Source organism: Vitis vinifera, chromosome 4, assembly GCF_030704535.1.
Source record: "Vitis vinifera cultivar Pinot Noir 40024 chromosome 4, ASM3070453v1".
In the NCBI taxonomy this organism is placed as follows: domain Eukaryota; kingdom Viridiplantae; phylum Streptophyta; class Magnoliopsida; order Vitales; family Vitaceae; genus Vitis; species Vitis vinifera.
Window position 1 is genome coordinate 22,939,689 of NC_081808.1, and position 70,122 is coordinate 23,009,810.

The 70,122-nt window shown below is 33.9% G+C and overlaps 9 protein-coding genes and 1 pseudogene across 14 annotated transcripts; 2 read left to right on the forward strand and 8 right to left on the reverse strand.

Moving 5' to 3' along the window:
• Positions 1-2,412: 2,412 nt before the first annotated feature.
• LOC100248809 (WUSCHEL-related homeobox 13) lies at positions 2,413-6,066 on the forward strand. Its single transcript, XM_002272827.4, has 3 exons — positions 2,413-2,906; positions 4,329-4,841; positions 5,726-6,066. The coding sequence occupies exons 1-3, from the start codon at positions 2,675-2,677 to the stop codon at positions 5,809-5,811; spliced, it is 831 nt and encodes a 276-aa protein (XP_002272863.1). The 5' UTR covers positions 2,413-2,674; the 3' UTR covers positions 5,812-6,066.
• A 5,202-nt stretch (positions 6,067-11,268) lies between these two features.
• LOC100253902 (DNA mismatch repair protein MLH3) lies at positions 11,269-23,158 on the reverse strand. 6 transcript variants are annotated; one of them, XM_059736515.1, is made up of 27 exons: positions 23,084-23,158; positions 22,698-22,760; positions 22,001-22,137; positions 20,324-20,375; positions 20,186-20,233; positions 19,482-19,636; positions 19,311-19,368; positions 19,180-19,237; positions 18,962-19,054; positions 18,705-18,870; positions 18,613-18,628; positions 18,274-18,494; positions 17,255-17,324; positions 17,092-17,172; positions 15,539-17,014; positions 15,361-15,454; positions 15,151-15,266; positions 14,695-14,768; positions 14,375-14,572; positions 13,748-13,792; positions 13,608-13,661; positions 13,396-13,490; positions 13,036-13,084; positions 12,651-12,710; positions 12,411-12,483; positions 12,166-12,251; positions 11,269-11,690 (listed from the first exon to the last, which is right to left on the reverse strand). In XM_059736515.1, exons 3-27 carry the CDS (start codon positions 22,124-22,126, stop codon positions 11,517-11,519), a joined length of 3,738 nt encoding a protein of 1,245 aa, XP_059592498.1. In that variant the 5' UTR covers positions 22,127-22,137; positions 22,698-22,760; positions 23,084-23,158; the 3' UTR covers positions 11,269-11,516. The 6 variants fall into 6 exon arrangements, with proteins under 6 accessions (XP_059592498.1, XP_010649438.1, XP_010649439.1 ...); XM_010651136.3 differs by having other exon boundaries at positions 13,384-13,490; XM_010651137.3 differs by having other exon boundaries at positions 13,384-13,490; positions 22,001-22,176.
• Positions 23,159-24,224: 1,066 nt separating this feature from the next.
• LOC104879201 (egg cell-secreted protein 1.4) lies at positions 24,225-24,578 on the forward strand. The gene has a single exon (XM_010651174.1). The coding sequence runs from the start codon at positions 24,225-24,227 to the stop codon at positions 24,576-24,578; it is 354 nt and encodes a 117-aa protein (XP_010649476.1).
• Positions 24,579-25,063: 485 nt separating this feature from the next.
• On the reverse strand, positions 25,064-26,399 carry LOC104879200 (fasciclin-like arabinogalactan protein 19). The gene has a single exon (XM_010651173.3). The coding sequence runs from the start codon at positions 26,246-26,248 to the stop codon at positions 25,427-25,429; it is 822 nt and encodes a 273-aa protein (XP_010649475.1). The 5' UTR covers positions 26,249-26,399; the 3' UTR covers positions 25,064-25,426.
• Positions 26,400-26,643: 244 nt separating this feature from the next.
• On the reverse strand, positions 26,644-28,423 carry LOC100242151 (citrate-binding protein). The gene is made up of 2 exons (XM_059736605.1): positions 27,941-28,423; positions 26,644-27,033 (listed from the first exon to the last, which is right to left on the reverse strand). The coding sequence occupies exons 1-2, from the start codon at positions 28,211-28,213 to the stop codon at positions 26,644-26,646; spliced, it is 663 nt and encodes a 220-aa protein (XP_059592588.1). The 5' UTR covers positions 28,214-28,423.
• Positions 28,424-29,911: 1,488 nt separating this feature from the next.
• LOC100854431 (citrate-binding protein-like) lies at positions 29,912-31,045 on the reverse strand (annotated as a pseudogene).
• A 1,444-nt stretch (positions 31,046-32,489) lies between these two features.
• LOC100245522 (probable mannitol dehydrogenase) lies at positions 32,490-35,453 on the reverse strand. Its single transcript, XM_002279796.5, has 5 exons — positions 35,141-35,453; positions 34,870-34,983; positions 33,559-34,072; positions 33,004-33,157; positions 32,490-32,890 (listed from the first exon to the last, which is right to left on the reverse strand). Exons 1-5 carry the CDS (start codon positions 35,236-35,238, stop codon positions 32,691-32,693), a joined length of 1,080 nt encoding a protein of 359 aa, XP_002279832.1. The 5' UTR covers positions 35,239-35,453; the 3' UTR covers positions 32,490-32,690.
• A 3,290-nt stretch (positions 35,454-38,743) lies between these two features.
• LOC100250644 (probable cinnamyl alcohol dehydrogenase 9) lies at positions 38,744-41,363 on the reverse strand. The gene is made up of 5 exons (XM_002279682.3): positions 41,203-41,363; positions 40,066-40,179; positions 39,419-39,932; positions 39,171-39,324; positions 38,744-39,068 (listed from the first exon to the last, which is right to left on the reverse strand). Exons 1-5 carry the CDS (start codon positions 41,298-41,300, stop codon positions 38,869-38,871), a joined length of 1,080 nt encoding a protein of 359 aa, XP_002279718.1. The 5' UTR covers positions 41,301-41,363; the 3' UTR covers positions 38,744-38,868.
• Positions 41,364-47,226: 5,863 nt separating this feature from the next.
• On the reverse strand, positions 47,227-49,456 carry LOC100257537 (monooxygenase 2). Its single transcript, XM_002272572.4, has 5 exons — positions 49,057-49,456; positions 48,822-48,884; positions 48,487-48,652; positions 48,144-48,369; positions 47,227-47,968 (listed from the first exon to the last, which is right to left on the reverse strand). The coding sequence occupies exons 1-5, from the start codon at positions 49,284-49,286 to the stop codon at positions 47,418-47,420; spliced, it is 1,236 nt and encodes a 411-aa protein (XP_002272608.1). The 5' UTR covers positions 49,287-49,456; the 3' UTR covers positions 47,227-47,417.
• Positions 49,457-53,917: 4,461 nt separating this feature from the next.
• Positions 53,918-56,053, reverse strand: LOC132252539 (monooxygenase 2-like). Its single transcript, XM_019219178.2, has 5 exons — positions 55,784-56,053; positions 55,354-55,416; positions 55,013-55,178; positions 54,668-54,893; positions 53,918-54,476 (listed from the first exon to the last, which is right to left on the reverse strand). Exons 1-5 carry the CDS (start codon positions 56,047-56,049, stop codon positions 53,926-53,928), a joined length of 1,272 nt encoding a protein of 423 aa, XP_019074723.2. The 5' UTR covers positions 56,050-56,053; the 3' UTR covers positions 53,918-53,925.
• Positions 56,054-70,122: the final 14,069 nt, after the last annotated feature.

A 70,122-nucleotide genomic window follows, 5' to 3' on the forward strand; every position in this document is an offset into this window, starting at 1 on the left:
TGTTGCTAGTAATCCTAAATATTTTCCATGGTTTAAAGTAAGATTTTATAAAAAATATTTATAAATGTGAATTTCATGTACACAAATAGTTTTCATGACCATTGTTTTAATTCCTAAATAATAATAAATGTTTGTTGTTGTAGGACTGCATTGGTGCAATTGATGGCACTCGTATTAGTGCATGGGTCCTAATCGATAGACAAAACAATTTTAGGGGTAGAAAAACAATTATAACACAAAATGTTATGTGTGCATGTGATTTTGACATGATGTTCACATTTGTTTATGTTGGTTAGGAAGGAACAACAAATGATGCACATGTCTTTTTAGATGTATTGACTAGACCATAAGTCAATTTTCCTTGGCCAAATGAAGAAAAATATTATTTAGTTGATTCTAGTTATCCTTGTACATTTGAATTTTTGCCACCATATCAAGGTGAGCAATATCATTTACAAGAATATCGGGATAGATGTCATCAACCTATCAGGTATAAAGAACTTTTTAACTATAGACTTTCATCAATTTGGAATATTATTTAAAGATGTTTTGGTGTTTTGAAGACACGATTTCCAATATTAATGATGATGCCTTGTTATAAGCCAAGTAGGCAACCATCAATTGTTGTTGTATGTTGTACCCTTCATAATTGGATTCATCTATCAACTCGAAATGATCAACTATTTAGAGAATATAAGATAGAAGACCTTTCAGTCCAAGGTGAAGAGGAAAACACAGATGACACAAGTCATTTAATTGATTTATCATATAAGAGTGTAGCAACTATGGTAACTTGTAGAGATCAAATTGCTCAAGTGATATGGGCAAATTATATCAATGTCAATCCATGACTTTTATTGTTTTTAATTCTAAATATTTGTCAATACTTTAGTGTTCTGTTAAAATTTATATATAGTTGTTAACTTAACTAGTTCTCAGTAGTGTTATGTGATGTATGTTGTAATTTCTAATGATTAAATATTGCTTATAAATTTGATTTATAATTGTAAAAGTAGGATGAACAAAAGATTTGTGTATGGGTGTGGACAGATGCGTATTTTCATGTCGAAAACATAAAAGAACAATGGTCATTGGTTTTTATCGTTGTCTATTTTATCATGTAAGTATATTTAATTATCACATGAAAACATATTGATATTAGTGAAATACATACATCATATTTTATTTTATTTTTTAACAATTTATGTATTGTTGGAACATCCTCACTACTTTATATGAGTTGACGAGAATGATCCACAACAATCTCAACAACTAATTGTCAACTTACAACACTCAATGCCTACAACAAATCCTCAAAGTCGTCTTCTACTTATTGGTTGTTGTGGGTGTAGCATCATTGTGTGTTTTATTATTATTATTATTATTATTTATCATCTTTCTTTTTCTTATTTTAATTATTGCTAAGTGAATATATATGTTATCTAAAAAATTATCATCTATAAATTTTGGAACTTTAATATATTATATTAAAATATAATGTTAGCATTATAATACTTATAGTATTTATTTGTGTTAATATTAATTGTGTTAGTATACATATAATTTGGATGATTTTTTTAAGCGAAACATGTATTAGTACAATGCATTTATGATTAAAATAAATGTTTTCAAAATGATTATAGAGTTTATCATATGTACAAATACAAATATTGTTGAAATTAATATAGTTATAGATATTACAAAGTCATTTCCCACAAAAATATCGGTGGTCAACGTCCACGTTGATCAAGTCAAAGCTAAAAAATGAGTTATTTCCATGCTGTCGGGGAGTTGAATCCCCCCAACCAAAAGGTTGGTTGAGCACCCACCTTACATTGGGGCGCACACGTACACACACATATATATTAATTTTTTCAACAAAACAATTTTAAAATGTCTATTATACTTCTAATTTAATTTGTAAGAGCTTTATTTTACATTTTCAAAAGTTTTAATCAATTTTAAGTGGATCGATATTTTGTATCAAAATATCTGTTGATATATCTCTTATATATCCGTAAAATCAAACTACCGATATATCTGTTGAAAACTTCCAAACATATTTTTTATTTTAAATTTTTTTGTATTAATTCAATCAAACTACCGATATATCTGTTGAAAACTTCCAAACATATTTTTTATTTTAAATTTTTTTGTATTAATTCAATCAAATATTTTTTTTCGAATAAAATCTGTTTTCTAGAATTCAGTTTTCAAATACAATTTTTATTTATTTATTTTTATAACACCAAGAACCCATTTAGTATAAATTATAGAACGTTTTTAATATTTCTACTCAAGAACAGTGTTAAAAATTTTAAAAACACTTTCTATAATCACTAGAGCGCACTCTAAAAACTGTTTTCCAAAACATTTTTAAAAATCAGCAACCAAATAAGCCCGAACCGTCTTTGTTTAAAGGGTTAGGTTTTGGGCATCAAAATGGAGGCTGCGAGAACGGTGGATTGCTACACACACTTCTACCACCGCGTCTCGAAGACTCCGGCCTCAAAGCTGCCACCGCCGTCCGATCACGCGCAGCCTCAATCCGTGGTTTCCTTTTTCGTGGTTTCCTTTTTACCTTTTGGTGTATGTACTCAGTGCTGACTTTGTTAGACAGATGGAGAGAGAGTAACGAGAGCGAGAAGAAGAAGAAGAATAAGAAGAAGAGAGTATGGAGTGGGAGAAGCAAGAACAACACCATCACCACCGCCACCACCACCAACAAGAAGAACTGGAGCAGAATGCAAATGTAAATGGAAATGGAAATGGGGGTGTATTTTACGTGAAGGTGATGACGGACGCCCAAGTGGAAATTCTGAGGAAGCAGATATCTGTGTATGCTACCATATGTGAACAGCTGGTTGAGATGCATAAATCACTCACTTCTCACCAAGATCTTGCAGGTCTCCCCCTCTCTTTCCTCTATTTCTCTCTATATCCTTTCTGTGATGCCTACTTTACCAGGTTTCTTTTTCTTCTGATTTCTTTTAGGGTTTGCTTTGGTTTATCTTTTTATTTTTCTTCTGGGTTATTGTCTCTTTGATATTATTTGTTTTTAAAGAAAAATCAATGTATGGTGTATGTTTATGGTTTTCTTTTTCCTGGAATTATTTCAGGGTAGTTTTGTATCTCATTTTGGGTTGATTATACTTAATTGCATATTTATTGTATTTTCTGTTTGGCCTTTTGAGGTTGATCTCGCATTTGACCCAGATAATTTGGACTTGTCTGAAGAAATTATTTCTGTAATCAACGATTTGGGTTTTGTGCTCATAATGGTTTGGTACAATTGGACATGGGGATCCTGACTTTCTTCTTATACCTTTTCTTTTCTTCAGTTGGGTTTTGTAGATTTAGTGTCTATGAAAATTTTCACTTGAATTTGGTTTCATTTTGACTGTACAACTCTGTTTTTTATTTGCTTTAACTCTATCTAGCACATTACTTGGCATACAAGCTGCACTTGTACGGCTCATCAAATACCAAAGGGAGAAACTCCCTGAAGTCTATCGCTTCTTCTTCTTTATATTAGTTGAGCAAATGTTGAATTCTGAATCAGTATATTTAAAGAAAAGTTCGATTTTCTATTATGGAAGGGATGATAATTCCATTGGCTCAATGTGCAATAGCCAATTTGGGCAAGTTGATGGATTATTTTTTCTCTCTTTTAGGACTGAGATTTTAATTCTTTTCCACCATTCTGTCATATAAATTAATTATAGTGGGAGATGCAGCTTGACTTATCATTGTTGGATGTACGGAGTCTTTGTGTCATTTGATGGGTTTCTATCTGATGATCAACCATTACCGGAATCATTGGAATGCAAAATTTTGACTATACGTGTTATCTTGTGTGGTGCCAAGAGGAACAGCACAAGATGTACCCAAAAACTTACCAATAATCTCACAGTTTGTATATAGTGCCAGGCTTGTATATAGTGCCATCATTGCCAATTGCAATTGGATATTTCCTCTGGTTGTTTTAATTGTTTTGTCCTACAGACTTTCAACGGTGGAAACTGTCACATGTCTGTAACTTCTTCAGCTAATTTGTTTTGTCTGCTGGCCCTCACAGAGAGATGAATACTTCATATAATTCTATTGTTTGCTTGCAAAGAATGTTTGATCCATTTGTCATATGTATTAGGAACACTTTCTCTTTTAAACCTTGTCAAGCTTTTCATTACAAGATATGATTCATTCATTCAAAGTTAGAAAAACAGTAAACTATGATCTTGAATGTGCTTTGTACTTAATGATTATTGGTTTGCATCTTTTGTTGACACTCCATTTTTTACTTTAACAACATTTCTTTGCTCTCTCAGGAGTCAGACTGGGAAATCTATATTGTGACCCATTAATGACATCTACTGGTCACAAAATTTCTGCCAGACAGCGGTGGACTCCGACACCAGTGCAGCTTCAAATTCTTGAGCGTATTTTTGATCAAGGATATGGTACTCCAAGCAAGCAAAAGATCAAAGAGATAACCTCTGATTTGAGCCAGCATGGCCAAATTTCTGAAACAAATGTCTATAATTGGTTCCAGAATAGGCGTGCACAATCAAAAAGAAAGCAATTGATTACAATGCCTAACAATGCTGAATCAGAAGTAGCGACGGAAGTTGAGTCACCTAAGGATCAGAAAACAAAGTCTGAGAATTTCCTCCCCCAACAGAACTCAGCTTCAAGGCCTGAGGATCTCTGCTTTCAGAACCCCGAGATAGGCTCTAGATTGCATTTCTTAGACCAACAGACCCATAAAGAAGAAAACATATTTCCATCAGATGGTGGAATAAAACCTTCTGGGAATCCAAGTCAAGTAGCTTTCTATGCAGGTACTCAATCAAACCCATGTAGATACACGGTTTAAATTTTTTTATCAGTAAGTAATTGAATGCAGCTGGAGAAACATTAGAGAAAATATAATAGATCAACTTTTTGGGAAATTAATTTAAAGAGGGTATTTTTCCTGAACGAGGGTGATTTTACTGTTATTTGATGTACAACAAAAGAATGTTACTTGTTACCACTTAGCAGTTTTGACCTGTCTATCTAATATTATTAGATAATAATTAATTAATGCCACAGTTTGCCCCCAATTTTGCCCAAAAATGAAAAAATGCCCCTTGTTCCCATCCATGGCAATACCATTATTTTTTCAATAACTCAATCCTAGAATGCCTTATCCATTTATTAGGGTTTGGCTACATGAATTTTTTTTCCCATCCTACTCTATGTTTTATCATTTTTTTGCATAAGTAATGGTTATGTGTCTTTTCCCACAGCTTCAACCCCAATTTTTTTCTGAGCTTCCTCTTGTTCTTGTTCCAAAAATCAGCATTTACAAACGTAGTCTTTAGGCTTTGCTGCCATGTGTCATTTCATCTCTTCTGTTGTATGAGTTTTCCTGTATGTGCTCAAAACAAGTGGACCATTAAATAGATTGCTTATCCACAAAAAGGTCATCTTTAGGAAAATTCATGTCTAGTGCCTTTTAGAGCGAATATTCTTATTCTGTCAATATTAACAGTTTTCCAAACCATCTATAGACTTTTGAGGTCATATGGTTCATAATTAGGAAACGAAGATATACTGTTATATTGATGGTATTATTATTCTTATTCTTATTCTTATTATTTTTATATGAAAAAAAAATTATTATTATAATATGAAAGCCGTGATTACCTTCCTTGATTACCTTCCTAATTGATGAATGCAGGAAATGATCACCAAATTGGGAAGATGGAGGTTCCAGGGAGCTATAATCCATATCAACATACAGAAGACTACAGCATGACAGGATGACACTCCTTTGGTCCATCATTGTTATTTTTGTTTTAACTTCCAAGTCATGTCAGTGATCAGGGGGCTTTCCCAATCTTAGATTGAGGCTGTTGGGCTGGGTTAGTAGATATTGGAGTAAAGCACTAGTGTCTAATCATGGAAATATATACTGTACCTGATTGAGCACAGTTGTACACTTTGTATGTTGATGATAAGTGATAACAATGAACTGGCTTTCTGGTTAGACAATGGAACACACCCACATTATTTTGGATAGTTCTCATGTTTGGCAGACTCCTCATCAGCTTGTCACATTTTGCCTTCGGTGTGAAATAGAATGATGTCTAGATTCTGATGTTCTCTGGGAAGTCTTGACAGAACCAGGATTGACGTATAATTGTTGAAGTTGCTTCTGTTTTCATGCAAATTTTGGATCTTGCTCCTTCTGTATATGTTAATTTTGTCACAGTATGGTAGATGATGGTGGTTGGGCCGTTGCTGACATTTCAAGGGAAATGTGGGGCCTGTTGCCAACAAGTCAAAGGCAAATTGCATCAATTTATGGAATGACTAGAGATTTTAGGACACGTTTAATAGTAGTATAAGCCTGTTATTTAACCAAAATCCCAAATAGGAAAAGGAGTTATCCTTCCAACCATTCAACCACAGATTTTACAAATACATGATTAAAAGAAGCTTTTCATATTGTTCTGGTATGCCCTGTTTTTGTTGTCTCAAAATGCATACCTGACAACCCTTTCCTCTCTCTGCCTTTTTCAGAGGCTTTCTGGTGTAATTCTCGCTTTCTCTCATTCTCTATGATTGCTCATCATGACTCGTTTAAAGATGGGAATGGTTTATATATAGTATATACCAATATCTATATTTCTAAAACAACCAGACCGATCACACTCATCCGAATGAACTTTTTGATTTGTTATGAATCAGTTCTGTTTTCTTCATCTGAGAGGCTGCTTGTTATCAATTAATTTTGAGTCCTCCCTTCAAATTTTTAACTGTCCAGCATCCAGTGGATTGACACTTTGTGAATGCAAGAACATGCAGCTAAAACTTGGATCTGTAAATGACTAATGCTTAATTAGAAGACTACCATAAACGAGTCTTGTGAAGCAATCCACCCCCACCACATTGTTGTTCGCAAGTACCTCTCTTCTTCTAGCTAATGTCTTCCATCTCTTACCGATCAAGCTATCTGCCACTTCTTTCACCATTTTTTCATGGTTCCATATGCTATTTGGGGACTACGCTGATCTGCTAGGATTTAGGTCAAACCATGCGTTAAGTGCTCTATTTATTATTTCTAATACATTGGTGCTGTACTGCTTATTCCTTCTGCAAGAGATACATCCTCTTTTTTTTCTTTTTTTTCTAGGGAATTTTGGTTCCTAAGATTAATCTCGATATTTGGGTCTTTGGTTTCTTAGACAGGAAATGAAAGGGTATTTTACCGGATACTTCCCCAGGTGAGTTTGCCATTGAATTTTACAAAAGAGAGAGAAAAAGGGGAAAAAAAAAGTTGTGTTTGACAGTAGAGCTATCATCCCCTGGAGCTTGTTTCTAGGTGCCTTCCATGTCAAATTATAGCTTTGGGAGACTGGATGAAAGGTGAGAAGCTGAATACCCTTGCAGTATTTCCGTTCATTTTTGTGCGTAACATAGCCAACTTATCATGGATGATGGTACCTTCATCATCTTGAAGGCGTGTCAACCCATCCTTTCCTTCCTATAGTATTCTGATTTTATCAAAAAGTGCACAACAATGCGACAGCAATGTTGTATGACATACAATATATGCGTTCTCCATATCACATGCTGGAGGTTTGTGGGCAAGCCTCCTGTCTTTACTCGTCTCTCTCCAATTTATCGCCGACTTCAGAAGTGCCTGAGAAATATCGCATGCGCCGCGCCCTCCTGTCTTGTCATGCTTTCGCTACGCTACATATTTGAGTGAATCGAGAGTTTTACAAGCTTCTGGAGTTATCTTCCAACTCTTCAGTAACATTCCACAACTTGCATTAGCATGAGTGCATGCCAAATATTTGCAAATTCATTGAACTTTTATAATTCCTTGTGACTGTCGGTGAAGCAGTTCACAGAAGTAGAACTTTGTTGTCATATGTGAGAATTTTCCATTCATTGGGAGCAAGAGAATGAAGGTATACAAAACATAGTGTGATAAAAACCAGACTATTCAACTCCTTTTTCATGAGACTAATTATTAAACTCTATATTGACAGTAAATATACATGCGGAGATGAGTTTCTATGAAAAGAAAATATCTACATAAGAGGGGAAAGGGGAATAGTTCGTTTGAGCTGTGGGACTGATGACGCACCTCAGTAGCATATGTGGACTGATGAGCTGGTCCATCTATCAACACGGTTGGAGGTGGCAACCACCTAGTATAGGTTGTCTGTCAGTCTGTGTGCTCATGGAGACATCATCGCCTTGATCTTGGCACGCAACATGTGCCACTCACCAAAAGTTGTCATGTTTTGAGGTTGCACAATCTTTTGACACGATGTTATCATTGAAAGGGCATGCCAGCATGCAACCTTAGCTCGCAATAGAAGTCACTCACGATCTTTTGAAATCTTGGAGGAACCGATTAGTAGATGGTTTAATCAGTCTTTCATCCTCGTGCACATCACCATCATTGCAAGCTTTCATAAGAGTTTTCTCTCTAATTATTATAAGAGAAAAATATCTATTACCACCATTCAGATTTGGGGTGACAAGAAAATCATGATTCAAGTCAAAGGTTTAATCATTAGTATTAAACCTTTTCATCATGAGTTCACCATTATATTTCGAAACCCGTCTTGGCATTTTCTTCATCATGCATGACACCTCTTCTCTCTCAAGCCAAAATGTAGAGAAAAATTGTTTTCTGCCACTCAGCTCTTCTTCATATACAGTATAATCTAATATCTACTAAGCTCTCCTTTTTCTCAAAATATAAAGTTTAAATTAAGACTGTAACTTGGTGGGTTCAACCTGACCAACCCAATATTTGGACAGATGTGGGCAAGGTTTGAATGATTTAGGGTTGGGTTTGGGTTAGAAAAATATCAACCCAAAAATATTAGAGTTGACATGGGTTAAAGGTTGAGACAACCATTTAACCCGAACCATGGATCATTTATTTATTTATCTATTTTTAAGTATATTATATATTATTTTATTAAAACATAAAAAAATGAAAATAATAGGAAAAAAACTTTAATCTATCCAAGTTTTATTTATATTTGGATAAAAGTTTTATTATTTTTCGTTAATTGTTAAAGTGTTTGAAGTTTAAGTTTATTAGGGGCATAAATTAATAAAATCGATTCGGTCTATTTTTGAGTTAAAAATGAATAAACCGATGTCATCGATTTATATGCAATAAAAATCGAATCGACCAAATTTAAAGTAAAAAATTAAATCAAATTAAGCCTTTCAAGGTTGGTTCAGTTTGGCTTTTGTGAATCAGTTTTGATAAAACTTAATGACATTTTTTAGTTCTTAACCTAATTGTAAATTTTTATTTATTTTAAATTCAAATCCCCATTAATTTGAGTTTATATTAGACTTTAAGTCTAATTTGATTTTAAAACTAATTAAAATCAACTTAGATTTGATGTTAAAAATATATTGCATGTATTTAAAATTAATTTGCCCCTAATATAAAAACAATGAATTACTAAAATATAATATAATATAAAAAAAACTTATTAAATGTCAAACAATTATATATAACTTTTAAAATATTGGTTTGGTACAATTTTTATCGGTTAAAAGACAAAATTAAATAAAAAAAGTAAACCGTTAAGGTCAATTTTCAAAATTTTCATATAAAAAATAAAAGTGAACCAATATGATCGATTTGAAAAAGTTTGTTAGTTTTTTTCAATTTTGCTTACAATCCTAAAATTTATAAAAAGCCGTGGGAGCCCAAATTATCCACGGGCTTGGCATTGGTTAGGATTTTCCAACTTAACCTTGAATTGGGTTTGAAGTAGTTTGACAAGGATTAAATCCACAACTTTCTACTATCCTTGGGAAAGGTTATAAATCCCCCCACCAAAACTCTCTTCTCTCCTATCCAAGTTTATTTTAATATTTTTTTTAAGGATAAAATTACCCCCCTAAGTGAAAGACCATTTTACCCTTACACATTCACCTTCCTCTTCCTCTTTTCATTTTTCCCCATCCTACCCATATAACCCTAAGAAAAAAATATGTTTTAATGGATAAGCAAACCATCCTCTCTAATGATGTTAGAAGTGAAGAGATATGGTTTTTGAAAAAAATTTAGCATTTTTTTTTTTCAAAGCATATTTTGATGAAGGGTATCAAAGGAGGATCTAGAATCATAAATTTGAATAATTACAAATTGTTTGGAAGTATATTTTTTGACACTCTTTATAGCTTTCAAAATTATACTTTTGAATGCTTAAGAAACATCTAGAGGCATAGTTTCAGACACTATAAGGAGTATATAGCATTGACTCTTCAAGCAACTATATATATATTTTTTTTGTTAAAGTTTTTTTATAATCAATTATATATATATATATATATATATATATATATATATATAAGATGATGCAACTAGATAAGACGCTTTGATGATAATAGACTACACAAATATCGTTACAAAATATATAATCAATTGTGAAATGTTATTTAATTTTTTCATGTAAGATGATGCATTCAAATTGGACACTCTAGTGATGATAGACTATACAAATGGCAATACAACATATATACTCAATTGTGGTAGGGAAGCATTGAATGATTGAGAGAGAGTAATAGAAAAATGGAATGGTTATTGTATTGTTCATATCATTGTGTTGATGATTGGATGACTCCATATTTACCTTAAATTGAGATGTTTCATGGTTTAATATCTAAAAATATCATGATATACGATATTGTACTTGTAAACTTGGAGTCATCCAACTCTGTAGTGTCGCTCAACTACACCCTCCCTCATTTTAATTATAATTTTTTTTTAAATGTTGTTTTTTAAGTTTTGTTATTGTAAATTTTCGTCCGACTATATTAGGGCGGGTTCTCTTCATCCCTCACCCTTAGGGGTTGGGTAGCCTAAACCCTACCAGGTTTGCTTTATCCCAAAGACTAGAATATTTTCTCACCAACTTGTTTGCTATGGATAGGGTACCAAATCCGGGTGGAGTGTTGGTTGAATATATGAGAAAGACATTCTAGGGTTCCTAAAATTGCAATCTTAGCTCCCTGCGGGGCCTAGCTAATCCTCCTTTAATGGAGGATTTCACTCCAACCATAATTCCCCTGATAAGAATTGCTGGAAATCATGGTTTAGTAATGGTGATAGTTCCACAACTAAATAGGACTGGCCCATCAAAATTTCCTTTTTCCCTTGCTATAAATCATCTAAATGTGATTGGGATATCACTAACATAAAAAATCAGCCAAAGACTGCTTCGCTTAAAAGTAAAAAAAGAAAAAAATTTATTCGCTAATTCATGTCATGGCATAGGTTCAATCAATCGTTACATGATGAAATACACAGGGAACACATATTGTTACAAAGTGAGCTATAGAGGAAATCAAAGAATGAGTATACAGTGAATACCTAAAGTAAAAAATAAAAGAAAGAAAGAATTGTGTGTCAGGAATACAGTGTACCAGAGTCACGATGTTCTGCTAAAGCTACTTGGGTTTTCAAATGAAAATTAACCCATAGATGAGTTCAAACGATGTGCAGCACGTTCAAGACTAAGTTCATGTCGTCGTAATCCATGCCACAACTCAATTGAACCACCACCCCCCGACCCAAGCTTTGCTATCTGTTTATGCAAGGCCTCCAAGTTGACAAGGGGAACAGTTGTTGGTCGTCCATGAGCACACTGCATGACCAAACTCTCCAGTCATTCAAATAGGTAGCTAAGGACTCCACTCCCCTCATCTTTGTAGGTGTTAAAAAAAATAGATTTTTTAAGCCTTATTGGCAACTGTTTTTTAAAAACTGTTTTCTGTTAGTCAGAATTAAAAAAAAAAAAAAAACATGTTTAATAATCAAAATAAAAAACAGTTTTTTATTCTTAAAAATAGAAAATAAGATGTTTTCAAATAACATCTATTTGTTGCTTACACTTGTTTTTCGAGAACTGTTTTAAAAAATAATTATATAAATATGGAGAATGATTAAAAATAAATAGATAAAAGTTGTTTTTAAAACATATTTAAAAACATAGAAAACATGTTAAAAAGCATTTCAAATTCTCAAATAGACTTTTATTCAACAAAACATTGGAGAATAGTTTTTGAAAACTGGTTTTAAAACTATTTCCGATAACACTTCCCAAACGTAGCCTTACTCACCTGGAAACACAAGGAGGTCCGCTTTAGCTCTTCAACAATAAGGGAACATTCTGAAGGTAGCAAAGCGTCCCCAAACATGATAGCCCCTAAATAATAGAAGCAAAGTTAGGGAAGTGTCTGATGATAGGCAAAATTTGTCCACATAAATGTTTCTTGTTGACAATATTAAATAAATATTTGGATGAATTTTTTTGGCTATAAGTATCAGTGCTCTTGTGATCAGACTCTGAGATTTAAACATATACCTCGGCATGCTTTGAGATTAAGGACCCGGAGAACAGATGGCGGCATTGTTGATGATCCATCTGTATCAGCAAGCTACAGATTACAAACAAATGCAAGTCAGAGACGCACGAAACATGATTTAAAGGAGGAAACCAGTAAAGAAACCCAGAAGAGAAGGTACATCCAAATAAAAGATGGCTGAAGAGTATCAAGACATTTACAACTGAAGGATAACCCAGGGAAAAGAGTATCTGTATTACCTGCTGAAGAAATTCTAAAAGATCTACATCTGATAAGTTGACACCTAAAATACAGGGTACCTGCAAGTCAGTAAAAAATGATTAACATAAAACATCCACATGAGAAGCAACTAAGCTCCACCTTGATAAAATGTAGAAGTTTGCAATGAATTATCAGCACTTAATGATAAAACATAGATAACAGATCTATGGATCACGTCCAATCATTTCTCAATATTGAAAAATTTCTAAAGAAAGAATTCAACATGAAAGACAGTTAAACATGCATATAGGATACAGGCAAATGCATTCAAACAGTAGACCCTCAAACGAAGTTAAATGGTCAAAACGAAAATATGAAATAAACATTGAAGGAAAAAAAAAAAAAAGGGATATTGTGCTTCACCGCAAGAAGTGTGATAACAGTTGGCTTTTTGTGAAGAAGATCCAAATTCCTGTAGAATGTCCAAATAAAAAATACGGAGTGTAAGAAGAAAATAAATAAAAAAACATACGAATATGTATCTCAAACACAATTGCATGAACTACCTAGCAGAAATGAACTGGTAACAAGGACTCCTATTTAGCATTTCATTTTTGCAGTGTCTAACACAAGAAAGGCAGACATTGCTATGGTCACTGACAACCATGTCTCAGTTCATTTTGCTTTTAAGCTCACCATAACATGGGTGTTTGTACCATTGTTTCATAGATAAATAACATAGAAGGTTTTCTAGACAGACATAGAAATTACTTTGTGAAGGACCTTGAATTCTGAGCATGTATGTTGCAGATCCAACCCCAATTCTGTATCTGTTCAGCATAAGTGTGCAGTAACTGATAGCCAATCTCTGGCAGTACCTGTCATCCAGGTTTGGAAGTAATATAGATAAACCGAAGGAACCAGAGATCGGAATAGAACATTGAACAACAGTTAGTACCATGAAGAACCTCAAATAGCATAAAACACAGACATACCAACTCTTGCTCAGCATCCAGATATGTAATTGTCTTCACTTCTCCAGATAACACCTAAGAATTCAACTAGTTCTATAAGAAGCCACTTTATAATGTAGGTCTACACTTGCAAAAATTCAAACTAGAAAAGACAGTTTTACTTTCTGGCGGAGTTCTTCCAGTCGAATTCTTTCATCCGCAGCATGCTGCAAAAGGAGTAACACTGTTAGTCATACTAAGACTAATGCATGGAAAGGGATCCCCAAGGGTATGTGCCATGGACATGTCCATCGCACATGTGTGCATGCATAAATGTACATATAGGCATCTAATTTGTATGTAATTTGTGGTCTCGGTCTAGGGTGTCTGTAGATATAAGCCCCTATTTCTCTTGTTAGCTTCATTGATTGGTTAAGCTCAAAGTAAGATCAGGTGATGTTTTTTGCTTCTTTCCATCCCCATTTGGGATTAGCCTTTAGGCTATTTCTGTATACTTCCTATATACTTTGAGGGCGCTGCTTTTGGTGTCTCCTCTTTTCTATATATACTACTTTTCTTTACCTATATATAAAAAAAAAAAAAAGTTCTGAAGGAACCTCCCAGCGGCAAGTTAACCCTCAGAAGACTACTATGCACTATTTAGCAAGAAACACCCATTAGACTACTATCAATGGGAAATGGAAAAAGGAGACAAAGGGGAGGTTTGGTGGGCGCGGTGTGACAGAAGGGGGGACCAGCCACCAAGACCAAAGAAATGTTCAAGAGATGGAGAAGCTCGGTGAATGGACCTGGTCAATAATAGCAAGCGTTCCATCAGCCACAACTGGGATAAATTTCTTGTCCACCTGTTGGAGAACTTTGGCATCCTGAAGGCAATTCTTAGTTATGGATTGTGGAATTAATGAATCGCCAGCAAGGTGCAAGATCCCCGAAGAGATGTCAAGTACATTGTATTGATCATTAAACTTCTGCGATTTATCTCCACTCTGTATAGAAAAGAAAGAATCACTAATAAGTAATTTGATAAAAGTCTCATATGGGACTTGTATAGCAATGAAAGACTCATCTATGGTTAAGAAAACCTTCAAAAATTGCTGCGGTACTTAACTGCAATTTTTGGACAGTTATTCCTCCACTTGCTCTCAGAGTTCATCAAATCTGTAGCTTCCTTTGTGGTAAAGTCTAAAAGATGAGATAGTCTGAGATCAGATGCACATTTTATTTTGGGGTGATGAAAGGATTAAATTTAAAAACAAAAAACCATCAGCCAACTGATGGTAATGAATTTTCAAATAACAAAGATTATTGGTTAAACCATAAATCCTTCTACTACTACAGAAACATTTTGATATTCCAGGTTCACAAAAACCTCTATTGACAGAAGTTAAAATGATTGTTCAAGCTCCTATCCTTTTGAATGCTCACCAATCACAGATGGACCTTTTCCTATAAACCTGATAAACCCTTCCTTGAATAAATATATACACCCTCTATCCTGATCGCTTTCATCTCAAGTCACTAACACTAACATGGATGAATTTTTCCGAAATGTAACAACAGTTACCTTTGAAAGAATAAGAATCATCATCAATAGGGAGACATTGAGACTTCCTAAAAATGTCAATATTTTGAATCTTATCCATATCTGGTTCATTTTCCAGCATTTTCTTCATATCAGATCTGAAATCAAGACCAAGGTGGATGAAAAATTAAGCCATCAGCTTCCAAAAGCATTTCGAATTGAGGTATTAAAATAAACAAAAGAATGCTGTACCTGCCATAGAACAATGGGTCTTCCAAAAAGCTTGGCTTAAAATACTGATTACATGCACCAGAAGATTGTAGAGGATGCTTCAATTCATCAGTTTCTGCATGAATAAAGTAGGTATATTACATAGTCTGGCATCAACATGCCCCATAAGTGTCACACAGCAACATATCAAAAGCACAACCTGGAAAAGTGGGGGCATCATGGCTATCAATGACATCTACTTTTTTTGATTCCATTGTCCAATGATCATTTAAGGCCAAGAACTTTCTCTTGCCTCTGTAAATTGGTGGAGCTGAATGACTTCTTGATCTTTCTTTTGAAGCATGAATTTGTCCACAATTTTGGTATCTGAGCCTCTCTTTTTTGTTTTCGTCCTTGTGAATATTGGTAGATAAAGGAATGCTGCATGATGGCACTGCACGATTATTGTTGTTATCTTTACCACATGATTTTGAGTATAACCAATCTGTTTCAATACTTAGTATATCAGAATGTCTTGGAGTAAAGATATTATCCAGATTGTTCTCTTTAAGAAGTCTGTAGATATCTCTACTTGGAACAGTGTAGTCCTTAAGACCTAATCCAGTGTTTATACAACTTGAGGATGAGCAGTTTTCTTGGCTGGAGCTACTTGGCATAATATCATGACTGAAAATCCATCCCCCACTTTCACTATCTATAAAATGTTCATAACTAACATTCCTATCAGATCCAAGGCCCCCTTGAGGAGTATTTTCATGGGTGAAATGTTCAACATCCCAAGGTGTGGTCTGAAATAAGCTTTGTGATACCATAGAACAGCATTCAGAGTTCAAAGACAGATGGCCTGAGCCAAATTTTCCACTTTGTTCAACTGAATCAGGTGGCAAGTTGTTCTCCACTGCAAAACGTTCTCTATAAGTTGAGAGTGACTTTAAAGAATCTCTGGACATAAAATCTAAACCTGTACACATTTCAGGTTTTGTTTTGAGTCTGGAAGAGGGCCAATCACTTGATGCCTCTTCCTGCCATGCAGTACCTGGAAAAAAATCAAAGCTCTTATTATGGTCAATCTGCCTTTGCCTAGTCCTCAAGCCATCAATTTGAAATTCAAATTTATCACTCTCCCAATCAGATAGCAAGCTTCTCCCCAAGGAGCAACTCTGCAGAATAGGTTTCTTGAAATCCTTGCTGGCCTCCTCAACACCATTCCTGAATTCATAACTGTTATAAGATAGTGCACTAAATCCATTGCCCATATCATGATCAACATTAAGGGACTCATTCCCCCATGTTGAACCCAAAATCTTGTCCTCTACATGATCAAAAGAACTTTCTAGAACTGTGAATTTATTCTCCAGGAAGTTGTTTTTTGTAATGAAAAAGTTGTCATCAGGCAACTCTAGGTGCTCAGTATGTGGATGCACACCAGATATGCATTTGGAAGGAGAATCATCCAGTGATTGGAATGAAGAGTCAATTTGATGAACAAATCCAATCTTATTCCGTTGCCCTTCAAATTCTGAGGTATCATTGCGTAACTTCTGAAATGGAATTTTATTTTCTTTTCTACAAGAGAAATGGTCATTCTCTTCAGTTAGCAACTCCATAGGGGAAGAGAGGCAGCCCAGAAGACAATTTTGAATCCTGCACTGCCTTTTTGCAACTTCTGACAAATCTACAATTAGAAAAATCCGGTGAACTTACAATCTGAAGATGACAAAAGAAAGATGTTACATCAAAACAATATGATACCTTCTTCAGCTGATACAACATTGCCATGTTCCTTCCACAGTTCTTGTCCTGATGTTTTATTTGCATGCACAGAGGATTCTCCTGGAAACATCTCAGATGTAAACATAAATTTAAGAAAATAATAGATCAAAACGATGTAAGCAAAATCCTGTTTCATGACTACCATGTGCAATATGTTCACTCCAAAAGCGTGTAACAGCTTTTTCAAGAAAGGCAAGTATGGGAACCCAGTCCTGGAAAAAAGAAGGGTGAAGGATTTCACTGATCACATAAATGACAGAAATATATCTTTGCAACCATTCTACAGTCATGTGGCACCCAAAAAACAAACTGCATAAGAATTGTGTTACATGGGCTTGAGCACATATGTATTGGATGTTGGTATGCTCCAGGTGTCAAATTCAGTTAATCCCCAAATCCTAGGACATGGGGACATAACTGAATAACCTAATTTCTCATTCTATATCCTAGGCCAAATTGAAGTGTATGTATCTAATATAGAATCTCCAATGTAGGCGTGTCATTTATATCCATGCAATAAAGAATATGCATCAAGAGTTTAAGACAACTTAGAATGAATCAATGAAATAGGAACTAGTCCTCCTTTTTCTTGATCGGATAGACTTTCTCGATATATATTTGACCATGTATGACATATTCTCAACATTATGCCAGACATAGCACATAAATTGGAGCCTCTTTTTTTTTTTTTTGATAAATAATTCTCATAAATTGGAGCCTCCTACTATCTTTGCACTTAGGAATTCACTTATAATATTTTCTTTCCAGAGAAAGTTATAAGATTGGGAGTTTTTTTACTAAACAAACATAAGGAGAACTCTTCATGTTATTTTTCGTAACAAGGAGCTTCCCTAGCTCAATATAACAAATAATGAGGAAATGAGAAAAAAGAAGTCTTAATGACTGCCCTAGGCAAATCCCACCCTCAATATTTATGCATATCAATAAGCTTGAATTCACCAAGAGGAGTCCCTCCAAACCTTCATAAAATTACTATTACAAAATGAACATAAAGAAAGAGAGCATTCCTTTGTAAGCATCAGGCTACTCAAGGAAGTCAAACTGACAGGATAAACAAAATTCTGATTAGCTGGAAACGCATACAGAGTCAATCAGCACATGGTTCAGATCTTAAATCAAGGTCATACAACAAATGGTTACCTTGAACTCAACAGCAGTCCTCGATGGTTCAAAAGTTAAATCATAGTGAGATTGAGGGCACCTTAAGTTCAAAATATATGTTGGATATCCTTGACACCTACTTCTTTTCTTGTCTTGAGAGCCACTGCTAGCCTTCCATGGATCAAAAGACTTGAACCCAGTAGCCAACTGATTCAGCAGTTTATGAATTGGGCCTTTGCAAATGAACCGTGAGTTGATATCTACCTATGTGAAGGTAACAATGCATAAAATACTCAATTCTCTCTAATCCCAACCAGCCCAACCCAAGAAAAGTTTGACCATTAACCATTTTTCACATATCCACATAGACATGGATACAGACATATTGAAAGGCCTGCAAAATAAGTACCCTTCAATCAGAAACAGAGGCTAAATATTTTTAGTTGTAGCAATAATGAGTATCACTATACCTTAATGGAGAAAGTATTGCAAGGACCAGAAACATATCCAGAAAGCTTTAATATACCATCAGTTATGTTCAATTCATGAAGGGAGCTAGAATCCTCAATCCCCAAACCACTAATTAGCAGTGACAAAGGAGAAGAGGACGATTTTGTGCAGAGAAGCTCATCATCGCTACATTAAAACAAAATCATAAGTACATAAGCAGAAATAATAAACATTTGAGTGCACAAGCTCCACTTATAAGAACATAAAAGGAGAACACCTTTCAATATCAACAACTTTGAAAGAAACATTTGAGTGAACTAGGGCAATTCGAAATACGCATTTCTTGACCGAGTGCAAGACCTTCTTGGGGCTTCAAATTAAGTTATGCAAAAACAACTTCATCAAGTTAGGTAAAGAATTGCAAATACAGTGATTACTTCATTCAAGCAGAACAGAAAAATAGTGAAAAACAAGAACGTGCCAAGAAATTGGAACCTAGATTGCAAATACTTCCTCCGAACTGGTTGGTTGTAAAATAAATCACGGACAACAACTGCAAAGAACCAAGCCTTTACTTGATGAAAAGTCCCTGCATAGTAATCATTAATCAATTAGGAATGTATTACCTGTTGTGCCTACATCTTGCCTATCATCATCAATTCCAAGATACAAACATTTGCAGCCCTGAAAAGTATGATCAGAAAGTCAACCAAAACCGAACTTGAATGACTAGAAGCAAAAATATCCAGAAGTTGCTTAAGAGTAGTAAGATGAGAACAATAAAGAAGAGTCCATGCCTTCATGACTTTGCGATATCCATTTGGTCTTCCTTGAGTTTTTGTCACTATTTCTAACAATGAAACATCAGAAATGGAGCCCAATGCTTCACCCCGAAAACCAAAGCTACCAGTAGCAGCATCCATTTCAGTCAAATGATGAAGCTTTGATGTTGCTGCTCACACATGAAACACTATTAAACATCACTATATAGTTTGACTAATGAATTCAAAATCTTACCAAAAGGAAAATCCAGTTGTGGATCCATCAATTTAAATACTCTGAAGAAATTCTATTCCTCATAAGTACAACATTAATTGAAAAAAATTCCTAATGATATCATGTTTCCTTTATTCCCCTTCTTTCTTTTGAACACCCGTCTTGTTCAGCCATAACTTTATTTCCAATTTTCCACACAGTAAACCCAAAATATATATGTTGAAAACAGATCCTCATTGTGGTTGTGTATGTTTTGGTGATTTTCCAATTGCATGACAAAATTGTTCAAGATATTTCATTTGCATTGCAAGAAAAAGATTATATCTTATTCAGCATCTAATTTCACGAAGCTTCCTTGCTACTCATATTTAAGGTAGTGAATAAATGTGAATTCATGCCACTCTATTTTAACCCCATCATGACTACACACACAAGGACATCAAAAACCATCTACATGCATCAATACATCAGGAAACCAAATGAAATATAAAAATGAGATAGTTACCATATCTTTCTCCCAACAATACCAATCCATCCCGAGTAACACCAGTGCCTGAAAGTTAGACACATGCAATAGAACAAAATAAGCATCAAATTCAATGCAATATACAACTTTAAACCAGGGAAGCAAATTACTACTCACCATCATCGACTACTTTAATATAACAGGTCCCAACGCTTACAGAAACAGACACCTGAAAAAATATATAAGAGAATTTTTAGACTTCCATCCTTTCTCTTGTATAAGAGAGACCCCTAACTATTAGAACATATACTTAAACAATAGAATAAGTGCTTTTTCACATGAGAAGTGTCATGAGCCACCGGTCCTACGTAGATACCATGCAGTGGCCCTTATGACTTTAAAACGTGTCTATACATATAGGAGGAGCCACCCTTACAAGAGTGAGTAACTTCTTCCCCTAGGTGATGTAACACATCACATTCACCGTCCCATTCGAGCACATCTCATAGCTCACTGCCAAATCCACACATCCAGTTAGGAATCTGACTTTGATTCCATCAGGCAAGGCCCACTTTTTCTATATGATATTGTCTATTTTGAGCATATTGGCTCTCGTGACTTTAAGATGCATCTACACATACAAGAGGAATCTCTCATTATAAGCACCAAGAACTTCTCCCAACACATCGCATAGGAGGGATGAGTATCTAGCACTTATAATAGGTGATTTCTCCCGAATGTGTAAAATTGTCTTAAAGTTGTGAAAACCAATGAGCCAAAAGTGGATATTATATAGGATCAGGATTGGTGATGGTTGGTATCAGAGCCAGACCCAATTGAAAACATATGCAAAATTTGGGCATGTAGTTATGGGACAATATGTATGAGTTTGGCAACATAGTGAGCCATGAGACACAACAAAGACATAATGCATGTAATGGAGGGTCCATGTGATGTCCCACATCTCCTAGGAGAGAGATGTTTCTCGTAGTTATGAAATACAACTTCTCCAAAATTAGACTATTGGGACAAAAGTGGTGGAGCCGTTGGCTAATTTCAGTTAATGAACCACCTGCTTCTTACTAATAGATTTATTTTAACAAAGAGAGATACTCCAAAAAGGAAAATAGTTAGGTAACTAAGACAAGTTGGCAATCACTTCTAATAAAAACATAGACTGTTTTTTTAACAAGTTAAAGTGGAATCCACGGTGTTATAGGAGACCCTTAGTTTACTCAAATCAACCCATAACCTAATTGGCATAACCTAGTTGGGACAGTACGAGCTAAATCTGAATTTAATACCAAAATCTGAATTTAATGGGTTAACTAAGGCTCTTCTTGGATAATGGAAAGTACAAGCACACACAAAAATAAATAAATAAAAAATAAAAAAACATTTAAAGTCAATAATTTTTTCTCCCATGCCTTCTTAAATTAATTACTCTTATGTATACAGAATGAAGAATAATAAAGCATGTAAGTTTTTAAATAATTTTCACTTTATTTTGTTTTGTATTTACCATTCTGAACGAAGCAAAAGAATAGGATTCCCCTTTGCAACTAGTTTAATTATGTAACCAAAACCATATGTACTATATTTTCACTGAATAAGAATGAAACTTTTGAAATCAGTAATAAATTTTTCGAAAATTTATTCCCCATCCCCTGCTTCAAAACAGAGGGAGAGAGAGAAAGAGAGGTTAAAGATCTTTGTCTACCAATATGTAGTTGAGTCAAAAGTCCATGTTTAAAATAATTAAAAGATCCCATAGTAAACGGTACTTGTAGTAAGAAAAAGATCCTACCCTGCTAAATAAAGCAGCTGGTCAATTAAATAGCATGAGTTTATTACCTTTGTTGCACCAGCATCAAGACTGTTATATATCAGCTCTTCCACAACCCTAGTCAAGTCAAACAAGATTATTCCAGACCGAACTGAGCTGTGAACAGCCTCAGGCAAGGGTTTGATGCTCCTCATTATGACCCAATCTGAAGGAATAAGCCAAATCACTTCAACCAGTGCAATGCCTTCAGCCAGACAAAAACATTCACTAAACCCATTGTCATTTATACATGCAGAAAGTCACATCAGTACAAAACAAGCATAGAGTAATGTTTTCTTCAACAGAAACAAAATTAATCCTGCAAGTACACCCTTCCTGATCAAGGCTTTACATCATCCCCCATCCCCTCCCCAACCCAAAAAAAAAGATGTTAATTTACAGAGAAAAAAAAAACCAAGGATATGAGATAGATAAACTCCTAACTCCAAATCTTAATCCCCCGTTGGATTCTGGGAAAATGATGCAAGGAAATTTCTATACAGTGAAATTTTCTTTTGGCGGATTCTAAGAAAATGAAAAACACAAGTAAACATAGCCAAATAATTGCACAATAAAACTATACATTTCCATATTTTAGGAAACTAATAATCGAAAACGAAAGAAGTTATGGAAACCCCAGAGGATTCCCAACAATAAAGCGAGCATAAAATTCATTTGCCTTGATTGTCTTAGTGAAACAGGGGATTCAGGGTTTCAAGTTTTTACCTTAGCAACCAAACAAAGCGAAGTGCGGCCGACGATTGCAAAAGCCACTTCACCACTCAGAAGCTGAAAATTGAAAAAAGAAAAAGAAAAATGTGGAGTGGAGTAGTTAATGTATGTGGGTAGGATTCCAAGACCCAGAGTACATGCTTCAACTCGAAGAATTAAAAAAAAAATTAAGATAAAAATGTATAATGCAGGAATAAGGTGCAAAGGCTCTGCTCAATTGATGATGACGATGATGATGACACAATCTCCGACAACGGCGAAGCCATTTAGGGTTTAGGGTTTCAGAGGAGCACCGAACACTGAGAGCACCGCCAAAGCAGGTTTCGAAATATGAAGAGGAAGGCCGAAGCCCGAGTCTGATATCATTCCTACTTCCTTACCGCCTAAATGTCGGGGTGGTCGGGAACACTCGTTTGCCGCTCTTCGTTCCCTTTGGCTTAGTCCTGCTTGGTACGGTACATATTTTATTTAATAATATGAAACAAATTTACAAAAATATTATTATTATTATTATTTTCAAATGAAAAATTATTTTTACTTTCCCATAAGGCAGCAACTTTCTTGGCTTTGATGGTTATATACAGTGCATGAGGATGCTGCCGTTAATAACAAATCTTACTTGAGTTATATTTTTAATGTTCATGAAAATTTAATTTTAGTATAAATTTAATTTTTTATTTTAATGTTTATGAAAATTGTGGAAGCCATATACTTTTACTTTTACTATTCCCTTTTTAAGATTTTTTTTTTTTTTTTTCAATTTTGCTACAGATGTCAAAATCCCCAAATAACTAAGGCCCAAACAATCATCTACTCAGTGCTGCAACAACAATATATGGGCCGAATCAGATGGGCTAGGGTGGGGCATCTTGGATTGCAACTGGCCCAGGAAATCAAGCGTTACTGCTCCAGGGATGCTATTTCTTCGACTCCATCACCCTTCTTTTAGCATCCTTCGATAGGGGGGAGGGTGACCGGAATTCCTCCTCTTGTTATGCAGCTGTTTTCATAGTTCCACATCGAATACATCTCAACAATTACCTTCAAAAACATCTTGTTGGCCTATTAACAATCCGTTTTAACATCTTATACAACATGAGCAATTTTGTTCTTGCATCTGTAAAATGCATAATCTTGATTAAGTTTAAATCAAATTACCCTAAACTTATGCAATCTGTATTAGAAAAGAACTTACCTTTGCTATCATTAATAAGTGTAGAACCATCTGGTCATCCATTTCTGAATTCATGGGTGAACCGTTTCACCAAGTCATCTCTCCAATTCAGGGTTTAACGGTAACACACAATATTCCAGCTCTTGGCCTCCCCCCACGTAAAGTCCCTTGTGTCTCTTCACCTCCCATCCACCTAACGTGCCAATCACCCTCTTTCTCTATATAAATCAGCAGTTCCTTCTACCTCCTTCACAATCACAGGCACCAGCTCCTACTCCCTCATGGCTTACTCTTTCAAGTGCTTTTTTCTCGTAGTTATATATATGTTGACGCGGACAACAGCATCCATGGTCATGGTGCGACCTCTCGACTCAATGCCAAACCTCCAAGCACGACTACGACTGGAAGGAGAGTCCCCGAATTGTTGGGACTCTTTGTTTGAGCTCCAATCTTGCACTAGTGAAGTTATCATGTTCTTCCTCAATGGCGAGACACATCTTGGTCCCAATTGCTGTCGTGCCATCCGCATCATAGAACAACAGTGCTGGCCCGCCTTGCTCACTTTGCTAGGCTTCACCCCCCAGGAAGAAGATATTCTCCGCGGCTACTGCGATGCTACTGACTCCACCCCTACACCACTGCCCCCACCACCACATCCTGTGGATCCCACTTTCACCATCTCCCACCATTTCATCCCATAACTGATATGGATATTAGAGCATGAGTTATAGTACTATGATTTGAGTACTCATGCTTGTAACTAAGGGGTTGAACAATCATATCTATAAATCAGTGTTTTCTCATGCACCATATCCAGTCTGTTTAATCATGGTCATGGATTGGCCAAGAAGTACTGAAGAAGCAGCTGAAATTTCGTTATATTTTGGATTTATCCCTAGAATTTCAATTCCAGAGTTTCACATCAAATTCCTGCATGGTTGAGTATTTGACATATTACTAATATGATACAAAAATCTGTAAAGCTCTGGTACAGAAAATTTTTAACATCTTAACAATGGGTTATGATCATTCATGATACAGGCCGTTCACATGAATCACTTTGTTATTCCCCCAAGTTAATCGCGGATTGTTATTTCTCATTTGAAGTCTAAAACTAAATAGTTGGTTTGTTTCTGAAATAACAGATCATGGCCACAAATTGTCAGAATTCAATTGAGCTGATCAAAAGTAATCTTCAAGACTTAAATGTCAATTATACAGTAAAGAGCTCTACCAATTCTGGTACTTACAGATCAGAAACGGCCAGGTAAGTTTGTTTGTTTCATTTTTATTTTTTCTTTTTCATCGGGAAATCATTTTTCCGTATTGCTGTTTTCCTTTGATTGCTTAGAAAATATGGGGGGAAAATGATAATTTGGATGTAAAGTTTTTCTTTTCTTTTTTTTTTCCCTACTATTTCTTGGCCTTCAAACAGAGCCCAAATGTCTACAATCTACGGTTTCGTATTACAATTCACTGAGAAAATTGATGGTTCTACTTGGAAAATTTACCGTGTCCGACGTCTTTATAATCGTCATCATCATTGTCTTCAAATTCGCTTTCCTTCGTCTGACTCATGCTTCCCTCCATTGCTGGAACCCGAATTTCTGATCATCTCCGGCGAAATATTTTCCACCGGCGGCAAACTCTCCGACTTTACCAAATCCTCCGACACATTTTCCCCTTGTGGCGAATTCGCCTGGCTGATAAAATAAGATGGCGCATTTTCCTCCTGCGGCGAACTCGTCGGCGTGGCCAAATTTGCATCAACCCGAGGAGCAACCGAAGGTCGACTATTGTCAGGCCAAACCGACGGCGCCATACATCCTAGATCGCAGGTTGAATCCTCCGATGACCTGAACTCCGAAACAAGAATTCCGTCAAGTCCATGGACTGTCAAGTTGGATCCAAGATAAAGATCAGGAACAGAGATACGAACTCCATCAACTGCGACGCCATTCAAGACGGTGTCGTTGAAGCGGTTGGAGATGAAGACGCTGTGGCGAGGGAGGAGAGTTTCAAGGCGAGACCCGCCCAGAGACAGGTTGCGGAGCTGGGAGAAGGAGAGACGAAATCCCGGCACCACGTGGTGGCGAAGGTTTTGGACGTAGTCGGTAGCCACGGAGGCAAGGTCGAGAGAGAAGACGTCGGAGTCTCTGGGAGAGAAGACGGTGAAAGCTTCGCCTTCGAGGATCTGGAAGCGGAGGTCGGAGGTTGCAATGCCATTTGCAAAGAGATTGTAGCCGTTGGATCTGAGGTATGCGATGGCGGAGTCCAGCTCTTGGTCTGTGATCACGGCGGTGACGGTTGAGACGATGAGCGGTAGAGTAGTGAGAAGAATCAGAGCCGTCGATCGTGAAGGTTTCTCCATTGCTCACAGAGAGTTTGTTAGTGAGAGAAAGAGGTAGTTTTAGAGAGAGAAAGAGAGCAGTGAATCTTTATTTGTGCAAGAGATCAGTTGTGTTTGGCGCGCTTTCACGCGCTTGAATTTGGACAAAGCAGAGTAAACATTATGCGTTGGGCTTTCTCCCTCAAGTGTAATACATTAAACTTTTGCATGTGTCAGTGGCCGTTGGATGGCATGACTTATCATCTGAAATCAACGGATATAAGTTTTTGTGAATTTCAAAAATAGTTAGTTACAAATTGTCTTTCACAGCCCAGAACAGCGAGATTATGGTACGACCAAATCGTTTATTTCATTTTACAGGGACAGAACATTTATTATTTGTGGAGTACATAGATGATGATAGATCCAAAATCAAATCAAACGCACTTTTTAAGAACTTTGATTTCCTTCCAACGAGACTCCATGCTGTGAGAGTCGTCGTTCTGGGCATACACCCCGCACTTGAAGTAATGAGAGGTGCCGCCACGGCCCGGTGCCTCAAACTTGAGAACCCCATCAATGTAAACCTTCACAATTGCAGCATCCACGTCATGGATCACATTTAGCCTGAACCACCTGTCATAAATGTCATCGACCAGTGCCGGAGCTCTGTAGTAGGAGAGTGTGCCATTGTAGACTCTGAGCATCAGGGTCGTTGCATGAGGTGGGCTTGCCCCGAAAACCTGCATGGTACACACACCCGATGTCCCGCATGGGACGTACCCGTATGCTTCAAATTGCCATACACCCGAAGAATAATCATATCCCTGAGACCCAAATAGATAAATACTGTTAAAGCTTTCTCCAACTGATATATACACTAACATAATGTGATAATGTCAAGAGTCTTAACCGAAAATGACCTAGGAAAGAAACAAAAGAGGATGAAAATAAATTAGGAGTAATTTGAGATGTTTACGCGGATGCGGATCTCGCTACGAGGCTTGGTGGGGCTGTTTAGGGACAGAGGTTTGTCATCAGAGAAGACCCAGAGCTTGTGGACTCCATCTACAAAGCTGTACCTTTGGCTTACTGCCAAGTCGTAAGGCTTATGGAATTCAAAGTTGGATGTGTTCAGAGGGACTTCCACAAAGCCGTGAGTAGGATCAAGAGGCCAGGCCCTGGCTTGGTGCATGAAAAGAAGCAGAGCTAAGCAAAAAGCAACCTGATGGTATGCACCCATCTCTCTCCTTTCAGAATGGGAAGGTTGAATGGAGGCTGATGTTTGAAGTCTGGCTGTGGTATTTATAATTGGTTTTGGATAGGAGGAGGGGATGGATAGAAAAGACAAACTTGTTTCTAATTCTTCCTTAATTAATTTCATATCCCAGGCCCATGTAAACAGTGGCAATCCGGCCTAATTACAAAAAGTAAGAAACATCACCCAAAAATCAGTAAAAACAGTGGATAATCTGTTGGCAACTTGAATGATCTAAAATAACCCAAACAAACTACTAAAAATCAGTGAATTTCAAACGGGGAATGCGATGTTATGTCAACAGCACACTGCTCTTTAAACCTCCAAAATGGGGTGGTTCTTACTTCTTAAGCTATACTGGGAAAGGAAATGTCACAATTGAAGCCACAAAACAAGTCTAAATAGGCTGGTTTTTGAAACCTGGAATCATATGTTACATACTAAACACCCATGCAGCATTTTGCATTAAGTCTTACTTGCATTCGGATCTCGGTCCGGGGATTAGTGTGGCTGATGAGAGAATGAGGCTTGTCAGTAGAATACACCCACAGTTTGTGAACACCATTGACATAGCTGTATCTCTGGTCTTCAGGCACATCATAAGGCCTTTGAATGACAAAATTGGATTGATTTAGAGGGAGGGAGATGAACCCTTCTGTGGGATCAATGGGTCCCCAAGCAGCAGCTGAGTATAAAATCAGCAGAGTAAGGCTCAAATTAAAGAGAGCCAAGACAACAAAAGAAGCCATTTCTTAACTACTGATAGGGGAGGAATGGATATCAACGATGAAAGGAGAACTGTGGTTGGTTAATATATATAGTATGGTTTGGACGTGAGGAAGACTTAGCTTAGTAGTAGGTATTGGGTGTAGGCTCTTTGTAGAAATATTCAGCAGAAATAACAAGGCCGGATTTCAAAATTAATACTTCATATATTAATACACCTCGCATCCTTCTTCTTCTTCTTCTTCTTCATTATTATTATTATTATTATTATTATTTTGAGTTTCAAAATTAGCACTTCATATTATACTTATCAAACTTAAAGCTGTGAGCATTTCTGGGTGGTGTTCTCATTTTATATAGGGATAACTTGAAGCAGACGTGACCTTTTCTCTCTCTAGTAGCGCACCCAAATTTTAGTATGGCTTTCAAAGAGGACATTGATTAAAAGAATCCAAAAAAAAAAAACCTCTATTCGAATCATTTTACAGTATCATGGAGGAGTTTGTCAATAAGATTCTCGTCATAGACTAAATGAGAGGCATTAACAAATTCTTTGATGCCCATTTCGTGGTGTGTGAACATGTGTCAAACATCTACAAATCGACAAATATTTTGACCAACTTTTCCAAGAGACCTCCGGGGAAGGTCACTTGGCACATGGGCACCCCACCTTCATCCTAATTTATTTTTCTAGAATCCAATAAGCCCTCTACTATGTTTTGTTTTTTTAAGAATAAAGTAGTTGCTTCAATGAGATCATAAAACATATTCTTTATTTTACATACTTTTCAGAAGTACTAAAGCAAATTATATATGATCAAGCATTAAGGGGAGGTGCAACGCCAAGTTCACGGGTGAGGGTTCTAAGTTCTAACCTTGACTTATACCACCAATATAAAATTTGGATTAGTTAGAAATATGTGATGGTCATGGGAGTTGGTGAAAGAATAGCGACTAATACATGTTATTTATTGAAGACGACAAGAAATATGTGGGAATATACTCTTTTAAGGAGCTATCAATATGAAGTTGGACCGCTAACAATTGTGTCCGATGTTATAAGATGCTTCAAATGAGCCTCCTCATAGGTTTATATAGAGCCTAGGAAGCTTATGAAAACTACTATACTTAGTTATTGATAGGAAGAGTGTGTAAAGTTCTAGAATACCTAGAGATGTCTACACATATCTACACTATGGTAGAAGGCATAAGAAGAGTCCAAGGCTTTCTAGAGATCTCTTATACATAGGTTTGTATATAAAATTGTGTAAGGTGTTTTAGAATATTCCTGATTTATAAGAAACCTTCCAAAGTTCCAAAGAGTTCCAATGGTACCTATAAATAGGTGAGGGTCTCATTTGGTCAAGACACTAAGTAAGTGAGTTCCAAAATACTTGTAAAACTTCCTTTGAGCAATAAAACTTTCATTCTTTAACTGTTCCTTATTACATCCTCTAATCGGGTGCATTTTAGCCTAGCAAATTAAGCAATGGGAGTAAGGCTGACTTAGCAAAATCAAGTGTCTTAACTTGTCTAAGTGCCGCACGAGAATACTAAGTCCGTGACATCGAGCTGTTAAATCCATGAACTAGGGACATACATCACACAGAAATGCCTGGTTCGAAAAATTCATAGCTAGTGAATTATTACTTTCCTTCTTCCATTAATAAAACATATTTTAAACCAAGACATGAACTTCATTGAAGAACATCCACATCATTTCAATCACATTTTCTCAAAACCGTAATGCCTTTCCACCTAGACTCCATGTAATATGAATCCTCATTCTGTGCATAGACACCACATTTGAAGGCATGAGATGTGCCCCACGGCCATCTGCCTCTAACTTGAGAACCCCATCAATGAAAACCTATACTTTCCCAGCATCAACATCATGGATCACATTTAGCCTGAACCACTCGTTGTACATATCTGGAACCAGAGCCGGACCCATGTAGTACATAAGTGAACCATTGTAGACTCTAAGCATTAGTGTTGTGGCATGAGGAGTACTTGGCCCGAAAACCTGCGTGATGCATACCCCTGTTGTGCCGTATGGCACGTACGCATATCCTTCAAATTGCCAAACACCCGAAGAATAGTTGTATCCTTGAGAGTAGAATTAACAGAATACAAGCATGTGTTGAAACCAATAACAGAATAGCAACTTTAAGTTTGTGTATTAGTTGTACAAAAGATGATGAGTGGGGAGGCAGATTGTGTAGTTTGGCATAGCTTACTAGTATAGCAATTTCAGTACGAGGCTTTGTTTGGCTGGTAAGGGTATGAGGTTTATCTGTGGAGAACACCCACAGCTTGTGAACTCCATATGAAGCTGTACAGCCGATCTTCCGGCACATTGTAGGGTTTCTGAATGTGATAGTATGATCGATTTGGTGGAAGGTAGATGAATCCTTCAGTAGGATCAATGGGTCCCCAGGCACTGGCTTTGTTTATAATGGAATGAAGAACAAAGCAAAATAGAAAGAAGGCCAATGAGTGGAAAAAACAAGTCATTTTTTCATGAAGGGAGCGGAGACGATGATAGAAATGCTATGAACTAATGAATAGAGGGATGAATGGGAGGATATTTAAATTGAATTTCAACTTTGACAATTTTGATATATTCCTTATTTTCCCTTTCATGAATTGTCTTATCTGATTTATTCCTAAGAAAGAACGAAAAAACTGAACAGTACTGGTAGCTCTGCTTGTTGATAAAGAAATCGTTTGCTGGCAGCTATGCTTGCCCATGGCTGAATTTCTCACCCTTATTCCATCTCCCATATTTTAGTAGACACATATTCTCTTTTCCTATTTGTTTACTGGGCAAGAACAGCCAAGCATACCGCCATCATGGTGATAAAAAGTATTTGTCATCTTTCACTAAGATGAGAACCAAAGCATAGCCTTCCAAGCTCTGATCCTGGGGAAACAAGAACAACCTTTTAATGAATGATTCTGCAAAATGCATAACAGCCCTGGTTGTGCCTTCCACAGCTTCAGAGTTCTAAGGGGGGTGAATGGAAGCCAAGAAAAGAAGGCAACTGATAATATGAACAAGGCCAGATGTAGGCACATCATGGGTTCTTGGATCAATAGTTGCAATAGTCCTAGCAAGACAACCAAAAACTCAACTGAGAACCATCTATTTGGTTCAATTCAACTAAACTGTGGACAGCAACAGACAAACATGACCTGTTTCATTTCTGCATTGCAATTTTTTTTATCACGGGGTCTAAACTTGGTCAGCCAAAACCATGATTAGAAACTAGGAATAGTTGTAGGAACAAAATCCAAACAAACCAACATAAAAGTTTGATTGCATCAGCAGTGGGTGATTCAATCATTCAAGTGATATAGATGCAATTTCATTGAAAACGACAAGGGAGAAATGTCGCATGTATTAAGCTGCAAAAAGAAACACCGACATAAATTTGTACATTGATATCAACAGATTTTTTATGTTTTGTCTCTCATCAACTTCCACTGCATATACATTTCTAATTTTGTTTAGTATCCCTACCTCAAAATGGGGACCAGGACTTAATCACGTCTCTACAGTGATAAGATGACAGTAAAGCATTCATGATGGTAAAAGGAAACAAAAGAGAGGATACCACTGGCTGTAACAATAGAAGTAACAAGAAATAACTAACAATAGTTATCTTTCGAAATGAATCATTGTTAGAATACTACTATAGAATGTTTTGAGACTATTTTTAAAAATTCCTGGTAATACCTGACAATTTTCTAATCTGATAACCATATTACGTTTTCTCTGTATGAGAGATTATCCAGGCATTAATTCAAGTGAGAGTGGACTAAAATCCCTATGCATTTACATATTACATGATTCATAAGGTTGCATATGGTGTATCATTGGGCTGTGGGAGACATAATGAGAGAGCAATCTTCAGGATTCCAGCCCAAGGAACTGACGACATCTACAGAATGCCATCACATGTATCATATTCTTAAGGATACATACTGTGCATTATGAGGTTTGTGGGTGGTAACTATTATATTCTTCCCCGCACTACCAGGAACATAAGAAAACCTAACAATTTTCAGAGTTCTGGTTAATGGGAACTGTGAACAGCAATGAACACCACAACCTGTTCAATTTTGTAATGATGGACCAATTGAGTTTTTTTTGTTATGCTTTCTGGTAACACAATTTGGAAGGTGTCAGGTCACAGGTTCTAAACTCGGTCTATCAGGGCTGCAATAGGAAATGGTAAGTAAACAAATCCAAATAAATGCAGACCTGAATTCTGATTATGAAGCTGCATAACAGAGAGACAACTGAGATAGGCTTTATTGTTATTTCAACCAGATAAAGCAACAGCCACATAATTCCAAATCACCAGAATTTTCTATGTTCTTCCTCCCTAACCACTTCCATTATATGCACTAAAATCAAACATTTCAAACATCTTGCTCATATCTGGGCCTCAAATCAAGTGAGGCAAGAGCAGCTAGGGGACCACAACTTGCCTACTGGGACAAGGAGTTTGCGACATCTATCACAAACCGGTACTTGACATCAGATTTGGAAAGCCGCTTCATGGCCGTGTTAATGTAGTCCATCTGGATCAGCTCAATGTCTGCAGTAATATTGTGTTTTGCACAAAAGTCTAGCATTTCCTGTGTCTCTTTAATCCCTCCTATGTCACTTCCCCCAATGAGCTTCCGCCCTGTGAGTGTTGCAGTGAAATGGAACATGTTAAAAGACATTAATAAGCATGACTGGAAAAAGTTCTGGGTAAAGTTCTCTAAAGTGGAGGGTGTTTTCACTTATGTAGCTTACCCATAACTAATGGGAAGATAGGCAGTTCCAGGGGTTTATCAGGCAAGCCCACAGTGATCAATTTTCCATTCAGCTTCAGCATGGCAAGGAGAGGACCCAGGGAATGAATTGCAGACACTGTATCGATGATGTAGTCCATAGTACCCAGAGCCGCCTGGACAATAGAAGTAAAAAACAACTGTTGTTTGAATCCATATTTAATTAGCAGTCAAATTTAACTTTTAGGTGCTGATTTTTGTCAAATGATAAATCACCACAATGGAAACCACATGCAGATAATTCTATGTCTTAATTTGGGATGAATGAGCTTGGTTGAAAATAGATTTCCCCTGTATCTTCAGTTATGACTGAAATAAATAAATTTGGCCTCCCATTAGGGCTGCCAATGGAACAAGTCTAACAAAAAACAACCTAATATAATCCAACTAAATCAAGATATGATGCACCGCGTGCTGAGTAAAAGTTCCCAATGTAATGTAGGTACCATCAGACTAATATTTGCTTAGATCTCTATTACAATTCTACTGAATTTTTAAAAGCAAACCTCTGCCATACCTGCACTTTTTCAGGGTTGGTGGAAACAAGGAAACAATCAGCCCCAAGTTTGTTAATCGCTTCATCCTCCTTGTTTGGCGAGGTACTAATAACAGTAACCTTAAGTCCAAATGCCTTGCCCAATTTCACGGCAACATGACCAAGCCCACCAAGTCCTGCCACTCCCAAATGTTTGCCTGGCTCGGTCATTCCATAGTATTTCATTGGGCTATACACTGTTATTCCAGCACAAAGTAGCGGTGCCCCTGCATCTAAGGGCATGTTATCAGGAATGCGGAGCACATACCGCTGGTCAACAACCACTATATCGGAATAACCACCATAAGTCCTCGTCCCATCTTGAGAAGTGGAGTTATAAGTAAATATCATACTGGGGCAGTAATTCTCCAAGTCTTGTTGGCAAGTCTCGCATGTCTTGCAAGAGCCCACTAAGACACCAACCCCAACTCGGTCACCCATTTTGAATTTCTTCACATTATTTCCAAGTTGGATCACAATGCCAACAATTTCATGCCTGCACGAAAACATTCAAAAGTATTACCAATATGAGTTCCTTTAACATGCCTGAGGTTGGTTCGTCTTATTTTTAGTAACTTTCTCTTTTTCCATACAAAAATCTCTTACTCCAATTGAATTTTCTGCTATTTTCTATATATTTTTATCAAAACCAAAATCAAGGTGAAACCACATTGAAAACCTCATGCAACTTTGAATGCTTATACTTTTATGCACACATGCAGATCCATTTGCTGTGAATACACCGCATATATAGAAAAAACAAAAGAAGAACAGAAAGATGAAGCTATAAAGGCTTATTTACCTAGAGGCTCGCCCCAACCCACACACACCTATCCCCTCCTCAGTGTACGATACCTTGAATTCACATTTTGAGCTACCTCAACCATGTAGTCTCACACCCTTATTTTCCAACAAAGTTGGGCTGTGTTTGGTTCTGAAGGATAAGGAAAGCAGCCCAAAGGAAATGCAAGCAAAGGGGAAGGAATAAAATTTTCCTCCACCCTTTCCCAACTTTCCCCGCTTTCTTTTTAACATGGAAAACAGGGAGTTCTGAAAGCTACATTTTCTCCTAATTTCATCTTATTTCCAACCAATATATATATATCATCCATTTTTTTTTCCTTTCCTTCCTTCCCAAGATCCACACAGAGCACAAAGGTCATTATAAAATAAATATATGCTGCTTTCTTGAATCATAACGTCAGTTAACACAACCAAATGATAATAATAATAATAACAACAAAATGTATCTTGAAATTAACATTAGAAAATGGTGGAAGAAGAGCATCATACCCTGGAACAATAGGGTACCTAGTGATCCCCCATTCATTCTTAACAGAATGCAAGTCGGAATGACAAACCCCACAATAGAGGATCTTGACTGTGACATCCTCATCACCATTTTCTCTGCCAACCATACAAACAATATCTCAACAAATATTATTTGAACCAATTCTTCCAGATTAAAAACAGATAACATCAATTTTATATTCTTTGATGATGAATTCAAAAAGTTAAGCATACAAAGAAAAAGAACCCATAACAAAAATGAAAGGAAAAGCACCTTCTTGAGAAATGGAATGGAGAGAGAGTCCCAGAGGGATCTCTCGCAGCCCAGCCAAAAGCCTTCTGTGGGTGTTCTTCTTCTGGGGATTTCACCATTTTCTCTGGGTTTTGGTATCAAAAACCTAGAATATGGTGCTGGTTTGTGGAGACCAAGCCTCTTAAAGTTGTGATGATGGAAAGCTGCATGAAAGAGGAACTCTTTATTTATGGCATTTATTCTGGATTCCATTAAGTCACAAAAATCCCAGGCTTATTTGACATAGAGGATATGGTTGTTTGGTAGAATTCAAGGCTCTATTAATGCCAAAAAATTAGACAAAAAATAAAATAATATCATCAAGATATATGATTTTGTGGCAACGAGGTCCATATCAGCAAGAAAAAGAAATGTGTTTGGCAACTAGAAGAATGCTATGTCAAAATGGTAATGATAGGCAACACTAGGAATGAAGTAATGGCTTTCACATCCCAAATTGCCTTCCCTTTTTCTCCCTCTTTATTCCTCAATCCACCCAAACGCTTTTCTTTGAATGGCTTTCACATCATGGTAGACAAAGGCATGGTGGTCCCTTTATTTGGCTGCCCAAATTGCCTTCCCTTTTTCTCCCTCTTTATGCCTCTATCCACCCAAACGCTTTTCGTTGATTTATCCCTTTCTTTTCAAGGACATCACATCATAATCCTATAAATCAGAGGACACACTTAAATCCTATCTTAATTCCTCATCTGTTATTTGAAAATAAAAAATTATCTTTTTAAGTGAAATTTCATATGATATATAGGACTTTTAAAAGGAAAAAAAAAAAACTATCCATATACACATGAAAAAAAAATCTCTAAAAATAATTCAAATTTTATGCATTTTAAAAGGAAACATGGAAAATCAAAGGGTTTGATATATCGCAATTAAGGCAAAGCTGGGTAGTTTCTGTCCTATTGGTAACTTATTTTTCTTAAGGTATCTTCTGATGCCTTGGTAAGCTTTGATTGCAGTAGATGCATGGGTAGGTTGAACCTTTAAATCTGGTTAGTTGCATTCTACAGCGGCTTTGTTGGCATCATCATCAACCCTAGCTACTATTTTACCCTTGAGTTCATTTCCATTAATGCTGTCATGTAATGTGGATACTGGTACACCTGCACACAAGAAAGTGGAGTTCTTGTGAAGCTGAAAAAGTAGGAGTTAGGGTGTGAACAGAACACTGTGGGCCTCATGGATCAACAGGGATGATCTTTGGACAGCAACAGAACACCAAATAAAGGGGTTTATGGTATGGACAAAACTGTAGTTTTTAGGCGAAGTTGGTTTGAGTGGACACGGAAACACCACATATTTTCCATCTATGTCCATTAATCCCATTTCATGCATGTACTCAAATCAAGCATTTCAAGCTTATTTACTGTATATAGGCCTCAAAACAAAGGAGCCAATGGCATCTCACTAAAGGACCATGACTTGGTTACTACTTACAGGATGATAAGGAGTTTCCCACATCGAGCACAAACCGGAACTTCACATCAGATTTAGCAAGGCGCTCCATGGCTGTGTTGATGTAGTCCATCTTAACAAAATGCAAATCAGAGTGGCAGACTCTACTGTACAGAGGATATTGATGGTAACATCCTCAGCAGCATTTGCTCTTAACTAGAATAAAATTTAGTAATAATTATTGAGATAGTTTAGCCTAAACCTCGAGATTGGTTAGACTTGTTGTGCTAGCAAAAGCTTTGATGTCAATAATGTTAGTTCAAGAACACAAAGATAAAATAATCACATATACGGTACACGAGGTTTAACGTGATTTGGCCAACCATGTCTACATCCACGAATGAGAGAGAATGATTCCACTATACAATAAAGAATATTACAGATGATAGAACCAAATACAACTATTGAGTTCCCGAAACATCACATGTTTCCTCACTCCTTGTATTCATACCTTACTACGAGTCCTCTAGCTCCACAGAGTACCTCCAGTTTTTCCTCACATCTCTATCCACCTCATATAGTCTCTACAGGTCCATCTCCATCTCATAACTTTTTCCCCTCATGACCTATAATATTTATAGAGATATTTTCAACAACTTTCCTTATTGTATAAGGAAGTCTAATATTACAATAATATATCAACCTAGAAATATTCTATATAATATTCTTTACAAAAAAAAGAAATCTATACTAATTAGGAATTTGGGACACTTCCTAACAATCTCCACCTTGGACCAAATTTCATGAAGTTAATCTTCAAGCTCTCCATGACACAAACTTTTTGTTTCATACCACCACGAGAGAGCAATCGACTCCACTTTCAATGAAAATTCCTTTTGTTTTCATCTTGTGTGCTTTGTGATCTTTTACTCTTCTAGAAATCTTCAACCCAAACTCTGATACCAGTTGTTGTGCCAGCGAAAGTTTTGATGCCAACAATATTAGTTCAAGAACATAAAGATAAAACAATCACATATACGGTACACGAGATTTTAATGTGGTTCGGTCAACCATGCTTACGTCCACGGATGAGAGAGAATGATTCCACTATACAATAGAGAATATTACAGAGGACAAAACCAAATACAACTATTGGGTTCCCAAAACATCACATGTTTCCCTACTCCTTGTATCCATACCCTATTACGAGCCTTCTCGCTCCACAAGAGTACCTCCCGTTCTTCCTCACATCTCTATCCACCTCGTATAGTCTCTACAGATCCATATTCATCTTATAACTTTTTCCCATCATGACCTAGAATATTTATAAAGATATTTCCAATAACCTTCCTTATTCTATAAGGAATTCTAATATTACAATAATATATCAACCTAGAAATATTCTATATAATATTCTTTATAAAAAAAAGGAATTTATATTAATTAGGAATTTGAGACACTTCCTAACAAGACTAAGCTTGAAATTTTTATCAAGGTTTGGCCTAATTAATACAAATTTATTCATTCTCATCTTCCTCCATTAGGAAAATAACATTTATAAAAGGGAAAAGAAAGCACCTTCTAGAGAAAGGAAAGGGGGAGAGGATCCCTGAGCATTTCTGGCAGCCCAACCAAATGCCTTTTGTGGGTGCACTTCCTCTGGGGGCCTGGCCATTTTTCTCTCAACAACCCTCCCATACAAGTAACAATGCAAAATGGAAAATGGAAATTCTAGAGCACCTAAAATGTTAGATTTGTGGGTTCAGTCTGGGGTTTGGCCATAGAAATTTATTTGCTGTGGATTATTGGTTAGTAATTGGGGGAAAAAGACAGCTCTGAGTGGGAATCTGTGGCGGGCTTTTCATAAAGGCATCTCCCTAAGAGTCTCCTTAATCAAATAATTTTCTTGTGCTCTTTAATATATTTTTAAAAAACCAAACCGAAAAGTAGGCAAAATGTATAAAAATACATTCATCTACACGTACGCCTACCCTTTTGGAGACTTACAAAAGATTATCTAACCATTTAAACTTTGAGGTGATAATTAAACTTATAAAAATAATCTACCCTTATTGATAATTGAACTTTTGTTTCCGAAAATCAAAATTGTTCTTAAAAAATGTTTTCAAAAACATTGTCAAGTAGGGTCATGATCAATGGCGGAGAGGTGAGTTAGATGCAATGGATGTTTTGCTTATTATACTGAAACCATAACATTTCCAACTTATTTAATTTACACCATGCCTCAAAACAAGGGGAGGCATGCAACAGCAGCTATACAAACTCCCATGCCTCGTCTACTCTGACAAGGACCCCGCCACATCGATCACAAACCTATACCTGACATCAGATTTGGCAAGTCGCTCCATGGCAGTGTTTATGTAATCCATCCTTATCATCTCGATATCTGCAGTAATGTTGTGCTTGGCACAGAACTCCAGCATTTCCTGTGTCTCTTTCGTGCTTCCTATATTACTTCCCCCAACAAGCTTCCGCCCTAAAATCAAGCATCATAATGGAAAACGGGGTACATAAGAACGCATCCTTAGGGTCCATCGATGGAGTGTCGCATGTGTTTAATTATGCAAGTATAGCTCACCCAAGACCAGAGGGAAGATAGGCAGCTCCAGGGGCTTTTCGGGCAAGCCCAGAGTGATCAGCTTTCCATTCACCTTGAGCAGCCCAAGAAGAGGACCCAGGGGATGGACTGCAGCCACCGTGTCGATGATGTAGTCCATGGTACCTAAAGCTGCCTGCACGGTCCAATCCAATTCAAGTTTTCTTAGAACTCTCATCCAGGGAAAGTATTTTGTCAAGCTAATTCCATGGAGTACTCATAAGTCATACCTTCATTTTTGTAGGGTCAGTGGAGAGAAGGAAGGCATCGGCGCCGAGCCTTTTGATGGCGTCATCCTTTTTATTTGGCGAGGCACTGATAATAGTAACTTTGTGCCCGAATGCCTTGCCTATCTTCACCGCAACATGACCGAGGCCTCCAAGCCCAGACACACCCAGATGCTTGCCTGCCTGAGTCATTCCATAGTATTTCATTGGGCTGTAGACTGTGATCCCAGCACAGAGTAGGGGCGCACCGGCAGCCAAGGGTAGGTTATCAGGGAAGCGAAGAACAAAGTGCTGATCAACCACCACCATATTAGAGTAACCACCATAGTTCTTGGTGCCATCATGATATATGGAGTTGTAAGCGAACATCATTTTGGGGCAGTAATTCTCCAAGCCCTGCTTGCAACTCTCACACGACCTGCAGGACCCAACCATCACCCCCACCCCAACTTTGTCACCCAATTTGAATTTCTTCACATTCTTCCCCAGTTTGGTCACTATGCCCGTGAATTCATGCCTGCACGACAACACTTAAACTGCTGTTTTCTTTTCTAGAGTATGATTTCTTCATATATGCAATATTAATCAGTAATCACAGAGGAAAAATAAAAGAATGTAAATCCACAAACTTCGAAGTGAAGAGAGAATACCCGGGAATAATGGGGTACCTAGTGAAACCCCAGTCGTTCTTAATAGAATGCAAGTCTGTATGGCAAACTCCACAGAAAAGGACTCTTACTGTGACATCATCAGGACTATTTTCTCTGCCAAGGATTTAAGAAATATTCCAATCAGGAAATGGTAATTAATAGCAATACTAGAAACTCCAACATGTAATAATAATAACTAAAATGTTTGGATTGAGTTTGCTTATATGCTTAAAACAATCAATTTACCATAACAAGATAATAAAAACTTAAATTAACCACACAAAATTAAACAAAAAGCCAATCAACTTATCAAAATAGCATAATAAGGGTTAGAGCACGTTTGATAGTGATAATTGAAAGTGTTTATAATATTTTCAATATTTGAAAGATACAAATTTTCAAATGTTTAAAAGTCTAAAAACACTTTCTATAATTATTATTAAATGCATTATTAAAAAGTCTAAAAAAAAAAAATTCAAGAAGTGAGTAGATATATTTTCATGTATAAAAATAAAGGTATTTAATTTTGTAAGGGATTCTCTTGAATCACCTTTTTTTTTTAATTCTTATTTTAACAATAATAAAATTCCACATGTCAAATTATAAAAGTGTTTTTTTTTTATCTTTTTTTATTATTTAAAGTACATTTGGTACTAATTTTAAAAATTATTTTTAAAATTTTTAATACTTTAATGATAAAAATTTTAAATATTAAAAAAATTAGAAGTGTTTCTTAAAATCACTATATCTCTTATTTTATTTTTCACTTTAAAGAATCATTTATTTTATTTCCCAATTTTAAAGGAATCAAAAGAAAGAAGTGGTGACTCCCTCTATCTTATTCTTTCTTTTTGGTTTCCTAAATTTGAAGTTAGTGGAGAAAATAGAATGAATAGAAAAAGAAAGAAAATGTTACATCTCTAACTAACCAAATTCCTATCATACGATCTTTGATGAAGCAAAAAATCTATGGAGAAATAAACACTAAAGATGAAAAGAAAAAAGATGGACATACAAGGAAACCGAAAAAAAAACTGTGTTATTACCTTTGAGATTCCGTAATATTTTCTAATTAAACATAGAAATAAATTGCAATATGCAAAAAAAATAACACAGAAAAATAGAAAAAGAAAGTGCCTTCTGGAGAAATGAAAGGGAGAGAGGATCCCAGAAGGGTCTCTTGCAGCCCAGCCAAAGGCCTTCTGTGGGTGTTCTTCTTGTGGGGATTTGGCCATGCTCTCTCTATTCTCTACACACGCTAGAGTGAAGAATGGGAGTTATGTTTTGGATATGGGATTCACATGGGAGGTGTGGTTTATAAATAGTAAAAGCCAAGAGAAAACCGACTGTATGATTTTAGTGTGCTTCCAAAATTGCACAGATAGCAAAGCCAAAGTTGGGTTAAAGCTAAAAGGGATTGCACTTTATGATGTCATCCCTAGTACTTTAATTTTGGGTGCATATCTAAACATGGAACCAAAGAGAGAATATGGAAAGTTTCGTGTCCACTTCTCCCACCAAATAAGATATGGTAGACGGTATGAGTTTGGTAGTAAGAAACATTTTTAATATTTAAAATTTTTTATTTTTAAAACATTAAAAAAATTAAAATAATTTTTTATAATTATATATTTAACGCACTTTAATTTTTATGCCAATTATTTTAGTTTGATATCATATATTAAACATAAGAAATTTTGGTTATGTGAAATCAACCCATCGTCAATGAGCTGAAAAAAATTCCTGAGACCATAAAAATTAAGTCTCTAAAAAAATAAAAAATAAAAAATCAAATTAAATCAAACTAAATTTGGTTGTAAAGAGAATAAAATCCATACCTCTTTTATTAGTAAATTTGGTTAATTATAGAGATAAATTTAAGGGTCTCCAAAAAGCCCGCGGCCCAAGCCCGCCAGGCCCAAGCCCAGCCCGAGCCCGTTTATGGGCAGGCCGGGCCGCTGGCCTAAATTTAGGCCTGGAGGGCCGGCCCGACCTGTAGGCCTGCCCTTAGGCTCGACCCTTTAAAAAAAAACTACAAAAATAAAAAGTATTAAAAAAAAATATTCATTTCAAAATTTTATTCATTGAATGTATAATTACATTTGAAAATGTGGGAAAAGTTTACATCACTACAAAATAAATACATCCCAACTAGGTTGTCACCTATTTATTTTTATATATATATAACTAACTCAATTAATAAACATAAAAAGAATGAAATTCAGTTGGTTAGAATCTTGAAGTTTAAACATGAGGGGAGGGGTTCGAATCCCCTCCTCTCCCTTCTCTTGGTTTTTTTTAAAGTCATTTTGGCTTATTTCAAAAAGCCTGCCAGCCCGCTAGCCTGCGGGCTCATAGGCCGGGCCGCGGGCCTAGCATTTTAGCATGGCCCGGCCCGGTTGGAGACCCCTAGATAAATTGTTAAGATTGTTTTATATTTTCATTTTTGAAGAAAATGAAAATGAGGCCCCAAACATGTTTCAACGGTGGATTTTCCATTTTTGTTTTTTTTTTAAATTGAGTTTAAAAAAAATGAAAAAAGTGAAGTAAACGGAACATAAATATTCCAAATATATAAGTGGATATATTTTTATGTTAAAATATTTTAGTTAATTGATCATAATTATATTAAAATATTTTAACATAAAAACATAGTAAAAAAGAATAATAAATAAATATTATATAATAATAATAAATATATTCTTCCCACATTTATAGCTTTTTAATGAGCAGGCTTTCCTTCTACTCACATTTACAGTTTCTTAGTTTTTGTAAGTTGTAACTGAGACGTTTGCACTTCTTAATTTCCAGCCAAGTTACCGATTGTGTGGTTGAACTACTAGATTGGATGATTTCGTTGGTCCTCTAAAAAGGAGATACCCTTGAATGCACGAGACATGGATTATTGGGTCTTTTGTATCCCATGACACCTTTGGAAAAATATATGAAGCCTTCGCAAATCTATTGAAGAAGCTTTTATATGTTAATACATGTACTATTTTTTTATTTTTTTTTAAGCATATAGAAACCATAACAATAGAAAAGTTTGCAAATATTATATTATGCATGACTTCAAATGCACCTGAAAAATTAATTATAATCGACATAGAAGGACAGGGCAATGCAAACTTGATAGGCCAAGGTAAACTTTCTCTCACTAATATTTTATTTCATCAAATGATAGAAAAATCATATTGCAATAACCATTTTATGAAGGAAATTAATGAAAATATAAAACAAGCATGATGGCTAAGAAGGAAATTAGATTTTAATTAAAATATAAAATTTTATTTTAAACATGTCATGAATAGTCTCAATTCACTTAATGAAATTTTATTCAATTCCTTCAATGAAATATATTTCTTTTATAAAAAGGAGTATTTATATATGATTGTAATTACATTCCTTGCCTTATGTTTAAATTATTTTATAAAAAGAAATATTAATAAACTTATATGTGATTGCAATTAGATTGTTTAGATTATATTTAGTTATCATAAAGTTCTAAAGAAAAAAGAAATATTATGGAAAATGATTTCTTATATTTAATTGTATTATAAAACTATGAGAAAATTAAATATAAAAATTACAAAAAATTTATACATTTTTAAATTATTTAATTTTTATATAAAAATTTAAAATAAGTTAAATAAGTTTGAAATAGTATATAAAAATAATTTATAATTGATTTTAAATCTATTCTTTATTTTCTTATCTTTTTCTTTCCTCTTATTTTTCCTTCCTATTTTGTTTCTTTCACATTTTTCAAGAACCAAGTATAGTCTTATAGAATAATAATAAAAAAAAAAAAGTCAATAGGAATATTTTTATAAATATTTTAGTGAAAAAGTTATAAGAGATATGAGTTTGTAAGCACTATATGTGGTAGATAGGAAATGTGAAGAAAAGCCAAAGACACCCTATGGAGTACCCTTGTTCCATTAAGTATAAATGTGAGAAAGGATGAGAGACACTTGATGGTTGCTAAGAGCTCCTAGTTCAAGATAGAAATACAAAAGATAAGAAAAAATTAAATATTTCGAGATCCAAAAGTTGCATTTGTTTCTATTCTCTATTATATAATGAAATTTTCTTTTTCATCCATAGAAGTTGAAATATGGAAGAGGACATAATTGACCGAATCAAACCTTGTATGATTTATAGATGATTTTACTTGTATGTTCTTCTTATTAACATGTTTGCATCATAGTTTCCACATGCCCAACATAAGAGAGCTCATCTTGTTGGTCTTGAGTTGTCATGCTCTACCCACAAATTGCTCTAGAATTTTCCAAGTCCATAAATGACATCTTTTCTACATAGTAGTTTGAGTTGTATAAGCTACTCATAGGTGTTGGCAAAAAGTCCTAATTCATCCTAACACAATACTCAAACTTTAGCGTTTAGAGCTCATAGGGTATAAAACTTTTAATATCTAACTATTTCATAATATAAAAAATTCATGCTAGTTTTGATAGATCATAATACTGCCATTAGAAGCAAGTGATATATCTCTATTTTTATTTCGAAGTAGGAAATCCTATCACAATTAGCAAATATAGACTTAACATTTCATAAAATTAATAGATTTGATAGAGGTTAATTACAATTTACATGGTATTCATGTCAACAACCTTGAATAGTTTATCAATAAGCTCATCTTAATTTTTTTGACAAATTGTTTTAAAAATAAATTAATTTATAATTGGTTTTATTTTAAGTCTTAAATTAGTGAAATGAAAATAATTTTTAAAAATAATTAATTTATAATCCATATAACCTTCATTTTGTGACAGCATGGGCGTCAATCAAAAGTCTTTTGATTGCCTCATCCTCTGTACTTTGTCGTGGCACTAACGACTATAAGCTTTTGAGCCCACATGCTTCCTCTTGAGTTATTCCATACTTATTGGGTTACACTCTAATTCCAACACAAATCATAGACAGATCATTAACCAGATGTACCGATAGCTAAGAATCGCGTATTTTTAAAGCATTGATACCACGATTAGACAACTCAAAATATTTAAAATTAAGAAAGTTAATAGAATAAATGATACATTCGTGGCCATCCCTTTACAGCAACATGTACAGACAACTGAAGCATCCGTTGTGGAAGAGCCCAATACACCTAAAGTACCTCCCACGGAAGAGCCCAATGTTGTCACTCAGCTAGTCACCAAGCATTCCAAGGCCCAGTCCAACTCAGGCCCACGCAGGCCCAGAAAACCACCAACTTGGATGAACGACTACGTCGTGTAAGGAAAGGGACGTGAAGCTCCGATTTTATCTTTTGGTTTGTTTTTTTTATTTTTCCTACAATTTACTATTTCTGGTTGTAACCAATTCTATTAGACGGTTGTGTCGCTTTGGTTTTGATTTTCCCAAGAGAAGGCATAAAACTCTCGGGAGAGGTCTGCATGAATTATGCTATGAGAGTTTGGGATCTGAACTTTTTTCTCTTTTCCTTATTCTTCCTTTTTCTGCTCAACCTTTTCTCTGTTTTCTCCCTTCTTCGTTCTGGAGATATCGGAGCTGACACTCGCTCGAAAAGTGCCCTTGTGCTAACCGGTCAATTTGCAGGAAGAACGTATCAATAAATGAAGCAAGACTTAAAATTATATTTGAACAAACTCAAATTCTTCCATTATAATTGAATTTTTATTTTACCATTTGTTGGATAAGGAGAGGGAATACCAAGAAGGATCTTTTCTAAATTTTGTCAAACATATAATTTTTTTTTTCAAAAATACTTTTTAAGATAAAAACGGTTTTGGAATCATTACCAAATAGGCTGTAAATCACTTTATCATTCTTTTAACAAAATCATAATAGCTTTTCAAAGGTATAAATAATCATTCACTACCAAAAAGGAGAGAAAATGTTCTTAGGGCATATGCATAAGTTTTTATTGAGACAAAAAATTTCAATTTGAAGGGAAGAGGCTTCACCCCTTATATGTTACGATCATGAAAAAACTAAAACTCATATTAAAGGAAAAAATAAAAGATGATATAAGACACACAAATGGAAGAGAGCAATTGCACATAATCATAATTATAAGAATCTAATTCAATTAATATTTTCATAAATTAAGAGCAATTAAATATTAATAATATTTAATATTTTTAATTTAAAAATAAAATTTTTCTTGCTTTTAATACATTTATTATTCATTTATTTGTATAATACAAAAATATGTAAATTTAATAATAAAAGAATTTTTTTCACTATCAAATTATCAAACTTTTCAAATTTAATATTATTTAATCTAATCTAATTCAACATATTTATTAATAAGATAAAAAATGAATATTATACTTTAACTTAGACATTAAAAGAGAGCAAGCACAACTTATTGGTGAATCAATCACGGTGGCAATATCTTGAATCCTCTTAAAAGCAGACAGTGATATATCTGGTAATTTTCAAAGTTGCAGCGGTGTCAATTTTTGGAAAATTTGGTTTGATTTTTCATATTAGATGTGACTTCGTTGGAATCTTGTAAGTTTCATGGTTTGAATTTCTTTCTCTCCTACATTATACCTGATAACGACAGCTTAATTCATCAATTCGAAACAACCCAAAGCATGCATGATTTATTTCAAAATTCAGATAGGAAAGAAAAGTTAAATAGGTGGAGAGTTCTAGCTGGAGGAAAGAGGAGTGAGGGTTCCAAAGGGTTCTTCACAGCAACATGGCCAAGCCCCCACCAAGTCCTACCACATTTAAATGCTTGCCTGCTCGAGTTATTCAATTTTGGTTATATATATATATATGTGTGTGTTGTAGTATGTGGCTCATATTCGAGTGAAAGACATATGGAGAAAAAAAAATGAGCAAATGCGGAAGCGAAGTGTAACGGAGCGGAGTGACAACATTTGTCATTCAGACTTGTATTTCTATTGTTATGGACGAATGATTGCCTCCCGTGATATGGTTTAGGGGTATTTTTGAAATTTTATTCCAAAAGTTAGTATAAATACCCTTTTATGTAACTCTAATTTGATATATAGTGAAAACATGGACAATTTGTCGAATCACGTTAAATTTACATAATCTTTTTTTCTCGTTTTCTTTACTTTTTACCATAAATCGTTGCAAAGATTATAAGTATATATATCATTTCATTTTTGTTATGTGCAATGTTCGATAGAAAAATGATCACACGGCAATAAACCTTGCTCAACTATTATTGATCAACGTAGGTATACGTTTTATTGCACTTCAACTGTCAACGTACTTTGTACGCATTTAGCAAAGAACCGGTAAAATAGAACAAATTTCATGATAGAAGGGCTAAAACAAAGACCCTAAAAAAATTTGATGCAAAGAAAATAACTAAAATGAAGCTAATGAGTCTTATTTTGATCATCCAATAGTGGGAGCTTCCCACAGTCATAGTCTGCAATGCCAATAAGCCTCTTCAAAACAAACCTATAAAATATCATATCTCTGAACATCTTCATCAACCATCCTTCTCTGCCTACCTGCGCCCACCCTGAAAAATATGACCCTGCTATCAACCAAGCAGCGCGCCACCTCCTTTCCTTCACGTATCCCTCTATGGCTTCGGCCACCGCTCCTGGCACCAGCCTCCCGTTATCAATGAATGATTTTCCGATGTGGCGGCCTAGGACAACTGCGTCCTCCAGGGCTGCACAACCACCCTGGCCTAGGTCAGGGGTCATTGGGTGCATGGCATCACCTACCACTGTCATGTTCCCTTTGCTTACATTTCCAAATATGAGGTCCCATGGAAGTCTCAGCCTCAGTGGAGCCAAAGTCAAGGTAGAAAGATCGCAGTGGCGGACCACTTCAGCGTATATTGGAGGGAGGTCCTTGGCATAATTCTCAATCACTTGTTTTTGTATTTCTTGCGGGTCTTTTGTCATGGTCTCACCTGACATCAAAATGATATCATTTATGTTTATAAAGCAAGGACAATAATGTGAGTAATGTCATGAACAAAAAATTTCCAGCCAAGCCACAGTGTTACACCGGCTTGGAATTGCCACTAGTGACCTGAATTTTACTCAGAGATATTGGCATAAAGTTGTGGCGATAACAAAACCAACCTTTAGGAGTATTGAAAGTGAGGAACCAGTAAATATCTTTATCATTTAGAGGGACGATGCCAGCCCTTTTGCCCACATCCAAAAATTGCAGCACATGCTCACGCACGCCATGACCCTCTGGAAACACCGCCAGCGCAACCACAGACGATCGACCTGAGTTCACCGGCTCGGTCAGTCCCAATTTACGAGCCACAAACGAGTTCACCCCATCACACCCTATCAAAACCTGTAACACCCAAAAATGAAAATTCTGGCATTAAAATGAAGAATCTATAGTAATCACCATTATGTGATGCAGATAAGCCAATGCACATGGGGCTCAACATGGGCTGACGTTACATACCTTGGTTGTAATCACAGTTCCATCTTCCAAGCGTATGGTATATGGACCTTCTTGGGCCTGGGCTTCAATGGAGATGGGCTTGGATGAGAATCGGATCGAGTGGCGTGGCAGCTCCTCTGCCAGACTCTCGAGTAACGCCTTGCGATGTACTGTGATGGGTCCACCTCTGCTTCAGATTTGACAACCAATCAGATCATTCCATATTCATTTTAAGTCACGGCGATCATCCAATGGGCTCACCCCAGTGGACTCACAAGTCAGAAGTCGGTGGAAGTTAACATAAACCGGAAGATACTATCGAATAAATAGAGGTATTTAATTTTTCGCATTCTTACCTATTGTTTCTAATGAGGGAGACTTCTTGGACCGCTCCAGTGGCAACATTTGTTATGCACATCCTAGTCACAAACAAAAACATCAATTTATAATAATCACAACAATTCTTATCATTTCTAAATAAAATCTGTTTTTGTATGAACATTTTTCTTGTTGATAAAAAAAAAAGAAGAAGAAGAAGAAGAAGAAAGGAACAAATGATATAGGAGGAAAATGAAAGAATAAAAATCATACTTTTCGCGGACGGCATAGAGGGGAGTGAGTTTATGGGCGACACCCAGGGCATCAAGAGCGAGCCAAGCATTTGGGGCGAGGGTGAGAGCAGCACCAGAGACTCGGAGGCCATCAGATCTCTCCAGCACCAATGCCCTAATCCCCACCCTTTTGAGCGCGATCGCGGTGGCCAGCCCAGCTATTCCTGCCCCCACTATCACTATTTCTTCCTCCAGTACCATCTTCTCCATATCTCTCACTTCTCTTTAATTTTCTATCTTGCATAATCATACCTCTCAACTTGCTCTATCCTTATATACACACTCGTAGAAGATTCAAGCTTGAACTGCACGAAGCCGTCATATTTGACCAAATGGTTGGGGAGAGGTTATTCCACGGTTTGATGCAAGTGCGTAAAGGACACGTATGGTCCAATATTGCCAAGAGCACTTGTACAATTTTAACATGGCCACTTTCCGACCTCAATTGACAACCGTGGGTCAACATAGTTTCTTGTTTACATTTTTATTTTTTTTTATTTTTAACATTAGTCCAACGTGTCGTGAAAGGACTCAATTTCTTAAATGGAATATATTTCTTTTATTCAATTCCTTAAATGAAATATATATATATATATTTTTATATAAAAGGAATATTATTATAATTGTTTTCCTTAGTTTATGTTTGGATTATTTACAATGAGAAATATTCAGAAGTTTACATTAAATTTCTTTGATTATTTGTTTGTCAGGAAGTTCTAAATAAAAAAAAATATTAGGGAAAATAAATTTTTATATTTGACTCTATCATAAAAAATATAAACAAAAAAATATAATTAAAAGTAGTAAACAATTTATATATTTTTAATTATTTAATTTTTATATAAAAAATTAAAATAAGTGAAATTTTGAAATGATATATAAAAATAATTTATTAACTTTAAATCTCTTTTTTTTTTCTTTAATCATATTTTCTTTCAAATTTTTAAAAGCCAAATTAATATTATAAAACAAAGAAATTTCATAGAAATATTTTAGGGAAAAAGTTATGAATGATGTTAAAATTTAGTATACTTTTAGAGCTGGGGCACGCTCCTGGAAACCGGTCTTTTGAGACTTTTAGGTTCTCTGTTTTTTCACCCTTTTTTGACCTTTCCACCCTTCTGGAAAGTGGGCTGGCAGGGTGACACGTAGTAGGGGAGAGCTTTTTGAATTTTGCTTTTGACATATTGAAACTGCATTTCTTCCTTCTCCTTCCACCCGCACACCCATCACCGTCGACCCATTGCCGGCGAATTTGCCGTCTGCCACTCCGTCGGCCACTTCTTCGGCCAGCGGCACCCCCTTTCTCCCTTCCCTTTTTCCTTCTTTCCCTATTTCTCTTTTCTCTCTCCATTCTACCCACCATACCCATTTTTCCTTTCGTCCAACTACTGCTGCTACTCACTGCCGGCCAGCGACGTCATGGCATCAGTGCGGCTCATGGCTCGACCTTGTTGCCGATGCCCACGGTTGCCCCCACCAAGACCCATACCTCCAGTTTCTATTTTTTTTTTAAATAACTTTTTAGAAAATAATAATAAAAGATGAAGGATGAGAGAGAGAGGCCATTTTGAATAAAAGATTCAAAAGTGGGCCAAAATCCACTTTTGTTTGGTTAAAGAAGTTATTTTTAACCCAATCTGAAGCTGGTTTTTAAGAGAGCTGTAGGAGTTTGGGTTAAAAATAATCTCTTTAACCACCATCTTTTAAATCTTTTGTTCAAAAGGTCTCTTTCTCTCCCAGCATCTTTTATTATTATTATTTTTAATTATTTTTTAAAAAATTATTTAAAAAAAATAAGAATTGAAGATGGAGGTGTGAGTCTGGGTGGGGGCAACCGTGGGCATTATCAGCAAGGACGGCATGACATCGTTGGCTGGTAATGAGTAACAATCGGAGTTTGAGGAAAGGAAAAATGGGTATGATGGATAGGATGGAGAGAGAGAAGAGAAATAAGGAAAGAAGAAAACATACAAAAGGAGAAGGGGTTGAAGTCGACTGAAGAAGGGGGAACAGAGTGGCCGATAGTAACGTCGCCAACGATGGATGGGTCCATGGTGATGGGTGTGCGGGTGGAAGAGAAGGAAGAAATGCATTTTTAATTTTAAAAAATAAAATAGAAGAAGGCTAATTTGAACAATTGTTTCAACACAGACCTAAAGTTGATTTTTTGTTTCGATCAAAAGCTACTTTCACCCAAAATTCCTGTAGGAGGCCTTTCAGAGGGAGACACGTGAGGGGAAAGAATATTCTCTATGGAGAGGTGAGCTGTGAGCCTGTGAGGAGGTTCGAGGGAGCAGGTTTTGACAGCAAGCTGGTTGCTAGAGAGAGGCACACGTTTAGATAGGAGATGGCTCCTTCTGTTGGGTTGTGAATGAGAGGAAAACAAAACGAGAAGAGTAAGAGGATTTGAGAGAGAAGGAAAACAAACCAATTTTAAACTAAGTGGTGTATATTTTTTTTGATTTTTTGGTGAAAGCAATTTATTTTAAGAATTTGAGTTGTTTATTCTTTTACTTTTTCATAATTTATTATAAATTTTTTATTAAATAAAAAAGTCAAAATATATAACTTTTTTTTAAATAAAAAAATATTATATTGATTTTTCTTTACTTTTTAATACTTAATAAAAATAAAATACTATAAAAATAAACAACCTAATATTTAATAATATTAAACATTAAAGTTCTATTTAAAATTAAGTAAAAAAACAAATACCACTTAAGACTACGATGATGTTTATATTTTAATTTAATATTAAATGTAATTTACCTTTAGATTTTAAATGATTTGTTTTTAATTTTTTTTACTTATTACTTATTTTTAAAAAAAAATTGATTGAATAGAAAAATCTAAAATATTTTATTTTTTGCTAAATACTAAAAAATAACCTTTTTAAATAACCAAAATACAATCATGATCTATTAATACTTAACAAAAATAAATAATAAAAAAACAACTTAATACTTAATAATGTTAAGTTGTATTTAAAGTTAAATTAAATTTTATTTAGATTTAAGTAAAAAAAAAACAAACAAATACCACCTAAATTTGTCCATTTGCACAGGACTTAAAATAAAGATACAATTTTTCTTTCATTTATTATGCTTGTTAAATCACCTTATATAGTCATGGTAAAAATGGTTGAGGAGGTAGAAAATTTTCAATTTGATGGGAAGATGTTTTACACGAGGTAGAAAATTTTCAATTTGATGGGAAGATGTTTTACCCTATATACGTTTACAATTCTATAATAATAATAAATAAATAAATAGAAGAAAGAAGAAAAAAAAAGAATAATTTGATATTTATATAAAGTATGTCTTCACTATGTTTTGAGACAAGCTTGGTGTTTTTTTTTTTTTTTTTTTAACGTAATTTTAAATAGAATTTAATACTAAATAATATTTAATAGTGTTAAGTACTACTAAGCTGTTTTTTTTAAATATTTTATTTTATTAAGAATTAATAGTTAAAAAAAATCTAATAGATTCATTTTAGTTATGGTGATTTACTTTTAGTATTAAGAAAAAGTTAGATATTTTAATTTTTTCTATTTCATCAAAAAATTTAAGAAATGAGTAATAAGTTAACAAAAAAGAAGAAAAAAAAACAATCTGAATTTTGAAAGTAAATTGATTTTAGCAATAAGTTAAAAAAACAAAGAACATCAAAGTGATATTTATTTATTTATTTTTACTTAATTCTAAATAGAATTTAAAACCAAATAATACTTAATAGTATTAATTATTAAGTCAATTATTTTTTTAATATTTTATTTCTATTAAGTATTATGAAGGAAAGAAAAACTAGTAGTTTGCTTTTAACATTGAGAAAAATAAAATATTTTGATTTTTTCTATTCAATAAAACAAAATTTTAAAAATAAGTAATAAATTAAAAAAAAAAAATCAAAACAAATTACTTTCAACAAAAAAAATTAAAAAGACAAAAAATACCTTGTGCATATTTATCCCCACTTGAACCTTGAGGGTAAAAAAGGACAAAAGACACATATAGAATTACAAAGAAGGAGATGCGTAAAATTGTTATGGTAAGAATCAAATTCAATCATTATAAAAGAGCAATCAAGTATTAATAATATTTGATTTTTTTAATTTAAAAAATAATATTTATTTTTCTTAATTTTTAAGATATTTATTATTCATTTCTTTGTATAATTGATAAATCTATAAATTTATGAAAAATAATAATAAAAAAAAACCTCTTTCATTGCCAAATTATCAAACTTTTCAAATTTAATATAATTTAATCTAATCTGATTCAACATATTTATTAATAAGATATTATAGTTTAACTTGGACATTAAAAGAGAGCATATTTTGAATCTTCCTAAAGCAGCGGTGCCATTTTTTGGAAACTTTGGTTTGATTTTTCTTATTAGATGTGATTTTGTCGGGTTCTTGTAAGTTTCGTGGCATGAGTTTCTCTCTCTCATGCATTATACCTGAAAACGACATCTCAATTCTTCAATTCGAAACAAACCAAAGCATGATTTATTTCAAAATTCAGATGGGAAAAGAAAAGTTCAATAGGTGGAAAGAGAAGTGAGGGGTCCCACCATAGCCACCCCCACCAAAGGGGAACACCTGATTCCCCAGAGTCAGATAATTACATCTTCACTGCAAGACGGCCAAGACCCCCACCAAGTCCTAAATGCTTGCCTGCTTGAGATATTCCATTCTGGCATATATATATATATATATAACTGTCAACGTACCCATTTAGCAAAGAACTGGTAAAATAGAACAAAATTCATATCAGAAGGGCTAAAACAAAGACCAAAAAAAAAAAAAAAAAATGACAGAAAGAAAATAAATCAAATGAAGCTATTGAATCTTATTTTGGTCATCCAGTAGAGGGAGCTTCCCACAGTCATAATCTGCAATGCCAATAAGCCTCTTGAAAAGAAACCTATAGAATATCACATCTCTGAACATCTTCATCAACCATCCTTCCCCACGTAACTGCGCCCACCCTGATATATATGACCCCGTTATCAACCAAGCGGTGCGCCACCTCCTTTCCTTCACGTACTCCTCTATGGCTCTGGCCACCGCTCCCGGCACCAGCCTCCTGTTATCAATGAATGATTTTCCGATGTGGCGGCCTAGGACAACTGCGTCCTCCAGGGCTGAACAGCCACCCTGGCCTAGGTCAGGGGTCATTGGGTGCATGGCATCACCTGCCACTGTCATGTTCCCTTTGCTTACATTTCCAAATATGAGGTCCCATGGAAGTCTCAGCCTCAGTGGAGCCAAATTCAAGGTAGAAAGATCGCAGTGGCGGACCACTTCAGCGTATATTGGAGGGAAATCCTTGGCATAATTCTCAATCACTTGTTTTTGTATTTGTTCTGGGTCTCCTGTCATGGCCTCACCTGACATCAAAATGATATCACTTATGTTTACAAGGCGTAGACAATAATGAGTAATATCATGGACAAAACATTTACCAGCCAAGCCAAAGTGTTACACCGGCTTGGAATTGCCACTATATCTCTTAGGACTCTGGTGAGCTGAATTTTACTCGGAAATATTGTCATAAAGTGGTTGGCAAAGACAAACCAACCTTTAGGAGTATTGAAAGTGAGGAACCAGTAAATCTCTTTATCATTAAGAGGGACGATGCCACCCCTTTTGCCCACATCCACAAATTGCTGCACATCCTCACGCACCCCATGACCCTCTGGAAACACCGCCAGCGCAACCAATGCCGATCGACCCGAGTTCACCGGCTGGGTCAGTCCCAATTTACGAGCCACAAACGAGTTCACCCCATCACACCCTATCAAAACCTGTAACCCCCAAAAATGAAAATTCTGGCATAAAAATGAAGAATCTATAGTAATCACCATTATGGGATATGAGGATGAGCCAATGAATATAGGGCTCAACCTGGGCTGATGTTAGATACCTTGGTTGTAATCACAGTTCCATCTTCCAAGCGTATAGCATATGGACCTTCTTGGCCCTGGGCTTCAATGGAGATGGGCTTGGATGAGAATCGGATTGAGTTTCTTGGCAGCTCCTCTGCTAGACTCTCCAATAACGCCTTGCGATGTACTGTGATGGGTCCATCGCTGCTCCAGATTCGACAATCAATCAGATCATTACATATTCATTTCGGTCATTTTGAAAAGTGACCACAGAGAAAGGGTGATCATCCAATCCGCCCACCCAATTGAAAATATATATTTAAGAATCCCACTTTCCACTATCCAATAAACAGAGGTATTTGATTTTGAGCAGTCTTACCTATTGTTTCCCATGAGGGAAACCTCTTGGACAGCTCCAGTGGCAACATCTGTTACGTACGCCCTACTCACAAACAAAACATCAATTAATAATAAGCACAGTAATTTCTTATTAATAATATTTTTAATATTTTCATATGGCTTCCATGCTAGTTTTTTTTTTTTTCAAAAATTAATTAATAAATTATATTTCCTTGAAGTGACTGCATCAGAATTTCATGAGGAAACCATGGCAGGACAAAATCCAGAATCTACACCTACTCACAATTCACAAGTCGTTGTTAATGGTAGAATTCAGTATCAAAGAAAAAAAAACTTAAAAGCAAAACATAAACTCCTGCTGGAATTATTTTCTTATTCACATAAAATAATTGCTATGTCTGGAATTTGTATACTGAAATAGGAGAAAAATGAAAGAATAGAAATCATACTTTTTGCGGACGGCATAGACGGCAGTGAGTTTATGAGCGACGCCCAGGGCATCAAGAGCGCGCCAAGCATTTGGGAAGAGGCCGAGAGCAGCACCAGTGGCTCGGAGGCCATCAGATCTCTCCAAAACCAACGCTCTAATCCCAACTCTTTGTAGCGCCACCGCGGTGGCCAGCCCAGCGATTCCTCCCCCCACTATCACTATTTCTTCCTCCGGTACCATCTTTTCCATCTCTCTCTCACTTCTCTTTAATTTTCCATCCCGCATAATCATACCTCGCAACATGTTCTGTCCTTAGGACTTTTCTCAATAGTACAGCAATTTAAAAAAGTTATGCTTAAATTACTGTACTGGCAGAAGTTATTACAAATATAGGGTAGTTTTTGCCACATAGGAGAGAGGAGAGAGGAAAGAGGAGAGAGGAGAGAGGGTGAGAGAAGAGAGGAAAGAGGAGAGAGGAGAGAGGAGAGAGGGTGAGAGAGAGGAGATAGGAGAGAGGAGAGAGGAGAGAGGGTGACTGTAAAAAAAAAGCAAACTCGTCTTTTGAAGAGACGAGTTCCATGAAAGAAGAGAGGAAAGAGGAGAGAGGAGAGAGGAGAGAGGGTGACTGTAAAAAAAAAGCAAACTCGTCTTTTGAAGAGACGAGTTCCATGAAAGAAGAGAGGAAAGAGGAGAGAGGAGAGAGGAGAGAGGGTGAGAGAGAGGAGACAGGAGAGAGGAGAGAGGAGAGAGAGTGTGTAAAAAAAAGCAAACTCGTCTGTTGAAGAGACGAGTTCCATGAAAAAAAATATATATATAATTTAAAAAAAATTCTAAACAATTATTCAAGGGAACTCGTCTCTTGAAGAGACGAGTTCCATGTAAAAAAATCCCAAATTTAAAAGAAAAAAAAAATTTCCAAAAAGGGAACTCGTCTCTTCAAGAGACGAGTTCCATGTAAAAAAAAAAATATTTTTTATTTTAAAAAATCCCAAATTTAAAAAAAAAAAAAAAATTCCAAAGGGAACTCGTCTCTTGAAGAGACGAGTTCCATGTAAAAAAAAAATATTTTTTAAAAAATATAATTTTTATTTTAAAAAATCCCAAATTAAAAAAAAAAAAAAATCCAAAGGGAACTCGTCTCTTCAAGAGACAAGTTCCATGTAAAAAAAAATATATTTTTAAAAAAATATATATATTAAAAAAAAATCCCAAATTAAAAAAAAAAAAAAACACACAATTCCAAAGTGAAGAGACGAGTTCCATGTAAAAAAAAATATATTTTTTAAAAAATATATTTTTTATTTTAAAAAATCCCAAATTTAAAAAAAACAAAAATAAATTCCAAAGGGAACTCGTCTCTTGAAGAGACGAGTTCCATGTAAAAAAAAAAATATTTTTTTAAAAATATATATATTAAAAAAAAAATCCCAAATTAAAAAAAAAAAAAAAACACAATTCCAAAGGGAACTCGTCTCTTCAAGAGACGAGTTCCATGTAAAAAAAAATATATTTTTTAAAAAATATATTTTTTATTTTAAAAAATCCCGAATTAAAAAAAAAAAAAAAATTCCAAAGGGAACTCGTCTCTTCAAGAGACGAGTTCCATGTAAAAAAAAAATTATTTTTTTAAAAATATATATATATTAAAAAAAAATCCCAAATTAAAAAAAAAAAAAATATTAATTCCAAAGGGAACTCGTCTCTTAAATATATATATATTTAAAAAAAAAAAAAAAACAATTCCTCAAAATTCCTAACAGACGAGTTCTCATCTAAAAAAAATATTTTTTAAATATAAAATTTCAAGAGACGAGTTCCTTTAGGAAAAAAAATATATTTTTTAAAAAATATATTTTTTATTTTAAAAAATCCCAAATTTAAAAAAAAAAAAAATTCCAAAGGGAACTCGTCTCTTGAAGAGACGAGTTCCATGTAAAAAAAAATATATTTTTTTAAAAATATATTTTTTATTTTAAAAAATCCCAAATTTAAAAAATAAAATAAAATAAAATTCCAAAGGGAACTCGTCTCTTCAAGAGACGAGTTCCATGTAAAAAAAAAATATTTTTTATTTTAAAAAATCCCAAATTAAAAAAAAAAAAAAAATCCAAAGGGAACTCGTCTCTTTTTTTTTTTTACATGGAACTCGTCTCTTCAAGAGACGAGTTCCCTTTGGAAATTTTTTTTTTTTTTTAAATTTGGAATTTTTTAAAATAAAAAATATATTTTTTAAAAAATATATTTTTTTTCCTAAAGGAACTCGTCTCTTGAAATTTTATATTTAAAAAAAAAATATTTTTTTTTAGATGAGAACTCGTCTGTTAGGAATTTTGAGGAATTGTTTTTTTTTTTTTTTTTTTTTTTTTAAATATATATATATTTAAAAAAATATTTTTTTTTACATGGGAACTCGTCTCTTGAAGAGACGAGTTCCCTTTGGAATTAATTTTTTTTTTTTTTAATTTGGGATTTTTTTTTTAATATATATATATTTTTAAAAAAATAATTTTTTTTTTACATGGAACTCGTCTCTTGAAGAGACGAGTTCCCTTTGGAATTTTTTTTTTATTTTTAATTTGGGATTTTTTAAAATAAAATATATATATATATATATTTTTTTTTTTAATTTGGGATTTTTTAAAATAAAAAATATATTTTTTAAAATAAAAAATATATTTTTTAAAAAATATATTTTTTTTTACATGGAACTCGTCTCTTCAAGAGACGAGTTCCCTTTGGAATTGTGTTTTTTTTTTTTTTTTTTTTTTTAATTTGGGATTTTTTTTTTAATATATATATTTTTAAAAAAATATATTTTTTTTTACATGGAACTCGTCTCTTCAAGAGACGAGTTCCCTTTGGAATTTATTTTATTTTTATTAAATTTGGGATTTTTTAAAATAAAAAATATATTTTTTAAAAAATATATTTTTTTTTACATGGAACTCGTCTCTTCACTTTGGAATTGTGTGTGTGTTTTTTTTTTTTTTTTTTTTTAATTTGGGAATTTTTTTTTAATATATATATTTTTAAAAAAATATATTTTTTTTTTACATGGAACTCGTCTCTTCAAGAGACGAGTTTCCTTTGGGATTTTTTTTTTTTTTTTAATTTGGGATTTTTTAAAATAAAAAATATTTTTTTTTTACATGGAACTCGTCTCTTCAAGAGACGAGTTCCCTTTGGAATTGTGTGTTTTTTTTTTTTTTTTTTTTTAATTTGGGATTTTTTTTTAATATATATATTTTTAAAAAAATATATATTTTTTTACATGGAACTCGTCTCTTGAAGAGACGAGTTCCCTTTGGATTTTTTTTTTTTTTTAATTTAGGATTTTTTAAAATAAAAAATATATTTTTTAAAAAAAATATTTTTTTTTACATGGAACTCGTCTCTTCAAGAGACGAGTTCCCTTTGGAATTTATTTTTTTTTTTTTTAATTTGGGATTTTTTAAAATAAAAAATATATTTTTTAAAAAATATTTTTTTTTTTACATGGAACTCGTCTCTTCAAGAGACGAGTTCCCTTTGGAATTTTTTTTTTTTTTTTTAAAAAAAAATTTGGGATTTTTTAAAATAAAAAATATATTTTTTTTTACATGGAACTCGTCTCTTCAAGAGACGAGTTCCCTTTTTGGAAATTTTTTTTTTTTTTTAAATTTGGGATTTTTTAAATTAAAAAATATATTTTTTTAAAAATATATATTTTTTTACATGGAACTCGTCTCTTCAAGAGACGAGTTCCCTTGAATAATTGTTTAGAATTTTTTTAAAATTATATATATATTTTTTTTCATGGAACTCGTCTCTTCAAGAGACGAGTTTGCTTTTTTTTTACAGTCACCCTCTCTCCTCTCTCCTTTCTCCTCTTTCCTCTCTTCTCTCACCCTCTCTCCTCTCTCCTATTTCCTCTCTCTTCTCTCCTATGTGGCAAAAACTACCCTATATTTGTAATAACTTCTGCCAGTACAGTAATTTAAGCATAACTTTTTTAAATTGCTGTACTATTGAGAAAAGTCCCTTATACATACCCGCACATAAGCTTGGGCTGCACCTTTTTCATTTTCAATATGTTTAATATTTAAATACGATTTTTACCATTTTCTTTTCATATTTAAATAATGTATATATTTTCATTATTTTGTTTAATAAATTAAAATATTAATATATTTATATAAAAATGAATAAATAATATTACAAATATGATTAATTTTTAATTATATGTATTTAAAATTATTTTTAATTTTAATAAAATATAAATTATATATTTATAATGTCATTGGTTCGATCGCGGTTTGACCATCAATCCGATTAGTGAACCGTGAACCTATAATTTTTTCGGTTTAATGTCCGATTAGATTCGATTCTGAAAACATTGATCCATTCTATTCAATTCAAGTTCAACTTAATCTTATTTTTCTAAATTTGGATTAAATTTAGGTTAATTGAGTTTAACTTAAGTTGATCATATTAAACTCAAGTTGATTAAAGTAGACTCGAATTGGCTAGATTGATTAGGTTACCTAATTCAAAATCTATCCATAATAAATTTTTTTAAATCTTTATATTTATACCAAAATTTAAATAATTATTAAGGAGTTTACATGAGAGATAGAATGTGGAGAAAACAAAACAAAGCATAACAGAGGAGATATAAATTTTTTCATGAGAGAGATAACATATTTTTCTGGTTTCTTTTTTTTTTTTTTAGTTAACTCTAATTTTGTTCTTCTAGAATATTTTGTCTAACAATAATAAATAGGACAAAATTTAGAGATAATAATAAAAAAGTAAAAATAAATTTAAATAGTAAATAAGACAAAATTTAAAGATAACAATAAAAAATAAAAATAAAAATAAATTTATATATATTTTCTAAAAAATGAAAATATATATAATATAATTATAATTTGATATTTTTTAATATAAAAAGAAAATGAATATCATTATATAGGATATAAACATTAAATTGAATTTAAATTAGAGTCAGGTTGTTTGAACCTTGACTCGAGCCTAACCCAAATTGAGTTAGAATTGAGAAAATTTAACCTAAACTCAATTTAAGTATTGAAAATATTTACCCAAATCTTGTTCAAACATCATATTAGATTACATCCAATTAGGTTCAGATCATGTTAGGGCAACCTATTCAAGTTGTATCCTTAATTCTAACATGTCATGAATAGTCTCAATTTCCTTAGTGGAATATATTTCTTTTATTTAATTCTTTAAATGAAGTATATTTCTTTTATAAAAAGGAATATTTATATGTGATTGTAATTACATTTCTTAGCTTATGTTTGAATTAATTTATAAAAATAAATATTAATATATTTATATATAAGTGTAATTAGATTCCTTAGATTCTATTTGGTTTTAAAAAAATTCTAAAGAAAATAATGTTAATGAAAATGATTTCTTATGTTTAATTATATTATAAAAAAAATGAAAAAAAAATAAATAAAATTAAAATTAGTAAAAAACAAAAACTTATATATTTTTAAATTACTTAGTCTTAATATAAAAATTTTTAAAAAAAAGTGAAATAAGTTTAAAATAGTATATAAAAATAATTTATTAATGTTAATCCATTTTTTTTTCTTTTCCCCCATTTTCTTTCTTTCATATTTTCTCTCATATTTTTTTGAACCAAATATAGAATAAAAAATGTCAATAAGAATATTTTTATAAATATTTTAGAGAAAAAGTTATGAAAGATGTGAATTTGTAAGCACCATGAATAGAAATGTGAGGAAGAGCTATGGATCGACTACCCTTACTCCATCAAGTATAAAAGTGAGAAAGAGTGAGAGATACTTGATAATTGCTACAAACTCGTGATTAAGGGTAGATATATAAAGAATGGGAAAAAAAATTCAATAGTTGTATTGGTTTTTATCTTTTATTGTATTCTCGATTTTTTTTTTTCATCCATGGAGGTAAACATAATTGGCTTAATCAAACCTTGTATTATGTGTGAATGAATTTATTTTTATGTTCCTCTTGGTAATATGTTGGCATCAAGAAGGCTTCGACGTGCCCAACATAAGAGAGCTCATCTTGCCAATCTTAAGCCGTCCTGCTCCTACCCACCAATTGCTCTGGAAATCCACACCTTATCTCCATTTTACTTTGAGTCGTATGAGTAACCCATAGCTACCGGAAAGTTTCCTAGTTCATCCTAACACAATACTCAAGTTTTAATCTTTGATAGCTTATAGGCAAAAAAAAGCTTTTAATATCTATCTATTTCATAATAATAATAATAATAAATCATGTTGGTTTTAATAAATGTTAATATTGCCATAAGAAGTAGGTGATATCTCTCTATTTTTATTTAGAAGTAATAATTTTTGTCGCAATTAGAAAATACACACTAAATTTAACATTTCACAAAATTAATAGGTTTGATACAGATTAATCATAATTTACATTGTATTTATGTCAACAACCTTAAATAGTTTATCATTAACCTCATCTTATTTTTTTTAAATAAATTAATTTATAATTAGTTTTATTTGAAGTCTTAAATTAGTGAAATGAAAATCATTTTTAAAAATAGTTAATTTATAATTCATATAAATTTAAATACTTAAATGAGTTAAACGAGTCTTAATCGTATATAAATATATCAATTATTAATAAATAGATAATTATTATAATTTTATATTAATTTAATGTAATTTAATCCAATCTAATTCTACTTATTTATTAATCGAGTTGTACCGAATCTCATGTTAAATCTATGTAAAAAAATTGATAATTCTAAGTTAAAAAGACGAATGAGCCATTTAATAAATTTTACGATGTTTTAATTTAGACATTATAAGAAAGAAAGCAAAGAATTATTCATCAAAAAAAAAAAAGAAAGAAAGCAAAGAATCAATCAAAGAGGCAATATTTTGAATCTCCTCTTGAAGTAGGCGTTGTAGTGGGTGATTTTCAAAAGTTGCATTTGGAATTTTGTTTTGATTTTTCAATGTGACTTTGCTGGGAATCTTACAAGTTCCGTGGTTTGAATATTCTCTCTCTTCTACATTATTCTAGAAAATGACATCTTAATTCAATTTGAAATAAATCAAAGTATGATTTTATTTCAAAATTTAGATGGAAAAGAAAAATTCTATTGGAGACCTGCAGGTGGATGAAAGAGGTGTGAGGGTTCCACCGTAGCCATCCCCAAAGGTCGGAGGGTTTAGACTGATTCCAAGGAGTCGTATAATTCATGGTACCATCTATTCATCCATGTGGAGTTTTATGTGAACATCATTTTAGAGTAAGCAAGTTGCTAACTCTGGCTTGACTTTGAGGACTCGTGGACTTACGTTCTGTCAATTAATGCATTCCCACTCATCTGAGTTGTTCATACCTCTAAGCTCATGACTCAAAGTCAGTTATATTGATCAAATTGTTCATAGTATTTAGAGTCGTAAACTCATGATCCGAAGTCATTCATGTCATTCATAATCCTAAATTGTTCATAACATTAAAAGACTTGAACTCATCAAATATAATCGTTCATATCATTTATAATCTTTAAGTTGTTTATAGAATCTAGAGCTTTTGAGTCCATATTTATTTTTGTACTTTTATAATCAATTTTGGAGTTATGATAAAACCCTATTTTCTCCCTGAATTCTCCATTAAGGGGTTTCTTGTTTTGCTCCAAATTTTCTGCATGCCAATCCTAGCTTCACTTCCCTACCTTCATCCATTCAGACAGTCCCTTCTCTCTCTTGATGCTCCAGCCTGTCAAAATTACCCTTTTGCCCCAAAGATGTTCAACTGGGAAGTCCTAAGAGTCCAGCTGCACCATTGCAGGATGACCAGCTCGAATACAAAGAAAAGTAGAAAACTCTATAAAAAGATTAAATCATAAAAAAAACATTTCTTTTAAGAAAGAAAAAAAAAGAAACAGAGAGAGAAATATTTATCTTCTTAATTAGAAAATTCATTCTCTTTGTTTCTATTATTGAGTGTTACTTAGAAAAAAAAATTAATAGAGTTAAATATTGTAACAAATTAAAGATTCATTTTTATTGGACTGATTAAGTCATTCACTTAAGAATAAAAAATAAAAAAACAAATATCACTATATGTTAAGTAATTCACCATACCATATAAACTTAAAATATTTTATTTCTTCTAAGCCTTAAAAATAATTTATTGATTTTTCTTTACTTCTTAATATGTAATAGAAATAAAATATTAAAAAAAAAACAAAAACAAACAAACAATTTAATCTTAACACTATTAAGCACCATTTAGTATTAAGTTCTATTTAGAATTAAAAAAAAAAAAACATCACCTTAATGTAGAACTAGATAATCTAATATAAATTATTTATATTTTGGAAATAAGAAAAGAAAAGAAAATGATTTTATATTTGATAATACCAAAACAACTCTCACTTGTATTTTTACTTCTTTTCCTTCTTAACTTAAAAATAACAATGAAATAGATTTTTCAAGTACTCATTCCATTTTATCCCTAATAGAACATAACGAATTTAAAAAATATCCTAAATTGGTTAGAATCGGTTCCTTCTTTTTCTTTTTTTTTCTTTTTTCTTTTTTTGTATAAAAAGAAACTACAACGTAGAATATCTACACATTCAATTGAAAGAAGATCCACAATAATTTTCAAAGCCAAACTTTATAACATCTATAGAAAAACCTGACCTCCATGGGAAAGACTATAAATTATGGATGTCTTTTCTAGCTAAACAATATGTTGTTCTATTTATTTTTCTATAAATATGCTGACAAATACAAACATTAAGGTCTTAAGTTATCTTTCAAATATCTTCCATTAATAACATAACAAAACCAAGTTTAAAAATATACTGGTTCTAGTATTACTTTATTCCACCGCCATGTCTTTGTCATATATATATATAATTAAATAAAAATAGCAATTTATTTTTATTTCTTTTTTAAAACATATGAAATATCATAAACTAAATTAAACAAATTTTATGTTAAACAATTTTTTTAAAAAAATATGGGATGACATACCCAAGTTGCGACCTCAACTAGGGGAAGCCAACCATTATTCTCAACTCACACACAATATCACAATTAATTAATTTATTGAATTAAGAAATTAATTTTTTTATTTTTATATTTATTTTTTATGTATATTTGTTCTTTTGTAGATGTCTCAATGTTCTAGAGGTATTTATATTTAGAAAAATGTTTTAAATATTAGAAAATGTATTTCAAAATCAAATATCAAATAAAATTTTAAAGGTATCGAGATATAAATTTCAAAGTAGAATGTATTGAATTTAAAAAAAAAAAATAGTGTCTTGTTATCTCAAATCTTAATATAAATCTTTATAAAATACAATCCCAAATGGTAATTACTTTTATTTTTATTTTTATTTTCTATTAAATAGATTAATCAAATAATATGTTTATATTTGAATTTGGGATATGAATTCTATATAAAATTGAACCAAATCTTAATTTGAGCTTCTCTCAAATTTCAATCCTCATTATTTTTTGTGAAAAAAATCATTATATTTTAAATAAATTTATTAAAAATGATTTTTTTTTTCATTTGAATTTTAAGACTCTCCATTTTCCTATAAACAATGTCTATAAGTTTGAAATTCAAAAAATAATTATTTATGCTTTTGAAAAAGAGGTATTTGAAAAGATTTAATTAGGAAAGTTTCTAAATTATTCCATTGCTCTCGTCCATTCTCATTTTCATTTCAAAGTAAACTTTACATTGAAGAGTTATATCTTGTGTTTGACAAAATAGTTTTTGAATTTATTAATTATTTAAAAAAATAAAATAAATTATATATAAAAATAAAAATATATGGACTTCTTCTCATAGAAGATATTATACTATTAAGAAAAATTCTCTATTCTTCTCTATGAAACAACCTATTAACACACCATAACATAACGCTCATTTATCGTATTAGCAAAAGTTACAAAGGAGAAAGAGAAACATAAACTAATGAAAGAGAATAATAGTTTCACACAAATTTTGGAGAAATCCAAAGTAGAGGTTGTTGGGAATGTGGATAAAGCGATGTAATGGTTGTAAGAATACATAGAATACATTTAATCCAAATGTATGAAACTTTTGCCATATGAATCAAATCTAAAAGGATTTCGGATTAGCTACTTACCTCCAACCATTGGTTTTGAATTTCTGTAGTTGGTGCAAGTCTTTGATTTTCCAAACTCTGATATTTCTTGTTAGATGGTGTATTTTTGAAAAACAGTAGAGAAACGAGTTCGGGACCAAGACTGATATATAAAACTGTGGCTTCCCATCAAACCACATTGTTTGTCATTCGCCACCACTCTCAGCAGTTTGTGGAACATGTTCCTAAATTGTAGGGAAGTGAGACGATCTAATGGAAGGACTTGGTCAAGGTGTTGACCACTTCAGAGTTGTGTGAACGTGTAACAGATAACATTCTCCCACCTGGTCTACACTTTTAACCTAATGTCTCATCGTAGTCCATCAATTATCCACATTAAGTAACAAATACATGAATCATGGCGATAAGTCCTCTATATAACGAGTGTTACTTTCCATGTATTACAGTGTATTCATTTCTTAACATTATACTTTATGTGACAATATTACTTAATGAATAAACCCTATGTTCATTCTTGGTCCAAGGAAGTTGAATTTCCTCAAAATTAAATAAAAGGTGCACATCAATATGAGAAAACATCGTAATTAGAGTTTGTACAATAGAAACTACATAAGAGAACTAAGTCCCATGTTCACTACATGATCCTTGAATTTCAACAGTGGCATGCCCTTAGTCAAAGGATCAACGATCGTCAATTCAGTGCTAATGTGCTCAATAACCACTTTATTTTCTTTAACACGTTCTCTTATGGCTAGATTCTTAATGTCGATGTGCTTGCTTCAATTTCCACTTTTATTGTTCTTTGCCATAAAGACAGTAGTTGAATTGTCGCATATATACTCAATGGCTTAGATATTAAATCTATAATCCTAAGCCCGAAAATGAAACTCTTAAGCCATACTCTGATATCGTCCTAACATTCCAACAAAAAATGCAATGTTAGGCATTATGTAGACCTGAGCATACATTAGATTTTCGATTGTAGAATCATATGGAATGTTCTTCATTTGTTCCCTTTCAAGATCGTTTTTCGAGTATCAGTTCAGATTGAACCTATCACCCTTCAGTATAGGGGAAACACTAGGTGAACAATCCTTCATTTGAAATCTCTTTAAAAGTTTTTTGATATAGGTTTCTTGAGACAGACCTAAGATGCCTTGAAATCTGTCTCTATGGATCTTAATGCCAATGACATAAGATGCCTCACTCATATTCTTCATGTCAAAATTTTTAAAGAGAAATTGTTTCACCCATGAAGTAAATCATTATCATTGGTTGCAAGTAAGATGTCATCCACGTATAAAACAAGAAAATAAACTTTACTCCTATTGACCTTAAGGTATATGTATTGATCCATAACATTTTCTACAAAACCAAATGAATAAATTATGTTATGGAACTTTAAATACCATTGGCGGGATGCTTGTTTTAAACCGTATATGGATTTCTTAAGTTTGCAAACCAATTTCTCACCATCACTAGAGGGGAATCCTTCAGGTTGTTTCATGTAAACCTCCTCCTCTAGCTCTTCATTAAGAAATGCAGTTTTCACATCCATTTGTTGCAATTCCAAATCAAAGTAGGCTACTAATGTCAATATAATGTGTAAGGAATCTTTCTTAGATACAGGAGAAAAGGTTTCCGTGTAATCGATTCCTTTTTTCTGAGTGAACCCCTTTGCAACAAGTTTGGCCTTGTATCTCTCAGTGTTGCCTAATGAGTCTTTCTTTGTCTTAAAAACCCATTTACAACCAATGACTTTTGCATCATTAGGCAACTCAACATGGTCCCAAACATCGTTGCACCTCATGGAACTCATCTCATCCTTCATGGCATTGTACCATAATTCTAATTCTTTGCAACTCATGGCTTGTGAAAAAGATTTGGGATCATTTTCGGCTCCTCTATTGTAGTTAGATTCTTGTAGATACACTACATAATCACTAGGAATTGCTGACCTCTTAGTTCGAGTAAACCTTCTTAAGGTTGCACCATTATCTTCTAGGGAAGTATGAGGTTCAACTTGTTGTTCAGAAGTGTGAGGCAACTCCTGATCAACTTGATTTATTGAAATGTTGTCAACAACTTGTGGAACTTCAATGACTGGTTAGACTTTAGCGATTGTTTGTTCTGCACCCGTTTGAACTTGAGGGGTGTTATGAACAACCAACAATCTATCACTTGAAGTGGAAGGTTGAGACTCTGTATGATCAATATCAGAAACTATGTTTCTGAATTGATTGCTTTCACTGACCAAGTTGTAATCAAGAAATTTAGCATTTCTTGATTCCACAATCCTAGTGTTGTGAGATGGACAGTAAAATCTATACCCCTTAGACTTTTCATTATATCCAATTAAACACCCACTTATAGTCCTTGGGTCTAGTTTCTTCTCTTGTGGATTGTAAATTCTCACTTCAGACGAGCATCCCCAAACGCACATATGTCGCAAACTCGATTTCCAATATTTCCATAACTCAAATGGCGTCTTTGGGACAACCTTGGTTGGAACTCAGTTTAATATATACACTGTCATCTTAAGTGCTTCAGTCCACAAGAATCTTGGAAGTTTTGAGCTGCTAAGCATACTCTTCAGCATGTACAATAAAGTTCGGTTTCTTCTTTTTGTTACACCATTTTAGTCTAAAAAATCAGACATGGTGTATTGGGCAACAATCCCATGCTCTTAAAGAAACTTCGCAAATGGCCCAGATGCTTGTCCATTTTCCAAGTATCTACCATAATATTTTCCACCTCTATCTGATCTCACGATCTTAATTTGTTTACCACATTGTTTATTTACTTCTACCTTGAAAACCTCAAAGGCATCTAATGCTTTATTTTTGTTGTGAAGTATGTAGAGATACATGTATCGTGAGAAATCATCTATGAAAGAGATGAAGTATTTTTTACCATGAGAGTCCATGTCAAGACTACATATATCAATATGTATGATCTCTAATATGACGGAACTCCTAGTAGCACCTTTATTTGACTTGTTGGTCTGCTTTTCCTTAATGCAGTCCACACAAGTCTCAAAGTCAGTAAAATCTACAGTACTAAGTACCCCATCATTTACCAACCTTCTGATTCTATCTATGGAGATATGACTTAATCTCCGGTGCCATAATGTAGAGGAATCCTCATTTACAACACATTTTTTAATGCCAGTTTGGACATGTAATGAACTATAAGTGGTATCATTTTGTAAGAATATGCGATAAAGATCATTAGACAAAATACCATTCCCAACACAATCAGATTTTTAAATCAAACTGAAAGATGTTTATGAAAAATGAAATGAATATCCAAACGGTACAAGTCTAGAAACTGAAATTAAGTTTCATGAGAAACTTGGTACATAAAAGGTCATTTGCAATTCCAAAACAAAACCACCATTTAAAGTTAAATAATGTGTCCCTATTGCTTCCACATGCGAGCCCATCTTGTTTTTGGATAAGATGAATTGCTCACAACTCATTGGCTTCCTTAGGTTTTGCATACCCTACAAGGAATTTGAAATGTAGATTGTAGATCCAGAATCAACCCACCATGTGTTGGTATTTACATTAACCATATTAGATTCATAACAAACAAATGAGGTAGGGTTACATTTCTTCTCAAGCCATTTCTATAATTTCAGATATTTATTTTTCATGTGTCCTTTTTTTTTTACAGAAGAAACATTTTTTGTCTTTCTTAATGTTAGATTTGGGAGGAATTTGTTGCTTCCCTTTCTGACTGGCTTGAGATTTTCCTTTTTTTTTCTTTCTTTTGCGTCACCAGCATAACACTTTCTCCTTGCTCCATCATTAACCTTTCTTCCTCTTGAACACACATGGTCATCAATTCATTGATAGACCATTTATCCTTACGTGTGTTGTAAGAGATTTTGAAATGTCCATACTGAGGTAGAAGAGTGTTAAGGATAAAGTGCACCAAGAAAGATTCAAACATTTCTACCTTGAGTTTCTTTAGTTGAGCCACTATGTCCCTCATTTCCATGATGTGTTCACGTTTACCTTTTATACCGGTGAACTTCAGGAATGTGAACTTCATAATTAGGGTGCTTTCCAAGGCTTTATCTGAAGTGACGAATTGATCGTCAATAACCTTTAACAATTCGCGGACATTCTCATGCTGCTCAATTGAACCACATATACCAACACTAATTTTTGTCTAAATATACATCACGTTGAGGCAATTAAATTTCTCCCAGCGTTCGTACA

Excerpts from the sequence above, each read along its gene's own strand:
- LOC100250644 (XM_002279682.3), bottom strand. The coding sequence starts at position 41,300 with ATGGCCAAATCCCCACAAGAAGAACACCCACAGAAGGCCTTTGGCTGG. Across the intron at positions 40,180-41,202 it reads CCCTTTCATTTCTCCAGAAG|AGAAAATAGTCCTGATGATG; the intron begins GCACTTTCTTTT and ends AATCCTTGGCAG. Across the intron at positions 39,325-39,418 it reads CTGACCCTACAAAAATGAAG|GCAGCTTTAGGTACCATGGA; the intron begins GTATGACTTATG and ends TGGACCGTGCAG.
- LOC100248809 (XM_002272827.4), top strand. The coding sequence starts at position 2,675 with ATGGAGTGGGAGAAGCAAGAACAACACCATCACCACCGCCACCACCAC. Across the intron at positions 2,907-4,328 it reads TTCTCACCAAGATCTTGCAG|GAGTCAGACTGGGAAATCTA; the intron begins GTCTCCCCCTCT and ends TTGCTCTCTCAG. Across the intron at positions 4,842-5,725 it reads TCAAGTAGCTTTCTATGCAG|GAAATGATCACCAAATTGGG; the intron begins GTACTCAATCAA and ends TGATGAATGCAG.
- LOC100253902 (XM_010651136.3), bottom strand. The coding sequence starts at position 22,126 with ATGAGGAGCATCAAACCCTTGCCTGAGGCTGTTCACAGCTCAGTTCGG. Across the intron at positions 13,793-14,374 it reads CGCTTGCTATTATTGACCAG|CATGCTGCGGATGAAAGAAT; the intron begins GTCCATTCACCG and ends CTCCTTTTGCAG. Across the intron at positions 12,484-12,650 it reads TTTTAGAATTTCTTCAGCAG|CTTGCTGATACAGATGGATC; the intron begins GTAATACAGATA and ends TGTAATCTGTAG.
- LOC100245522 (XM_002279796.5), bottom strand. The coding sequence starts at position 35,238 with ATGGTGAAATCCCCAGAAGAAGAACACCCACAGAAGGCTTTTGGCTGG. Across the intron at positions 34,984-35,140 it reads CCATTCCATTTCTCAAGAAG|AGAAAATGGTGATGAGGATG; the intron begins GTGCTTTTCCTT and ends TATGGTTGGCAG. Across the intron at positions 33,158-33,558 it reads CCAACCCTGAAAAAGTGCAG|GCGGCTCTGGGTACTATGGA; the intron begins GTATGGCAGAGG and ends TCTATTGTCCAG.
- LOC132252539 (XM_019219178.2), bottom strand. The coding sequence starts at position 56,049 with ATGCGGGATGGAAAATTAAAGAGAAGTGAGAGAGAGATGGAAAAGATG. Across the intron at positions 55,417-55,783 it reads GTCTATGCCGTCCGCAAAAA|GGCGTACGTAACAGATGTTG; the intron begins GTATGATTTCTA and ends GTTTGTGAGTAG. Across the intron at positions 54,477-54,667 it reads CACTTTCAATACTCCTAAAG|GTGAGGCCATGACAGGAGAC; the intron begins GTTGGTTTGTCT and ends TTTTGATGTCAG.
- LOC100257537 (XM_002272572.4), bottom strand. The coding sequence starts at position 49,286 with ATGGAGAAGATGGTACTGGAGGAAGAAATAGTGATAGTGGGGGCAGGA. Across the intron at positions 48,885-49,056 it reads CTCTATGCCGTCCGCGAAAA|GATGTGCATAACAAATGTTG; the intron begins GTATGATTTTTA and ends GTTTGTGACTAG. Across the intron at positions 47,969-48,143 it reads CACTTTCAATACTCCTAAAG|GTGAGACCATGACAAAAGAC; the intron begins GTTGGTTTTGTT and ends TTTTGATGTCAG.
- LOC104879201 (XM_010651174.1), top strand. The coding sequence starts at position 24,225 with ATGGTCATGGTGCGACCTCTCGACTCAATGCCAAACCTCCAAGCACGA.
- LOC100242151 (XM_059736605.1), bottom strand. The coding sequence starts at position 28,213 with ATGGCTTCTTTTGTTGTCTTGGCTCTCTTTAATTTGAGCCTTACTCTG. Across the intron at positions 27,034-27,940 it reads GGACCGAGATCCGAATGCAA|GGATATGATTATTCTTCGGG; the intron begins GTAAGACTTAAT and ends TTTGGGTCTCAG.
- LOC104879200 (XM_010651173.3), bottom strand. The coding sequence starts at position 26,248 with ATGGAGAAACCTTCACGATCGACGGCTCTGATTCTTCTCACTACTCTA.